General features: G+C 49.7%; 3 protein-coding genes across 3 annotated transcripts; all 3 read right to left on the bottom strand.

Annotated features, from left to right (window-relative positions):
- Positions 1–7,928: 7,928 nt before the first annotated feature.
- Positions 7,929–13,222, bottom strand: SELENOS (selenoprotein S). Its single transcript, XM_029958851.1, has 5 exons — positions 13,099–13,222; positions 11,473–11,579; positions 10,258–10,347; positions 10,092–10,167; positions 7,929–8,189 (listed from the first exon to the last, which is right to left on the bottom strand). The coding sequence occupies exons 1-5, from the start codon at positions 13,205–13,207 to the stop codon at positions 8,110–8,112; spliced, it is 462 nt and encodes a 153-aa protein (XP_029814711.1). The 5' UTR covers positions 13,208–13,222; the 3' UTR covers positions 7,929–8,109.
- Positions 13,223–13,896: 674 nt separating this feature from the next.
- SNRPA1 (small nuclear ribonucleoprotein polypeptide A') lies at positions 13,897–19,732 on the bottom strand. Its single transcript, XM_029958780.1, has 9 exons — positions 19,519–19,732; positions 18,825–18,996; positions 18,244–18,322; positions 17,863–17,909; positions 17,052–17,154; positions 16,457–16,536; positions 15,103–15,178; positions 14,640–14,733; positions 13,897–14,065 (listed from the first exon to the last, which is right to left on the bottom strand). Exons 1-9 carry the CDS (start codon positions 19,730–19,732, stop codon positions 14,007–14,009), a joined length of 924 nt encoding a protein of 307 aa, XP_029814640.1. The 3' UTR covers positions 13,897–14,006.
- A 3,781-nt stretch (positions 19,733–23,513) lies between these two features.
- On the bottom strand, positions 23,514–52,770 carry PCSK6 (proprotein convertase subtilisin/kexin type 6). The gene is made up of 20 exons (XM_018069640.3): positions 52,669–52,770; positions 47,987–48,097; positions 47,222–47,365; positions 46,559–46,635; positions 45,795–45,883; positions 42,484–42,656; positions 38,545–38,757; positions 37,065–37,165; positions 35,402–35,505; positions 34,825–34,942; positions 33,710–33,898; positions 33,338–33,474; positions 31,223–31,402; positions 30,539–30,641; positions 29,785–29,981; positions 29,258–29,345; positions 28,126–28,217; positions 26,721–26,850; positions 25,600–25,712; positions 23,514–25,158 (listed from the first exon to the last, which is right to left on the bottom strand). The coding sequence occupies exons 1-20, from the start codon at positions 52,678–52,680 to the stop codon at positions 25,061–25,063; spliced, it is 2,469 nt and encodes an 822-aa protein (XP_017925129.2). The 5' UTR covers positions 52,681–52,770; the 3' UTR covers positions 23,514–25,060.
- Positions 52,771–57,206: the final 4,436 nt, after the last annotated feature.

Raw genomic sequence — 57,206 nt, 5'->3', positions numbered from 1 at the left:
AGGAGGCTAAAAGAACACGGGTGCCCAAATCTGGGGACGGGGACTGACGCCCTGGACATAACCCCAGGACAGGCATCCCAGCACCCTCCGCCAAGACCCCAGGGCAGAGCCCTGGCTCAGGGGCCAGGACTGGCACACCAGCCCTTCAGTCCAGGATGGGAAGGCACTGGGACACTGGGACCCTGACTCAGGATAGGCACCAGGTCGGAGTTCCTGCTGCCCAAGCCCCAGCCCTGCCCCATGGCACACGCAGAGCCGGAGGGGAGGCAGGTGGGGAGAAGCAGCCTTCCAGCCCCGTTTGCCTGGCATTGATGCATTCCTGCAGCACATGCCCTGGTGCCAGGGAGTGAAGGCACAGGCAGCCCTCCGTTTTTTCCCCACCTTGCTAATTAACTCAACCAGAAATAGGTCAGTCTGTTTCCATCTGCAGGCTACAGCGACTGCTCAAGAGTGAAGACTTTATTGAGCGAAGATTTCTTTTTCTTTTGTCCAAACTGACTCTCCACGTGCTTTTCGTCTACAGAGCGCTTCAGCCTCAAACACTGCAGCCCCAAAACCTTCACATTTCACAGGAAAAAAACCCTCCAGTCTTAACAGAAGAAACTTATCAAGTACAACCCACTGACCTCCTGCTTATCGTTGTGGGCTTTTTCCATTTCCTGCCCACTTCGGCATTTCCAGCTGCCATTTTGCATTTTATTTATATCATGATGTCATCCACAACAAGCTGAGAAGAAGAAAAGTCTCGGTGTAATGGCAGCCTGCTCTTTTGAGCAAGAACAGTTGCAAGACAGGAAACCGTTAACAAATTAATACTCTACATTAATAAGCCAAAGAAAGCCATACCTAAAACATTTTTATGATCCATGTATCACAAGTAATTGTATCACTTCTGGGATTGAGCAAGTAATAAGACAATCTGCTTTTCTAAAGAACTCGATGACATGTCTTGAAAACAATGCTTTTGTGGGGGTTTATTGCTCTTCTAATGGTGCAATCCTCATACCAAGGTCAGCACCGGCGAACCCTTGATGTCAGGAGCAACAAAGAACAGAAAGAAAGGGCCACCACAATTTATGGTAATAAACAACCATAAAACTAAAGATAAATAGAAACTAGATAAGAAATCAAGCAACGAATAGGAAAAAAAGAGCAGTTTCCTTTCAGTTGCCCATGAGCAGAACACAGAGGTAATGAGATGTGTGTTTGTGGGAAGGCAAAGAGAAGAACTCTATGGTGAAAGAGGGAAAGGAAGAACAAACTGGAATACACAAGATGGGTCAAGTGAGGGAAGGGCAGGAGCACCACTGCTTGGCAAAGGCCAGCTGGACTGTCCTTACCACCCCCTTCCCAACCACTACTGTAATTCCTTTCTATTTCCCAAGGTTTGCAATGCTTCACTATTATTTCTAACTACAGGTACCCTGATCCCTTTCCATGAAGTCTGGGGTTATCCTCAGCCTGTGCCGCTCTGCACATCTTTTAGTCCACTTTGAAAAGCTTCTTCACCAAACTCTGCTGCTCCCCTCTCCCCACAAGCCTAAAATACAGGACACCAATAGTCGTTCAAGCTGAAATAAAAAGTAAGGCCACTCCTTTCCAAGAGAGGCACATGTGGCAAGTCCATAAGCAGGAACAGGATTACGCTCTGCGTGCTCCAAATCAGCTGTAAAAAACTCCTGATTCAAGGGAAAGCCACTGTGGCCTATGAATTACAGGAAAAGGCAGAGCTAGCGTGGCTAAAAGGCAATAAAAAAGAGAAAGGTTGGGGCTGGGGCTGGGGAGCTGTCAGTTGGCTTCTTCCCACAGAGAAAAGAAGTTAGTCATCAGAACTGAAAACTCCGTGCAAGTTCAGCACACATGGAAATGATGAAGCAGAGCAGCACACTGCCCTGTTAGACCTCCTCAGCCCCAAGCTCCCCTTCGGCGTGTTCCCACCCCCCTGCACCTCCACAGCAATCACAGTCCTGGAGCTATTCAATGCAGGGGGTGAGAACACTTGGGGAAGGGGCAGGAGAAGGAAGGGGCAATTTCCTGGTGCCACCTGGAGAGGAGGCACTGTCAGACTTCATGCTGTCACCATACGAGATCACACTCCTGGCTGTAAGGCTGAGATGTCCAGCTATAAGGAGGGGGTGGCACCTGGGAACACCGTGGTGCTCCCACAGCACATCCAAGTGCCTCCCTTATTGTGCCAAACTCACATTCCAAAGTGCTGGCAGGCAAATGCCCCTTCTACTGCTCCTGCCCCCTCCCCTGCTCTTGCATACAGCAGTTGCTGTTTCCACTATTGGAAAAAAAAAAGGAAAAAAAGCAGATTAAGGGAAAACTTGAAGAGAATAGCTTAGTTCTTCCAGTGGAAATGTAACCCTGCTGTTACCTGCCTAAGTATGTTTTTAATCCGGATGGCAGAGAAGGGTCATACTGCATAATCACCTTTAAGGGCCTTCCCCTATTAATACAGCTCTTAGTCTCAATAACAGTTGACACTATATATTATGGCTCCTATATATTAAAGGCATGGTATTTTTCTCATCTAACACTGTATACAAGCATAAGCACATTTTTATGCAGCGTGTTTTCTATTCCATGTGGGATGGCTTAAGGAAATATTCTGAGGGCTCTCCAAAATCTGCAGAGGATGCACATTGTGTGTGCTCATTCTCCATGTTCCCATCCCACTCACTCCAGCGAGATTAGCACCCGGACCAGCCAGCAAGAGCCCACTTGACAGGCCCACATGGTTTAGATTCATAATCAGATTAACAAAACAGTAATCCTATTTTTAAACAATGAAAAAGCCAAGTCCTTGAGGCGGTGAGTTGGTGTCTGTGTGTGTGTGTGCATACAGAATAGATCTCATCCTTTTGGACTAAAGAACCTTAATACCAAATGAAAAAATTTCTTCCACAGAGGAAACTCTGCCCTGTAGAGGAAAAAGTGACTATCTTATATTATACCACTTCTTTCTCATTGGTTTTGATCTCTGATGGGCCCACTCCAATACTTGCAGGATGTACCTTCTACAATATACACTCTTTACCATATTTAAAAATAATAGTTAAAGAAGTGAACTACTTCCCGAATGCTCCAGAAACTTTAATTATGAATGTTCCAGTACTTATACTGTAAAAACTGCCCAGGCACTGGAAAATGAGCATATTTCATATACTCAAGGTAGCAGACTCATGGTGGAAAAAATCTCACTGGGCAACCAGCAGCATTTGTCTCTGTCACAGTATTTCCAGTACCGTTGCATTTTCCCAAATGATGCAGAAACTCCTTCCCCAGCTCCAGAACCCACTTCTTTCTCTCCCTCCCCATCCTCTTCTGGTCCTGCCACAGACCAGACCCAGGCTTTCCTCTCAGCCGAATGACTCAGAAGGTGCCGCTCAAGGGGCTGAGGGAGAACTGTCACCACTCGCTCCTGCTCCAAGCCGGCCCGACATTGCCATCGCCCGGCCCGGCCCCGCAGTGCAGCGCACCGGCCTCCGCCTTCCCGGGGCCGAGTTAGGACTCGGGAGCTCTGGGAGGTGATGGAAACCCCTCCTGCTCCCCACGTAGCCCCTCAGGCGTCTGCTCAAGCCTCCAGGTCTCATCGCCCGGGTGGCAGGAGAGGCACCCGAGCTCTGCAGCACGGAGGGGAAGGTGATCTGTTTTTAACGTGCTGCCACCAGATCCGAGTCAACAAACCACTGGAAAAGTCTAGAATGTATATTTAAAAAGCAAACATCAAGATGTGATAACCTAAAATGCAGAACAGCTGAAGAAGTGGCAATTACATTATCCATGAAATGGAATTTACAGGCAGTGTTACCCCCTCTAGTGTGAGATGAAGCTTTAGGACCCAGGTTTGGCTTTTTCAAAGTGCATCTTTTAGGCCAAACTAACAGTAACTCCCCATTTTAATGCAGAGCACTAGAACTAGACTGAAAGGCCAGGTATTTCAGGATATTGATTTTCCTTCCATTCTCTTTAAATATAATTTTCTAAGTTCTTTTCCCTGCCATTCCTGCATGACTGTTACTCACAGAACCAGCTCGGAAGCTCAGCTTGGCAACCAGCACACAGAGAGAACCTTGATCAGCAAACTATCAGTAAACTAGACACAGAGGGAGGAATGAAAATGTATCAGTGGAGATCCTGCTCTGTGCTGAAAGTGCTTTTCAAAACACAAATGATGACAGGAGTAAATACATGAGAACAGCAGCTGCCCACCTGCCAGTGCCTCGCAACAGAAACCTGCAACGAAAATGTGCATTTCCCCCCCAAAGTTGAGCTGAGGGGACCTATCCCATTGCAGACATCGGGTTTTCATAAAAAAAATAACGGAAGTTTTTGAAGCTGCTGGCTCTGGAGCTGGGAATATGGGCAGGGTGTGTGTCAGGCGTGGAACAGCTGGCTTGGAAGCTCCCACAAAATCAGCTACAACGGTGCAGCCGGGCCAGGACACCACCCAGCCAGCAGCCGTGTGCTTTTCCTTTGTGGTTGCAGAGCTGTTTCAAAAGCCAAGCTTTCATTCCACAAAGGAAGGGGGGGGGGGGAAGAAAAACCCAAGGCTTCAGCCCATCCAAGTCTAGACCAGCTTTTTTTTTTACAGCTGGAAATTATATAGTTTCAGTGTTCAGCAACAGCGTGGACAGAAACACACTGAGCCCCACTCCTGGCTAAACTGATCCCTTAAAAGCTGCCACTTTTGAGCCTGTACAAGGGCAAAATTCATCCATCTGATGCAGAGATGTGTGCTGATGTGCAGCCAGGCTTGCAAAAACACAATCACCCATAGAAGGGAGCAACCTGGTTGATCAGGAGGCAGAAAGAACAGAGTCAGGGGGGTTTAGATGCAGCCAGTAACCACAGGGCTGCTGGTAAAATGTACAGGAGACTGTCAGGCTGGATGCCATCCTCCTTCACAGAGCTCTGGAATGTGAGGTCATCTTCTAGAGAGTGGAATAAGACAAAACCCAAGAAAAAACACCCTAATTTAAACACCTGAGTTGAGTATCAGCAGAGTCTGAGCACGGCCCAACTCCTTTTTGAGTCAAAATAGTACAGACCTGCATAAAACACAGCAGATGAAATTTGTTAGTACTGGCATCCCACACCTGCATTCAGACTCTGCAAGGGCAGCTGTTCCTTGCAGATACAGGTGTAATTATCATTTTCATTCACACTGATCTTTGATTAACACACAGATAACTCTGGAATGCCTGGGAACAACTCTGCTGACAGATTCCCTGATTGCCCTCACTCCCCCAAGTCCATCTTCTGCTGTCTATTAAAAATTTCCAGCATAAGCACAACATATTTTTTTAAAAGCCCAAGTACACAATATCTCTCTTAAAATCTTTCCCTCATTTCACAATGTTTTTGAAAGGCATAAATAAAGCCAAATAAATTTTATGTGACAACACAGGGTTTTTTTGTTCAGTTTTAACTCCAGTGCTGTATCTCTTGATGAATAGTTAAGAGAACTATGCACAAACCAGATCTCATCTGCAACTTAAAGAAAACAAAAAAATCTGCTCCTCCAGCATATAAATCATCCAAAAGCAATAAAAAATACTTAGCTGCACATTTTCAGGAATTTTGTGCCTCTGAACACTTGCTTGATCTAGGATTTTTCAAAACCCAAAATACATTACTCTTCAGTGGTTAAATACCATTATACAGCTGTTTAATAGCCTTGAATTAACTCTTAAGTTTGTTACCCAGCTTCTTCCAGGTAAAGGTATTTCCAGAGCATCTGCATTAGTAGAGCAAGAGGTTTCTTGCATAACTGCTCTAGTGGGGGGAAAAAGAAATCTCCTGAAGGCTTTTTAATATGATCTTTCATAATTCAAGTTCTTGGGAATTCATACCAAAGCAGGAACAATGGATTCATTAAATAGTTCACTTTCACCTAATGCTTTCTGCATGCTTCACTCTTAAGCTATAAAGCAGCAAGCAACCACCTTTCCATAATGTTTGTGATCAAGGGAGAGCTTTCCATTTGAAGTCAGAGGAAAAACCCTTCCATCTTGTGCAGGTTATGAGCCAAGAAAGAAGTTTTACAAACTGAGGTTCTTCCTCCCACACTGTTTAATAGCTTAGAAGTGACTGATCAAGAAAAATTTAGGAACTTGAGGATTAAAATTAAAAAAAAAAAAGGGAGAGAGAAGGTTGAAGTTTCCAGAAACATGTAAATCACTTCATTCTTACTGGGTATGTCCTAATAAATCTCAGAATTGGGCAAAAAGCCATATCCCTAGTCCTAGCCAGAAGCAAGTCTTGAGTCACAGAGAAAGATTAGCACATGCTCAGTCCAGACCTGCTTATTTCTTAAAATGTTTTTACTGAATTAAATCAACCCATCCTAACCATTTTATCAGCACAAGGATTTCTGCTTCATTAAGACAAACCTCCCCCAGCTGTTTTTCTGAAGACAACACATCAGTCTGTTGCCTGTTTCCCCAGCACAAGGGGAAGATGTTCCCCAAGGCAGGAGTGAGATTACAACTTAGTCCTCTTTCCTGAGGAGGAATCTTCAGACCTTGAAAATATCTTTCCCCACCTCTAGTTTTCTTTTGCCTTGTTAAAGATTAAAATCTGAGCTTACATACCTGTGTTACAATGATAGAAATTTAAGTCTACATATCAAAATGGACAACAGCCAGGAAATTAGTTTCCATAGGAACATCAACAGCATTCCCACTTCACCTTCTCCACACACTTGAACACATACTTTGAGGTCTAAAGCAAAAGGCTCTTCACCTTTCCATTTCAATATCTGGCAACTTTAAAACTCACTGGTAACATGCTCCTGTTTCATTTATAGTCAAGAGAATATCTAATGCACATGAACAGTATATTCAAAGTTGGCATTTGTACCTATTGATGAACACAAGGATTCCAAGAGCAAGTCTTTAGAAACATGCTCAGGCAGCCCTAAGCCACAAGGAACACTGGTACACACTCCAATGCCTACAAACAAGCTCAGTAACAGGACACAGGGACACTTGTAATTTGCTGACAGGGACTGTTTCACTCTTTTCCAAAGACAGCCTGGATTTTATCTGTCTTGCATTTTGTGCTAGAGAGTGAATCAAGGGGATGGGATGTTTGCAAAGCTCAGTTATGATGAGCAGTTCTATCTGGATATACACCAGAAAGATGAAGACCACACACTTATTCCTTGCAGCCCCTCACTTGCCAGTGTGACACATTCACTGGTCAGAGCTCAGCTCAGCACTCACCACCCTCAGCCTGGGTGCTGCACAACCTGGCAGCAGGGTCATCTCATCTCCCATCCTGCTTTATACACATTTATTGCACTAGAACACCTGCCTTCTGTGAAAAGATGCTGTAGAAAAACCACGAGATTGTAAGTACTAGATTTATCGTTTGTTTGCAATTATATTTAATATTAACAGTGTCTTGTTTTTACAAAGCAGTTGAAATAAAAAAAAAAAAAAAAAAAAAGGAATAGCAAGAACCCCCCCCATCTGCTGTCTAGCATGTCTAGCATCAGTTATCCTCACTGGTTTGTTTACCATTTATGAGGAAAACATCATTCAAGCTGACTTGTCACAGAGACTCTTCTGCAATAACTGGCCTTCAGTGCAAATCCGTGGCGCTTGTCAGATCACCTGGGTTTTTCCTGAAAGTCCCTCTGCCTAAATTCAAAGTGTCTGCCAATGATAATATCCTTCATCTCTAAAGGACCTTCCAGACAAACACAGTAGATCTGGTAACATATGTTAATATCCTCATTTTACAGAGGTAAACAGAGTGTAGATAATTAAATTTGCCTGAGGCCAGTGTTTTGAAGAGCCAGAGAGCCCAGATCTACCAATTCCAGGTGATTCACCTTGGCTGGAGACTAAGCTCCCTCTCTACAGAAGAGTGAAAATTAACTGATTATGCCGGAATTGTTTCTCTGTCCTCTGTAAGAGGACCAGGTATTTTTCTTGTGTAGGACCATCCAATGCAGTTTGGAAAAGGTTGTTTTAAGTGACCACCAGCACTAAACCAGCCCCAAAGGAGTTCCTGTGACAGGCAACCTCTAGGCAGTTAGACAGTGGGTAAGCTGAAGCCTGCTAGTGCTATGGGGCACTAGGGAGGTTAACCTCATCCACCTGCTGACGGGCCTCTCCGGCCTGGTCTCCAGGAACACGTTCCACCTCCTTCTCCAGACAGTGGGTTGTAGCCTGGGAATACAGAAGAGAAATCCATTGTGTTAACAGTCATCCTCCACAGCCCTTCACCAGCACACAAGGAACACCAAAAATAAATCTCACCATTACTTACGCCTCGTTCATAATTACTACATAGGCAGCATTTTATGGAAAATGAAAGCAGAGAAAATATCCAGACTTGAGAGGGCTTATTTTTGTAGTGCTAACAGTAAAAGCCATTGCAAAACACTTGTGTTTTAATTTGATCAATTTGGATTAAATTAAATTGAAATTAATTACCATTTGATTTCTCTAAGTCTGAACTAAAGCTGTAGTGCTGCTCTGCAGGATAAACAGAGAAGTAACAGCAGCTTTTACAGTAAACTGTGGGAGTGTAACTGTTTTCTAAGAGCCCTAATGGTCAGGAACTTAAATAAGACCTGCATGGAATACTCTGAAGGTCAAAAGGTAAATCCACTCACTACTAGTGCAAGGTATTTTTTTAGAGAATTTGAAAAGGCAAGCATAGGCAGTAAGGCAAATACACTTTAGTTGAACATCCCAATGCTGCAACCATGGGTAACCTCATTTCAGGACACACTCAGAAAGATACAACCTGGCAAATGTCCTCAGTTTGTTCTGCACAAAGCAAAGAACCCACATTTTAGTAGCACTGTTAACCAGGCAGGTTTCCATGTTCCACTGAAACTCCCAGCATCACCTTCATCTTCGAAATTTGTTTTCTCAGAGTAGCCAAGTTTCACTTTCTAGCTTAATTCAGCAGCTGAACAGTGCAGATGGTTCTTTCACCTCATGAGAAGATCCAAGACCTTTAACTCTATAATTGGTTACTTAAGCAAAGATTTTGCTTAGGATTAAACTAGGACAGATAGAAGCTGGAGAAGTGCCTCAGCCCTGATCCTGGTTCTCAGCACAGCTATTACCCACACATTACTCACCCCCAGGGAGGTAAATATCCCATGTGAGAGCTATCAAAGGTATCTGACAGGATCAGACATCACACTTCTTGATTCCTTCAAATGTCAGAAAAAATATTCAAAGCAGAAATTTCATCACTCCAGTATTATAGAGGTTTAATATGTTTCACCAAGAATCTGCAGCTTTTATACATTTAATCAAGTGACTTACTCAGTGCTAAGTGGGTTTTCCTTTTCAGCCTGCTATGATTAAGGCTGTCTACACAATCCACTCCACTATGGAAAACTGTAATTAAAATATACCCAAAGCAGCATTTGCAGGTAAGGCACAGGCTGTTGGGCTGAGAGGAGAGACAGGAGACTGCCTGCATGGCCAGTGTATGGCAAAGAGCCCAACAAGGGCAATGTGAGGCCACAGAAAGCATTTCATCCATCAAGATAATTTCAGCAGGTGACAGTGAGTTTAATGGTGAGACCTTCTGGTGCTTTGTGACAGTTGATAAGATAAACTCTGCAGGATTTATACATTCAATAGGTCATTACTGTGGTATCTGACAAATAAGGTCAGATTTTGCATAATTAAGTCTTTCATCTTCCTGAATCTACAAATTTACTTCCAGCATTTCGCTCATGCTATGGGTGCTTGAAAGACAGAGCAGGTATTAAATTATTGGGCTTTTACAATAATGGGGGAGGCATCCCAGAAATACTGTAAAAATCTGCAATTTTGAGTGACAAAAATCTCAGTAAATTATGGCAAAAGCATTAACAAAAAACCTGGAGCACTGTTTTCCCGGGGAAAAGCACCACAAAAACTTCCTGACAGGTTTTTGCACAAAGTGCAGAGCAGACCAGCTGACCAGAGATACAGAGCTCATTTGTAAGGCACATTTTGTTTCCTCACTGAAGAAGGCAAAAAGTCTGTGCAATGACTACAGACACAGCTGCATAAATGCTCTGTTTCAAGCTCAGGGTGTCTCAAGGATCCCACACTTACCACCTCCTCGCAAAGGCTTTTTGTTTGGTTTAGATTTCGGGACTGCTGAGGTGGAGGCACCAGACTGTGCTTCTTGCTGTTCAGAGAAGCAGAAAGTTACTGAGTGTGAATTTCAGTTAATTTAAACACATAAATACAAGTGTGACCTGATTAACAGGGTTGTTACCTGATTCAGTTTCAGGTTTCCTTTGTAGCTCTTCCCCTCTTGCATGCTTTCCCACATCGCTATCTTCTGCCTCCGCTTCTCTTCTTCAAGCTACAGAAAAAAATCCAGGACATACAAGATTTCAGAACAGAATCCTCAGAAACATCTACAACAGACTCATCAAACCCCAAGGGATCCACCTTTATGTGATGCAGTAACTCTGAGCTTATGGAAGCATTTACTTTTATACACACCCACATCTTCCCCTCCTCAGACTGTGTCTGGATGTTCCCCTCCTCAGACTGTGTCTGCAGCTTCTTTTGGCCACTTGATGCTTTAAAACATTTTGAAAGTAAAACAGAACCAAGTGGCAAGCTTAAATCCTGAGCCTATAAAAAGTACTAAGTAAAGAATATTGCCTATGGCAGGAATTCAACGCTCAACATGGGGTTCCTCAGAAGAGAGTCAGCTACGTATTTACATCCCAATATTCATTACCAACAACTGTCCCAGCTCTCTTCTAGAGAAATTTCTCCACAAAACCAAAGAAATTAATGGTTAAGAATCACAGAATGGTTTGGATTGGAAGGGACTTAAAGCTCATCTTGTTCCACACAAGGACCCCTTCCACTAGACCAGGTTGCTCCAAACCCCATCCAGCCTGGCCTTGGACACTTCCAGGGATCCAGGGGCAGCCACAGCTTCTCTGGGCAACCTGTGCCAGGGCCTCCCCACCCTCACAGGGAGAAATTTCTTCCTAACATCTAATCTAAACAGAAGAGGTGGGACTAACTTGCTGATCACACCCACCCCTCTGCCCTGCCCCACACAGCCATCTGCTATTCTTTGTTACCTCAAACTGTAATTCAAACCCTTAAACTGCAGCAGTGCTGAGGTACAAACACCCACATTTACCATTAAGAACAAACAACACACGTATGCAGTGGTACAATTAATCTAAATGCCAGTAAATCCCCTGCAGCCATTCACTGCACACACAACTAAGTCCCTGCAGGTACAGATTTACCTGGGGAAAAATCAACATCAGGCCCACAGTGACCCTGGCACACAATCACTTGTGGAGAAGCAAGTTCACAGAGATTAATTACATCAACATTCCAGAGAAAACGAGTCTCCTGTTTGTCTGCATCTAACATGGAATAATAATTTCCTTAACAGCAGCGAAGTACCTGATGACAAATTTATGAGTTAAAGAAAGAAGCACTCTCTGGTTACCTGTTTTTGTTTTGCTTTGTATCTTTCTGCTTGTGCATTCAACTCCTCCTGCATCCTGAGGCGAGCTGCTGCCAAAGCTTCCTGCCTTCTTACCACCACATCAGGCTCTAGAAAATTGGGAAAGAGTTTGCAAAGTAAATTCTAGATGATCTCCTTAAAGAATTATAACAAGGAAAGGCTCACATCTCTCCCTGCAGCTGTTTTGCAGAAAATCACAGCTTAAGTCCAGTTTCCAGCTAATCTTTTACAGTAAATTATATGCTGATTTAAATTTCATCATGCTTTCACATTTTAAAGCAGGATTTTAATTAATAAGGACAACGATGTAAATAACCCATAAAAAATTAACTTCACACTTCTGAGGTACTTGCTTCTATTTCTGAAGCATTTGTTTGATACAGATAAATTCAGAAATATCACCCAGGCTTGACAGGGATCCCATTTTTACCCAGAGAACTTCTTTTACGCAGAAGGATGAGGCAAACCAGCCCACATTCACTCCTACTCCTTCTCACAAAAGGTCCTGCTTGTGTCAGTGCTGCAGTGGATTTAACACACCCCACCAGCACAGAAATCACTTACTAACATGACACATCTCTCCAGAGACACCTGGAGGTCTCGGAAAACCTACACTGAGTCACCACTTCTCTTCATGACTGGCCTTTAAGAGAAATCAAAATTGAAATTACACCCCAAAAAAGGCAAATATTGCTCTCCTTTTTTCCCCAGCAGCTGAAGTATCTCCCCATTTGTTGGCCTCCTTATATGTTTGCACCATCCAGTGATGACTATGTGAAACAAATGTCAGCACTTTCAGTAATTTCACTTTACAGGCAGTTTTGGCAGTTAAACCACGACTTAATTAGCACCACAAAAGAACAGCAGTGGGATAAGGGCACGCAAGGGAGGTTTTCTGGGGCCCCGCGTTCAAGGTTCCAAAGGGATGAGTGCCAAGCACTCGTGGACTTGGCAGATCCACAGGCACAGCCTGTGCTTTACAGCAGGCTCCTGACTGTGTAAGCCTTGCAACCTGTGCCACACTCACTGAGATAACACAGACAGGAGGCTGCTACACCCCAAATGTACACAGCGCTGCCAGAGCAGGAACTGGGAAGGAATAATTTGAAGAAAAATAACGAATACTAATAAAAAATGAATGTTAATATTTTTCCCTGGGTTTAGATTTGGACGTTTTGGTTTTGTTTGGTAAGTTTGAAAGTTATCTGGTAAGTGACCACAACAGCTTTTAGCCACCATTCCCTCAGCTCCCGCACCACCAAGGGGCAGCTGTTCCCCCGCCCTGCAGCGCCCTGCTCCTTCACTCCCAAACACGTCCCTTCGGACACAGCCCTTCCTTCAGAACCTTCTAAAAACACTTCTCCTGGTCCAGCTTTTCCCAGCGATCTCTTCCCTCACAGTGGGTTGACGCTGTTATCCCGAGCATCGCTCCCCATGGACATCCCTCAGGACCGAACCTCTTCTGGGCTGTAACCGACTCCAGACCCGCGTGTGGGTCCGAGCAGGGTCAGACACCCCGCCCGGACCGCGCAGCGCCGGCAGGACCCGGAGGGGCACAAACACCGCCCCGGGGAGGGCGCGGGGCCTTATTTTACTCTATTTACTCACCCTCCGCCGCCTCAGCCGCTCCGGGGCCGCTCGACCGCGCCGCCAGGCTCCGGGACACCTTCTGCACGAGCAGATAGACGGCGACGGAGCCAGGAGGATTACCAGCCATAGCTGACAGCAGCGACGCCACTGCGAGGGGACAGCCGGGAGTGAGCGCGGCCGCGCTCGGGACGGCCCGCCCGGCCCCGCCCTCGGCCCCGCCGCCCCCGCCCGCACCCCGGCCCCTGCTCGCCTCACCCGTGTGCTGCAGCACCTCCAGACCTCCCCGCCCAACGACGGCCCTGGCCCGGCCCGGGCCCCGCCGCGCCCCATCGCGCCAGACGCCAGCACTGGCTCCAAGCACTGCGCCCATCGCCGCCCGCCTCACGTCGCACCGCCCTGGAGCCGGGCCCCGCCCCCGCGCCGATCACCGCCCCGTCCGCACGCCGCCTGAGCCAATCACCGCCCCGTCCGTCCACCGCCTCACTCCAGGAGCTGCCCGCTGACCAATCATCGCCCCGTCCGCCGCCGGCTGAACCAATCACCGCCCCGTCTGTCACCGCCTGCGCCAACCACCTCCCCATGCACCGCCCCAGCGCCAATCACCGCCCTGTCCGTCACTGCCTCACGTCCGGGCGCCGCCCCGCTCCGCCAATCACCGCCTCGTCCGCAGCCAACTCCAGGAAGCCACGCGCCACCGCGGCAGCGCGCTGAGGTAACATGACGGCTGCACCGGCCAATGAGAGCAGAGGGGCAGCGCACGGCGGCCAATGAGGGCGCGCAGAGGGTCCCGCCCGCCCCGGGAAGGGTTCGCGACACCACGGGGAAAAAAAGGGACCGTTGGTTTATTGGACACCGAAATGTGCAGGGACGGGGGCGATGGGCCCCGAGTGGGGCAGGAAAGGGCTCCGGGGCAGCACCAGAGCCGGCTACGACCCGTTGGGCACCGTGTCCTCTTCCATTTCTTCCTCGCCATCCTCCGAGGGGCCTGAAAGGATATGACAGAGTTTCAGGGCAGCTGTCACAGGCGTTGATGTTCTTTTCCCACCCCTCTGCACAGGAGTAATAATGGGAGTTCTTAAAAACATTAGGAAGGAAAATCCAAGCAGCACTGACACACAGCAAACAGGTGACGTGTGGACCCTGCCATGGGCTGTGTGTGCTTGGAGAGCTCCAGGGACTCAGTGCTACACCCACACCCCCAGCACCAACACTCAGCATGAGTCCAGATGGACTTTGTAATTAATCTCATTTTAAAAAATATTTTTTAAGTATTTAAAAAATAATTTTGGAGCTATCCAATACAGCAAAGTGCCTTGTTTGGCACCTGCTCTGGAGGGAGTACAGGAACAGCCCTGAGCTGCACTCGAGGCCAGGCAGATCCTACACCAATTAAGAGTAAAGGATGTGCTTCATAGTCCTTCTAATGATAGTTACACTCATCTAAAACGAGCTTTTCAACTCCCAAAGTGTCCTTTTCTAGTAAGTCCCTACTGAGATTGCATAAAGCATCAGAAAGGTGGATTCTGTTTGGGAAACAAGAGTAACAGAAGTCAAGTGACCTGATTTTCGCTCTCTGCCAGGGATCTGCCCAGCCTGCAGCAAACCTTTCAGTCGCTCCACCTCAGCCAGAGTCGTGGCATTTGCTATGGCAGCCTGAAAACAGACACAGAACACAGTGAATCTTCACACTCAGCACCTCGCTCTGCCCAGAATTAACATAAGAAACAGGTTTTTCTTCCAAGCTCCTATGAAAGTTCTACTAAATCCTAGTTCTAGAAAATTCTAAGTACAATTTTGCTTCTCTCCTTATTAAACAAACTGCTCTCCCCTGGGAGAACTCTAAGCTCAGACTAACTTTCATTTTAAGTTCTCAAAAAACAGGTAAGTCAGAAGAAAAATTACAGAAAAAGCACCTAACCAAAAGTCAGGACACACCGATCTGTCTGTCTGAACAAAGGAAACATTTGTTCAGTTTGGATCCACGACAGTTTTTCTCCTCCACTTTTCTCCTGACACATTTACCTTAATTGCCTCCACGTCCCCTGGGGAGGGCCCAGCTTTCTTTTTGTCAGTTGGCAGACCAGCCCCTGGATTAAAGCTTCAAAGGAAAAATAAAGACCACTTAGACTTTTTGAAGAACTGGTGCTTCTCTAACTTGAAATGTTTCCAAACTGGGTTTGGAAGCATTTCATTCAATCAGGTGTAGTATCTTATCTTTGTTAACAAACTGATACAGTGAAGAATTGCCTCCTTCAGAAACACCAGCACCTTGGTCCTGCTGTCCCATTCCCCCCCACACACCTTTTCACCTGCTCAAAAAGAGAGGCAGAACTTAGCTATTAATTAGGCAGTTGACAAAAGCTCTTCGATTTGGATGTTGTTGAACACTCAGGAGGGTCTGCTGCCATTACAAAAGCAGGGTGGATGAACAAAGAGTAACTGAAACTGAGTTTCCTGTTCTCCTGTGTCTAATGAGATACTGCAACAGAATATATTAAAGCCTATGCTAGACTGGGTGTCATCTTAACACTCCAAAGGAAAAGGTTATTTGCTACTGCTTTAAGGAAAAAAAGAGAAAAATCTAGACTATGTCAAAACAGAAAGAGCTGGAAAGAAATTCCTGAACTGTTGACCCAGCACCAGAGTGCTGCAACCTCTCTTGCAGCTACAGAAAGGTTTTCCTCATGTTTATTGAGCTACTTAGTTCAATCAGCTGCTTGTTCTAAAACCATCACAGATATGAATTCCTTTCCACTCACAAACTACAGCTGGAGTCCATCTATTATAGCTTTAAATGCCACATAAGTTCAAGACATTTTTTTATTTAACTATGAATTTGGAAATGCTGTTGACACACATGCTCTGAATTCTTATTTCCAAATAGGCTGATCAAAGATTAAACAAAACACACGATGTACAACTTAAGATTTAAACTAAATAAACATATACTTGTAATAGCTTAACTAAAGATTTTCATCTGCATTTATCCTCATAACTCCAGCACATTTTACAGTTTATATTCCCAGGCAAAATAAAAAATTTTAGTTACTAATCATCTAGGGAAAAAAACCCCATAAAATAGACAATGGCCACCTCTCTACAGTTAAATAACAAAAAGAAAAAATAAAATGTATGTTTCCTGCTTGTTGACTTCAATGAATTCACCCTGACCAAAGATCTCTTTCAAAGATTTTCCTGAGATGTATTCACCACCATCCAAAACTCGGGGTGCTTGGACAAGGCACTTCTGGCTCCCAAAGCTTTTAAGGCATCCTGCCAAGCAGCTGATATTCCAGTTTTCTGCCTGATACTGCACACGAAGGAAGTGGTGTTTCTGAAGGAGGATGCCAGTGTAAATTTGTGTATTTTATCTTACGTTTTTGCTCTCCTGGCAATATCCTTTGCAAGCTGTGCACCCCGTTTGCCCTTGAACATTTTCTCTGCCTCCTGTCGCTCCTACAGCGATACCACACACACAGAGTTAATTTGAGAACATCACAGTTTGCAAAGCTCCTGCCTTTGCCAAGAAAAGACACTTTGGCTCATCTTCATCATTGAAATTGGTACGTGGGGACCAGATGTAAGAACAAGCAGATAAACAGTGCCCAAAAAGCTCAAAGATGTATCAACCTCATGCTCTTAAAATTAAACTCTTTCCCACATTCAACTTCACCGAGAGCTGAGGGCTCTGTGTGATTGCTCATTTCTTTCTCTAGAGGTCTGTCTTCTACCAATACCAGAGGGACAGAAAAGAATAACACTGAACAAAGGCAGTAAAAATTAATTACACATAATTAAACAGACTATATCCTTAACAGAATGAAACCATGAAAGAAAACAAGGAGCGTGTTTTAGAGCCACTTAAAGAGTTTCAATAAAATTTACAGCTATGCCAAAAAGCTTTCTGTTAGTGAGGAATTTTCAAGAATGCAAAAAAAAAAAAGTGCTAAATCAAAAGAAAGCAGACTTACTTTGAGTTTCACTTTTTGAAAATCCAGCACTCTGACCTGGGGAACTTTATGGATTAGGTACAATCTGTAATGCTTCTTATTTGTTACAGGATTCCTTAAAACGCTATAAAGTAAATAAGGGTTATAAAGAAGTCCTTGATATATTTTAAAATACATTTGTACTGAAATACATTAATTTACTTGAAATGCATTCATGTAGCTTTTGCTGTAACAGACAACAAATAACACCACTAAAAAAGCCTAGTGACAGTTCTTCAGTATAATAGAAACAATAGTATAAACTTGCACTTCATCAATAAGTAGATTTTACTGAAGAAGGACATAAAAGAACAACCTCAAAATAAGAATAAAAACCCCAAATAAATAACTGAATCATCACATTTCTCACCTGGACACTTATCAACTGAAAAATCATAGGACAAACTACTTTTCTTCTTGTCCCTCACATCAAATGTAAGGTTACAGAAAAGTCCTTGCTTACACATATTTTAAAGTATTTTGGAACAACCAAAACTTTAAACCCTTTGGTTTTAGGTTTTTAAAGGTCAAGTTTACCTCAGCCCTTGCTGGTTTATAGAGATGTTACATCTCACTGGTCCAGCAGCCTCTCAGTGACATAAAGCCTCAGACATTAAATACCAGATGTTTATGAAGTGCAGTGGAAACGTTGTTTATTAATTCAATTTTTAGACATAAAGGATCTGTCACAGCTCATAAAAAGCAGAACATTCCAGACCAAAGCAAAGAGCCAGGCCAGCAGCAGAGTTCAAACACCAGAGGAAGAGCAGCTTTTCTTTTTAGGATTACATACCTCAGGTAAGTCAGGGATTTAATAGTTGCTAATGGATCCAGTTCACCCTGGGTAACGAGAGCACAGCAAGAAACTCTTAAGTCCATTTAGTGAAAAAGCAAATATTTGAAAACAAAGTTCCTGAACTCTTATCTATTTTAGAGATTAATTAGAAGTATTGCAAGTATTTTAACAGGAAACCTACTAAGCTTTGTGCAAGCTGCAAATCATGTTCATTTAAGTATGTTCACCACTACTACCAAATCCACATGATATTACTCTAAAGAAAAAGAACCAACTACTACCTAAAGCACATGGCACTACTGTCAGCAAAATAGTTAATTAGAAAGATAAAACTCACAAATTTAAGGTTGTTTAGCTTTATCCTGCACCACAGCTTACCAGTTCAGCAATGTTGTTGTTGGTGAGAATGAGCTCTGTGAGGCTGGGCAGAGCCTGCTCCAGGTTCTCCCCAATCCGACTAGAGAACAACAAAAAACAAAGGTTTAATTTAGGCCAGGGATTAGCAGTGGTGAAAACACACACAGAAACATGACAACACAGAGGACTGCCCTGTGAAACAACCCAGTCTGGCACTGGCAGAAGTTTGGGTGAGCACCCACTACAACACTTTTCCTAACAAAGCTGGCAATAAATACCAGAGCACTGGGTGCAATACTGGATTTAAATTCGTGCACTTGCAGGTATCCCTGTTTTCTTCTCTTTATGGGGATGATTAAAGAAATCTAAAGTTCTGGCCAAATTTCAAACTCTGCACCTCGTTGTCCTGGATGAAAAACAAAGACTGACTTTTGCACTGGAAGAGGAAGGAAAATCAAAGAGGGCCTATACAGCACCTCTATTTTATTTCCATAAAACAAACACTTCTGCACCTACCCAGCACTGACAGTCACATACACTTCTCTCCCAAGAGCATCCTCCTCTGCCCCAGGGTCCCACCTGGCCCAAACACAGCCCCTTACCAAATCCTGTTGTTGTTCATGAGCAGAGTTTTCAGCCTCCTCAGCAGGGGGAACCCATCCAGCTTTCGGATCTCGTTGTCAGAGAAATCAATGGCATCAAACTGGTCCAAAGTGGCTCCCAAGTTCTCAATCACTGGGATTTTATAGCCTGGGGAGAGAGGCCAAGGCAGGGATCAGGTGGTGCCCACAGCAGAGCAGAACAGAGCAAGCAGAGCGTGTGGGGGGCACGTCTGGATGGACCGAGGATGCTGGTAAGTCTCAGTCAAAACACCTCGGGATTGACTCCTCCACACCACTCACAGACCAAACTTTCCCTCTCAAACAACAGCCCCCGTGGCTTTTTCAATCCCTCTCCCTCAACAGACACCCCAAGCCCCTCCCTGTATGTGACCCCTCACCTTTGCAGCACATCCCCCCTGCTGGGGGCAAATCCCACCCCCTCCACCGCACCCTCCTCCCACATTTCCCCCAATTTCCCCTCCCTGGGGGATGGAACGAGATAATTAAATTCCCTCCCAACCCCAACGACCCTATAATTCCTCACCTCTCCCCACGTTTCCCCGACACAGGAGCCTCTTTAACCCCCCCAGTCCCCAACCTCTCTCACTGCAGCCCCTCCAACAACCTCCCCAACCTGCTGCGGCGCCTCCTCCCACGGAAAGCCCCAGATTCCATCACAGGATCCACCACAGACCCTCCCAGGCCTCCCCCAGGAACACCTCCAGGCCTCCCCAGGAACCCCCCCACAGCCTCGCCCCCGCCCCCGCAGGCCCCCTCCCGGCACAGCCCCCGCGGGTTGTCCTCGTGTCGGCCACCGGCGCAGGTCGTAGCTCCCTGTTCGCGACGGCGTTGGTTACTGCGCCGGCCTGCTCGATTTGAGTCTCTCTCTCCGTCCGTGGCTTCACCATCGCCGCAGCCCGACAGGCCCTCACGCCGCACAGGCGGCGCGCGCCGCCTCAGGGACACTTCTCTCTCTCGCGCCGAGCGCCGAGTGCGCGCCCCAGGCCGCGCGGTTCGCAGCGCCGAGAATGCGAGCGGCGGGATTACCGCCCGCCCCTCCCGGGATATTTGACAGTTATATAACTTCCCCCCCAAAAACACCAAAAACCATTATTCCCGGGCCATCCCCCTCATCGCCGGGCTGACACGAAACCACCGAAAACCCCTCAAACCCCTTCCCGGGCATTCCCCTCATCCCCAGGCTGGCACAGACCCCCAATGCCTCATGCCTGGCATTCCTCTCCTACCCGGGCTGACACAGAACCCCCCAAAACTCCCTCTCGGGCATCCTCCTCATCTCCGGGGTGACACAGACCCCCCAGTACCCCTCAAAACCCCATCCTGGGCATCCCCTTCCTCCCCGGGGTGACACAGACCCCCCAAAACCCCTCAAAATCCCATCCCAGGCATCCTCCTCATACCTGGCCTGGAACAAGCCCTCTAGTACCCCCCAAAACCCCATCCCAGGTTTCCCCTTCCTTCCCTGGCTGACACAGACCCTCCTCCCAGTACCCCCATTCCAGGCATACCCCTCCTCCCTGAGGTGACACATATCCCCTCCAAACCCCTCAAAACCCCATTCCAGGTATCCTCCTCCTTCCCTGGGCTGGCACAGTGCCTCATCCCAGGCATCCCCTTCATCTACGGGGTGACACAGGCCCCCCCACTACTCCCCAAAGCACCATCCCTGGGGTGACAGACTCCCCAGTACCCCCCAAAATACTATCTCGGGCATCCCTCTCCTTCCCGGGGCCAGCTCCCACCCTGGTACCTGAGCCATGGATCACCAAACCCAGTCAGGACATGCCTTTGCCATCAACAGTGCCCTAAAGCAGCACAAAGATGCCACCAGACGTTCCCTCCCAACTTCTGGTGTTGCCAGGCATGGATTTATCCACAGAAATCAGGTGGAGTGGGCTGGGAATCTGCTTCACACAATGACTGGCAGCAGGTGGGCTGCTTCCCTTCAGACACAGCTGGCTACTGTGTGCTCAGCCGGTGGAATTCTGTGTTCCAACACTTGCTGCTCCCCTCCTGCCACACAGCCAGGACGGTGTCCACAACAGCCACAGCTCTGGGTGCTCTCCCTCCAAGCAGCAGCTCAGCCTTTGCTCTTGGACATGGTGTTGCCCATAAGCACCTTCCCCCTGCAGTGTTTGGAGCAGTTGCTCTGTCACTTCCACAGGAATTCCTGGTCTCAGAGATGCTGTGATGGGCTGGGAACACGACACAGGCTATGGCATGACACTCATCCTTTATCTGTGAGATGAAATGTGCTTTCAGATGTCACTGCATCCCCTTTACCTGCTTTAGGAATGCAGAGAACAGCAAGAAAGAGCTGGGAGTAGTGCTGGGGGAGCTGAGATGGCTCTGCCTGTGGCCGAGGAACTTGGTTCCATGGGGAAGGCTCAGCTGGTGGCAGGAGGGCTCTGGAGTTGGGTGAACCACAGGGATGACTGGACTGAAGGTGACATGTGAAAAGAAGCAGCTGGCCATCCCCCAGTCCCAACACCTGCTGAATGTCACCAAGCCACTGCTTCTGGAGAAATCCTTCCCCATCCCTCAAGGTTTCCCTGAGCGAGGTGAGGAAGAACGATTCCTGTACCCACTGCTATCGAGGGAAGGACGTTTTTCACAAGCCATAACATTTCTGTGAACCCAGAGGATGTGATATTAGGTTAAACACTGCAGCCACACTTGGCACTGCAGAGTGATGGCTCATACTTTTCCTTTGGGAGCATTTGGAGCATCACCCTGAGCATGAGCCTGGCTCCTTCCCCAGGACTGCGGTGTTGCAGGGGTCAGCTGGGGCCAGGCAGCTCCTGTGCTCCCTCCTGTAAAACCCCCTCACCAAGTGAAAGCACGTAGATGTTACCAGGCTTTGGTAACATCTGCATTTGTTTAAAAGCAGTTAGAGAACAAGAGGGAGCTGTCACAAGAAAAAACTAGGAATTAGCAGCACTGTTGTACGTGACTCACGCAGTGGGAAAGACAACAGTCTTTAGTCATTTCAGGCAGTTGTTAAAAGGAGACTCTTTTCAGCCTTCTGGAAAGCAGGTCCTGCCTCTGACAAGGCCAAAGAAAACACAGGCCTTTCTCCCTCGGCACAATGCAGCTGTTTGCCTCGGCCCTACAGCCTTGGTGGAATTGGAATTGAGAGCAGACGGATTCTGGGGCTCAGATGCTTCACAAGAGCTCTCGACAGCCCTTCCTTTGCAATGGAAAGTCAAAGCAATGTTTTTTAAGATGTGTGTTCCCCACCTGCCAACTGCACAATGGCAGATGGCCGTGGATGCAGCCTCACAGCCAAGCAGCAAACGAGGAGTCAGGCTGCACTAAGATTTTCCAGAAAACAGCTATTATAGATTTAGCTTTGGTGCCAGGAGACAATAGAGAAATGAGCTTTAATAAATTGCCTAAATATGCATTTATCTTGAAGACACAGCCACTTTGATACTCTGAGCACACCAGAGCCAGACTTAAATAGCTCCAAGCAAGTATTGCAACAGCTTGGAGAAATAATCTGAATTTTATTACTTTACAAGAATGATTTCTGAGGGAAAGGCTGGAAGCTGATGTTGTTGCATAAACTTGATGCATAGAATTTGTTTCTCTTTCCCTGGCAGGCTTGAAAGCAGCAGAAAGTAGGATAAAACTGAGGCTGCCGTAGACTGGTCATCTTAAATTTCATTGCTTCCCCCAGTGTGTATTTTAAGTTATGTCAGGGATATAAGAGTAAACATTTTCCTTTTTTTGTTTTTAAGCATTTCAGTACATCTAAATATACCAAGAAGCAGAATTTAGAGGCAAGCTGCTGTGAGCCAGAGAACTGAAAGGCTGACACAGTAATCCCGAGCCACAGCTCCTTTTTTCTGACTAACACAGCAACAAAAATGAAGTTTGGTATTTTACAACCACAGGGGCAGAAGACAGGAGCATTTCACCCCAGTTCTGACCTCTGTTTTGGCCCAAGACCGAAAGGGGAATCCTCAGGCAAGAGAAGGAATCCCTGCATGTGATTAATTCACATTTATCATCTGATAAATGTGAAGACCTACAAGATACAGGAGCCCACAGCAGCACATCTCAGAGAAAGGATCTTCCCTTGTGGAGGGCTCCATTCTTTTCTTTTTTTCACACTTAAAAAGCTCAGTTTCAGATATCCAGACACTACCCTGGGCACTTGGCCCATGGTTAAACATTGCAAAACCAACACGAAAAACAAAAGGCTCCAGAGCTCCCTCCGTTCCCCAACACACCAGCGGCTCCTCTCCTTCCCCAGACAGCCAACAGGGAACAATTCCCCTGCGCTGGGAACTGCAGTGGGGAACTAGGGGGCTCAGGATGTTCCTTGTATGAGTGGGAAAAGGGAGCAAGCCCTCCTGCCAGCTCACACAGGATGCCCCACACCAGAGAACACACCCAGCCGTGCCCAAGCACAGCCCCAAACCTCACCAGGGATGCCAACCCAGCCTGGCACAGGGCAGGTAAAGGTGAAAGACCTTTATGAGAACAACAGTGATGTTTCAGCAGATGCAGCTCATCTGTTCCTGAGTGTTTCTCCCACAGGTGCTCTGGGCTGATCAGGAGCTGCTTTGTCCAGCAAGATAAAGACTCACGGTGCATCCCTGCCCTGCTGCTGGCTGGGATGGCAGCTGCATGAACTTGGAAAAAGCACAGATTCACTTGTCAGGGGAGATCAATAGTTTATTAACTTAAAAGGTCAGTTCACCAAAGCTCCATCTTTCCTTGGGTTTGGCCCAGGCAGGTGAGGACCAGTGGCAGTGTGGCTTTCCCCTCTTCCACCTGGCTGAGGTGAGCTCTAGTGGGCAAGCCCAGGCAGGGCACGTGTCACTGCAGCTGAAACCAAGCAGGGATTATCCCAGCTCTGTGAGGGACTAGTGACATTTCACACTGAGGATTTCATTGGCAAAAGGTTTAACTCATAAAAACTATTAACAATGAAAATCAGAACATGCAGCGTAGGAAAGAGTGTTTACATACGTCTGGTGCAAAGACTGGCTTTGCAGGGTCAGAGAGGAGAAAAGGAGAAGGAATAAGACACAAAAAGGTACCCCACTCCCATATAAAAAATAATCCACAGAGAAAAAACAAGGATTGTATAAGTTATTTTTTAAAAATCTGTAAAACAACATAGCCAAGGATATTTTAAACACAATTATATAAACACCACATGACTTACTATTAAGAGAGAGCATGAAAAAGTTTGTTTCGGGGGAGGGTTTTGTAGAATTAAGTTTCCTGTCTGGATCCCCGGAATGTCTCATTTGGGAAATAGATGCCCAAGAAAAATCACTGCCGTGAATAGGAGGATTTTGTGAGAGAGAGGGGTATACCCAGCAAAACAGGGGAAGGATGATGACACAAAATGCCAGAAGAGATTAACTGGGACAGCATCTCGTTTAGAGGAAGGATCTAGCTCGTTCCAGAACTGAATTAATCAGCAACTTACTCGCAGTTCCAGGAGGGAAATACAATTCGTGGTAAGGCTGGTCCGTGCAGACAAACCCCACCAAATCCCTAAGACCCCCTGTAGGCACACGGGTTTTGCCTGCCTGCAGTTCCCTGCTGGGCTGACACACCTGCAGAGCCACGTGGGTCAGCTCACGCTTTGGTCCTCAAACCTCCAGTTCTCGGCCCGGCCAGAGGGAAACAGCGACTGACCGAATCCGAACAGGAATTCCGGAGTGGGCTGTAGGGCACCGCTCTGGAACCGCCTGGTTCATCGTTTTACCTGTGTACAGAGCCGTTGGCAATTCAGGTCTGTATCAGCTCTCACCTAGCAGAGAAGGGTACCGAAAAGTGAGCCACAAACGGCTCTTTCCTCGCAGGTGTGGAGTCCTGCATCCCTCGCGGCGAGGGCTCCCGCCAGCCGCTCGGAGCGGGCAGGTCAGTAGGATTTCTGCGAAGAACCAAGCGTGTGTACATGGATCATGCATCAGTCCCTGCTCACGAGGAGTGTTTGAGAGTATTAATATCACCGCTTGTCTGCTGCTCCCAGGACGTGATCACTCGGTACGATCCGATCTCTGCTTAACATATTGCTATAGAAACGCGCTGACAGTGATATTAAAGCTATCAAACTTAGGAGCGAAATGCTTGACAGCACCATGTAAACTCTCCCAAAGCTGAAAAAATAAACTTTTTGTCCTAAACATTTGGCAAAACTGGGCTGGCAGTCGGTGGAAGTCCTGGATGGACGCAGCCGCTGAACTTTACCCAGCCATAAGACACGTCTGACAGCAGAACTGCACAAACAGCTTCTTTTCACAGAGCTTGTTTGATTTCACCATCTCACAGAAAGTCTTGTCAGCTGGGAGGCCGAGGCGAGGAACAAGAGAAAATGAGAGCAGATTAACATTTTAAACAAACAAACATTGCACGTAACAGGCGATGCAATTCACTCCAGTGTTCGGGGAGAGAGAATTGAAAAGGAGTCACTTTTTAAGGGCATCTTTCACATGGTTTTAATGAAGGAATAAAAGGGCTCTGAAGCAAGTGGGAGAATTAGCCCCAAGACTAAAGTATAACGAAATACAAACACTTGGATGTGTTTGAGCAACAGGCAGATATCCTGGCAGCAATGCCAGATGAGCCACCTGCCTGCCTCAGCTGGAGCCCAGCCCACTGCAGCTGTGCCCCAGCAAGCCCAGGAGCTCCAGCACTTTTGGCTTTACACAGTGAAGGGAATCCCCCAAACCCCTCATTTTTCCTACCAGGGAGGCACTGTGGTGCCAGCAGCTCTGTCTCTTACCGTTGGTACAGGTTTCATTTGTTACACAGGAGCCACCCAGGAGGCTGAAACCTTCTTTACACCGAAGGCAGTTCCCACTGGAGCCCTCACAGGCTGAGCAGTGATCGTCACACCTGGGGACAGAGACCCTGCTGTGGTCTGAACCATTAACACCCCGATCCAGCCACCTAAAATGGGCTGTCAGCCAGAAAATGTGCATGCCAGCACTGTGACATCCAGACCGGACTAGAGAATGTGGAAAACAGCAAATCTGAACCTTGAAAAGTTATTGAAGCCCTGGGAAAATTTGGGTCAGTGGTGCCAGCTCAATGCCCAGTGACATCCCAAAGGCTCTTGCCTGCTGGGAAGATTTAGTGAGACATGAACCTCTCCTCCCAGCAATCCCAGATAGGAAAAGGACTGTGAGGGGAACCTGTGCTGCTCCCCTCCTTTTCTTCAGGAAGAAGAGCCCAGCAGCTGTGCCTCCTGCCTGGGGACAGTGGCTTGTGGAAACTGTACCTGAAATCCCTGGGAAGGGATGCTGGTCCCTTGTTCCTCCCTGATGGAGACCAAGCACAGGTGAGTGAAACCCCAGGCAGGCAGGGACTGTGTTATGTGTTCCCAAGTCACCTTTAATCCTTCCCTTTCGTGTTTGCTTTAATGAGGCTGAATCCACTCCCACTCCCCACTTGAAGAGCAGATGCCGGAGAGTGGGAGCAAATTGCTGCCTCCCGGCACCTCTCTGTCTCCTGCACGCAGCCCCTTGCTGGGCCAGGGAGTGGGGAACACTCCTCAACGTGGCCAGAGGGCGAACGGAGCAGCTTTAATTGAAAGCTCCAGTATTTACCCAAATATTACCATTCCTCCCACACCTCCTCCAGAGAGCCCGGGGCCGGGGCTGAGCCCCTTCCACTATAGCCCTAAGACACCTTGGCTGGCTCCAGCAGGGGAGTTCTTAAATCCACAGGGCAGGGGTGTGTGGGGTCCAGCCCCATGGCTGCCCTGGCTCCCTCATCCCTATTTTAATCTTCCTAGTAAACAGCTCCAGCTGTGAGCTGTTTCTGGCATTACTTTATCATTGCTGACAGTGCTCCCCCATCAGTCCCAGCTTTGCTCTGGTCACCACCGGGGTGGTTCCGTACCTCTTGCAGACCTTGTTGGGCAGCCCGTGGCTGTCAGCGGGGTAAAAGCCCTCACGGCAGGCGGGGACGCAGCGCCAGTGGGGTGCAGGGCCCTCGGGGGTGCAGGGGGTGCAGTCCTCCTCTCCCAGCCCTGTGGGGACAGGGAAGAGGGCAAAATGGCATGTGAGTGATTTTGGAGACAGTCCAAGTGTGGCCACAGCCCCACATAAGACAGGGGGCACCAGTTTGGCTCTGCCTTGCTCATGAACAAGGTGATTGTTGTGTCACCAGCGTCCAGCATGTCTGCTTGGCTCCCACCCCAAAAAGCTCAGCTTCCATCTCAAAAACGCCAGTTCCCACCCCAAAAACTCTCAGCTAGGACTCAGTGTCTGTCCCTTTGCAGAACCAAGAGTCGGCCACCAGGGCTCAGTGGGGAACAGCACATCAAAATCCCCTCAGGCCCATGAGCCACCACTCCCAAGCATGCACTAGTTTGGGCTTCCCACCCTGCATAGAATGGAAAAGGAGATGCTAAACTGGGCTGTGGAGGAGCTGGAGAAGGGAAGGGCTTGGAACAGGAGCTGGGAAAGCAGAGGACCCCACTCTGATGCCAGCACATTGTGGCTGGACAGCAAACTCCAGTGATGGAGGTGTTATCATTAGAGGCCTTCCACGCACCAGACTTGAGAAATGGTTATGCAGCAAAAGGAGGCAAGAAAGGGCTGGAAAAATAATTGTGGTGGAGTACATTTACACTGACTGGAATAAGAATTAGAAGGGAAGTAATTTTCTTATGGGATTAAGAGCCTGTTCCCTTCCACGCTTGCCAACAAGATCAATAAATATTTTGGATTTAGTCTAAGGAAATTGCCCATGTATGATAGAAGAGGTTCACGCCACTGAACATGAATTGTCTAGAGATCATATTATCATCAGATCTATGATGATTTCAAGGGCAGGCGCAAACATTAACAATGGAAAATAATTGGACTTGCAAGAGGCAAGAAAGGCAGGATTTAAAGGGAACGGGAGAGGCTTTGGGCAGCTGGGGGAAGGCAGCAGCGGCCAGCCCGGCACCGAGGGGCAGTCAGGATAACACGCCTCAGCTGCCTGACATTTTTATCCGCTGCAAACCCATCTTCCATCACTCCAAGAGAGTTTTATGGCCTCCCCCACAACCTTATTAAACTAAAGCACCTGGCTTCAGGGAGACCGGGAAATAAAAAACGGCTCCAATAAAAATGTAAAAACTCCCTAAAAACCTTTCCAGTGTGAACACATACAATGTGGGATGTGCTGGAGAGTTGGGATTGCTTCCCCTCTGGCACGCTCTGCCTTGGCTCAGGGTGGATGTGGTGGGTATTTGCTCCTGATGCACGAGGGATTTGGGGTTTTGCATGGGGATGCTGTGGGGTGAAGGATTTACCTGTGCTGGCGGGGCAGGTCTCGCAGCGCCGGGGCTCCCGGCTGAGGTACATGGCAGGCTGGCACTCGGGCACACAGCTCTCTCCTGCCAGGCTGTTAGGGAAGCAGAGAGGATGTTTGCCCCCAAAGCTATGGGCTCTGGGGACTCAGCCCATCCCCAGCTCCACACCCCCCCGTGTCCTACAACAGCCTCAGCCTGCAGCGTGTCAGAAAGCCAGCCAGTGCTTCAGGAGAAATTAAAGTCCTGCCTGGACCAAAGGGACGGCTGTAGGTTCTTTAATTAATTATCTGGGAGGAAATAAAATTATTTTTTTCCCATGGGCAGTCAGCCAGGCTCTCCCAAAGACCTTTTGCACGATTAAGGCTCCCTGGAATCAAAGGAAATTGGTTCAGTGCCGTGGCTGGGCCGGTGCTGCTTCACCATGGCAGGGATGATTTGAAGTCCTGGCTTAAAAGGATATTGGACAATAAAAAACAAGCGCCGTGCAGATTATGTCTGACAAGTGCCTCCACTTGTGCTTTTCCGAGGGAGTAGATAATCTTTTGGCAGTGGGAATTTCTTTGTCTGAGCGAGCCCCGCTGCTACACCGTGGCTCTGACTCACAGTGCCCGAACACTGCAAAGTGCCATGGGATCATATTCCCATGAGCAACTGGGGATGGGAAACAGCTCCTCCCTAGGGGAGCTCTTTGTCCCACAGGTGCTGTGGGGCCAGCAGCAAGGGCACCCAGTGTTCCTCACAGGGCCAGGGCTGCCCTGCTTGCACCAGCATTGCTGGAAAACCACCATCCTTTACTATCCCCACTCAGCAGGTATATTGGATAAAATTTTCAGCTTGGATAAATCTGAGAGAAGGGTTTCTGGGCTTGCAGGGATCATTCCCAGCCTGCCTGGCACAGCTCAGCCTGGGACCAACCCTACACAGCACTTACCCACCACCCTGGCAAGAGCTGCAGAAAAGGAAATTAAATTTAAATAATAGTTTTCGGCTAAGAAAGGGACACTAATCACCACCTAGTACCATGGAAGCAGGATCTTGGTTCTTTAACTAACTCACTCTCTAATTTGCCATCGGAAATCCCAAATTTAAACCAACGCTGCAGGTATAAACTCGTCCCGTGCTGGTGTTTTACCTGAATCCCTCTTTGCATGCAGTGCATTTGTCTGCTTCGCCAACACATTTTTTACAGCTTTGATGACATTTCAGACAACGTTTCTGACCTTTCAAAAAACAAAGCAAGGCAGGGAGAATGAAATGCGGACAGTGATTTGCAAGCAGCAGTCAGAGCTGTAAAACCCCACTGCACCCCAGTGCCAGCTCCCCAAGGAGCAGAGGCACATCCACCCCAATGGATCCCTGCTATTGCAGGTGACCTTATCTGTCACTGCTTGCTAAGAAGAAATATGCTTTGCAAGCAACTAGGATCATTAATTACAGTCTTGTAATTAAGAGCCGACTTGAGCACCTCTGCTTTGCACCACCCTCCGAACACCCAGAGGTTTTGCCTCCTCCCTTCACTGTGTGCAAAGTGTGTCAAGGGGGAAAACTCAAAGCCAATACTCAAAAATCAAGGCGTGTTCCTCCACCCATAGCGCTTAAAATAGAAGCAACCCCTGCACATCCTCATGCTACAACTTGCAAGTGATAAAACGTCCTTACGTTCCTCGGCGTAGAAGCCGGTGGGACACAGCACCACGCAGGTGTTCATCTCCTGGTGGTGGTAGAGGTTCCTCTTGCAGGCCGTGCACTGGGTCGGTCCCCTCCCGAGGCAGCGCTCGCAGCCCTTGTAGCACCGGCGGCACCTCCGGGCGCCTTTGTCCCCAAAAAACCCCGCGGGGCAGGAGCTCACACACATCCTGGGGGAGGAACAGAGAGCACCCGGGCGTTGGTGCCACCTCCTGCCTCAGGCGCCTGCTGCCGTCCCCTCACCCACAGCATTTGGGGTGTCCCCCAGCCTTGGAGGACATTTGGGCTCGTTTGTTTTTATTCTTAAGATTTAGGGTGCCTTGAAAGTCATGGGTCTGTAATACAGACTCAGGGACTCTCTTGTCCCAGCTACAGGTAAACTTTCCCTGTGCCAACCCAAGAGATTGGGGAACAGAAACCCCAATTCCAGAAGTGATTTGTCTCCTTAGCTAGCTGTCCCTTGGGCGTGGCTGGCCCCAGCTGGTGATGCCAGTGCTTCTTCCCCAGCACGATTACATGGCCAAAGTCCTTCAGGGCTCTACAACTTTGTATCCCCCACCCCATTGTACCCTAATCCAAGGCAGGGATCCCCACACCTCCTCCTCCATCCATTTTGTCTCTCGTGTCTTTCTCTCTGCAAACATTTATCACCCACACTGAGGTGCATGACCTGGCAAAAGGTGCTGCTGCTGCCCAGGGACCCCACAGGGACACCCCACCACCTCACCTGCCAGTTTTCATGCTGCCCAGGCTGTAGTGGATGCAGTTCAAGCACTGGTCGGCGTTGGGACCATCACAGCCCTGGTCGCCGCACTCGGGGTGGCACGGACCTGGGTGAGGAAAGACTGGTTCAGTGGGGGGAGAAGCTGAGAATCCCCCAGACCCCACTGCCAGGATGCCCTGAGCACACCCTCCCTGAACTGACAGATGCTGGGAAAGGGTTGGAGACTCTTCACCTGTCTTATCCTATACCTATTATATTATAAATTTTATCCTATCTATCCTATGGAGTTGCAGGGCTCTGGGTGCTCATCTCTCCTGCAGATCATCCTTCTAGAAATGTATCCCACCACCACCCTCTGCCTGAACACTAGTGCAGAAGCAGCTTTGAAAGAGTGACCTGCTCCTCAGGGACCAACAGGGACACCCACCCCTGCCCAAGGCAGAGGAGGGAAGGTGGGCAGAGCTTTTTTTACCCCTCAGACAGCTGCACCAGCAATTTGTGGCAGGAGTGCTGGGATGGGGCATTTTTCTACCTTCTAATTTCACCGTCCTGCTGGCCACAGGCACTGCTCCTCCCAGCCTGCCTCAGCCCCAGGCAGGATCAGACCTTGTGGCTCCCCCAGTTCATCAGAGTTTGCATTTTCCCAGGCACTTTGGTGGGGATGTGGCAGCTCAAGCTGACACTTACCTGCATACTCCTCCTCCTCCTCTGCCACCTCCACCTGGCTCTGCAGGAAGGCGGCTCTTGATGGCTCCATCTCCGATGTTGGCACTTCCAACGACCTCCCACGGGACTGGGGCCCACCCAGTGCAGTGTAGGGATGCTCAGCTGTCCCATAGAAGATGAGGCTCCACTCCTTCAGCTTCCCTGTGGGGCAGGCACAATGTCATCCATCCTGTTCCCTGTCTCACTCCTCCCTGCGGGACCCAGTTTTCAGGGAAGCAGGAGGAGCATGGACTGGACCATCAGGGCATCACCACTGGCACAGCAATGCAGAAGAGCAAACAGTGAACACCCAGAAATGCTGAGGAGCCCCTGAGCTCCCAGCCCACACAGAAGCAGCTGTTTAAGGCACTTACAAGGGATTTTTAATTCTATAAATCATCTGACGAACCTCAGCAACACCATAGACTTCGTGTCCAACACTGGAGAGAGCCAGTAACTTTAAAAGCTACACAATAGAGGATTATTTCTGTCTGACAAAAGCTGCCTGGCACACACTGGATTATTTCTTGCTGCTGCAGTTCCAGCCATCCCTTTGCCCAATATATCAGAGGTCTGAGCCTGGCACCCCTCAAGACACTGTGGGAGCCACCAGACTGTGGCACACCTGGTAGGACCCCCCCCCCCCCGAGGCCTTACACCCACACCAAGACCCTCTACAATCCACATGGCTTTGGGGAGGGAGCCCAAAAATGCTGTTGTTTCTTTCCAAGGCTGTTTTTCTTTCGATTCTCCATCAATGTGAGTCACTTCATGCCCGTGGCGTGCTCGGCTTTAACTCCTAATCCCTGCATTTCCAGGAAGGGCTTAAAATTTCCAATACCCAAATCTCTTGGCTCTCCCCAAGGGATGAGAGGACCCACCTGCTGCACTGAGCAGTGCCAGCGTGGAGTCTGCAAGGCAGCTCCGCTGGGGAAGTGCCTTCACTGAAAGAACTAAATTTGCTTTAAATCTAAAATATCCCATGTGAAGAAAGCCCAGGCTGCACGGGGCTCACATGGGGATGCAGCAGTGCCAGCAACAGGACACCTGTATTATTTAATTTGTATTAGATTAACCAATTTAGTGGTATTAAATTAACATTTAATACCAGTTTCTGCTACGAGCTGGGAGCATCTTCCCTCTTTTTCCTCCTGCTTTACCCTCTCTGCTTCAAACCCGGTGCAGACCCTTTGAGGGGCTGCCTAAACGCTCTCGTTTTCATTTCATTTTGCCAAGACAGGTAAAGCTGAGCCCTGATGCCCTTGAGGGGCTCAGAAACACCCACCATGAACTGTAAATACTGGGGAAAAATCAGCTCCGTGGGCGCTTTGCTGCTGCTCTCTGAGTTCAAAAGATTTCGGGTGAAGGCAGCAAACAGAAACACTTTGTGCTCAATGAACGAACCCCCACGTGCACCTCCCGCCAGAAAATCGTGTGGGAGAAATTTTTTAATATGCTCCTGGCTTCCTATCAATGATTGTGTGGATTTAAAACCCCCACAACACACACCAGCCCCAGGCAGGATTCCTCATGCCCCGCTGCCACCAGCCAGCGAGGCAGCTGCCCCTTCCTGGCGGGGCCAGATCCTGCCAGCACGGCTCCTTTGCTGGGAGCAGGCAGCCAAGGAGAGGGGGACACAGGGACATGCAGGGGCCAGGCTGAGCCCAGCCACCCTCTGCCAGCACAGTGGCAGCCCGGGGAGGATGTCCGTCTGTCTGCAGCCCGAGGGACATCGTCCCCTTGCGCCGTTGCACAACCAGCCCACGCGCCAGATGTCCCAGCAGCGAAGCAAAACAAACAAACAACAATTACAGCTCTTGGGTTTCCTTGTTTTGGCTCATTACGGTTTAATTTTGGAAACCTGGCTCTCGGGTGCAGCGAGTTTTGCTGCTGCTGGGAGAAAATCCACTCATGGTTCAGCCAGACTGGCAGCCTCCTGTGTTCAGGGCTGATGTTTTATTCCCACTTATGAGAAATTTGGGCAATACTGTTTTGCTGGAGACCATAAAAACTCACAGCAAAATATACAGCCAAGTGAAATAGCCTGCAATGAGCTTTGGGAGCGAGAGGAACTGGTGGGCTCCGGGGGGTCCTCACCTTGCACGGCGGGGTTGCGCACTTGGGATGGCGTGTCGTGGATCTCCAGGGTCCACTCCCCCGCCGCCCGCTCCCCCCAGCAGTGGACGGTCATGAACTCCCAGCCCTTGAACCCCTCGTTGGAGTGGTCGAACACCCTGCAATGGTAATGCCACGCACCAAGAAATGTGACTTCGGATGTTGGATTTTATCAGAAAAGGTAGATAGGTGATTAAGGATTAAGGTTAGGATTAATGATTCCTTGCACGTGCCCACCCTTGCATGGAGCCCTTCTGCAGCAGAGACCTGGGCATGCCCCCACCTTCCCAAAAAACCCTGAGGAAACTCGCAGCAACCCCCCAGAGGACACATTCTGGCTCCGGCCGCTCTTACCTCCTGGCGAGGAGCTGCGACCTGGTTCCTGCTGGAGACACGAGGCTGATCTGGAGGTCTCCCCGGCGCGGGTGGGAGATGCTGAGCCTCACCACGACGTGCTCCAGGTACAGCACGTGCTGGTCACGGTGCTCAGCACAGCCACTGCTCAGGGTGCTGGCGCGCAGCACGTGGTCAGCTCGGATGTACCTGCCAGGGTCGGGCAGAGAGTCATGATGGGGACAGTTCCCAGCAGTATGGACACCCAGTTATACTTGAACCCAGTCTCCTACTGCTATCACAGCAAAAATTATCTCCTCCTCCATTGCCATTCCCAGTGTCCTAGCATGGGAATTTGCTGAGTTGCCGCATGGTAACGAGATGGATTTGAACTGCTCCGAGGATCTGTGCCTTATGGGCTGCAAGGGCACTGCTTTATTATAATTAGCAGTGCAGTGCTCCTCTTTGGGCTGTAATTAGTGTCTGTATCAGATAAATAGCTTCATGAACACACTTGGCTCCACATTCATTCCTGTTTTGCATATGCAAGTCTTCCAGAGACTTTTCTGATTAACAACTCTCTCACTCTACAGCCAGGCAGTGGTAAATCAGGAGGGTCCATTTGGTCAGATCCGTGATCCCACCCTTTAACCTAGCAGGGACTGACCTACCAAGGATGAGATGCGAACCTAAGCTGGTTTGAATCCGAAGCTGAACTCAAAGATCCCAGACAATGGAAATTTGGAAACCTTTGCAACAAAGCACCAGTTTTTGGTCCCTTCAATTGAAAATGTTTGATGGAAGAGAGCAGAGAGACCAAGACATCACTGCTCATGTAGGACCCAGCAGGAAAGTTGGGTTTGGTCTCTCACTGTCAGCCCTCAAAAATTGCCTGCTGATCATCCATCTTGGAAGTGAAAGTGGATGGTGTGGATCACTCTGACCATAAAATCCATAAACATCATCTTGTCTGCCCATGGACTTGTCCCAGCCACCCTGACTCCTAATTTCCCTTTCCAAATGTTGAGACAGGATCTGAGCCTCTGCATAGCAAGAGCCAGCTCCACCAATGCTCCTTCCAAGCATCTGCATGCCCTGGGAGAGCACCCCACTCCACCCAACCCCACAACACTCACTTGGGCACCCTGTCCAGGCTTCCCACGCAGACGTGCTGGGGAGGAACCATCTTCCACTTCTTGGCTTCCACCACAATAGCGTCAGCATCCACCAGCCCAAAGCCATATAGATGGCTAACTGGAAAGAGAGAAGACTCAGAAACCCACTGCCTTCTAAGCAGGGCTCAGGAGCTCCTCCTCAGTGCTTGGTGGAGCATCCCCCAACTATCAAGGAAGGCACAGTTGACTCCATTGCTTCAACACACAGAGCTCATCACCCTGTTCAAGTTACACCCCAAATCCACATTGGCACCATGGAAAACCCATTGCTGGGAGCAGCCCACGGAAAGGAACAGGAAACACTCCAGCTCAGGAAAGCCTCCACCAAACAAGGCTTCCAAACCTCCACCAAGCAAGAGTTCCAAGCATCTCACCCCATGAATTACTGCCCTCTCCTCCCTCCCCTCAACAGCCTGATGGTGGGAACCCCCAGGGAAGCCGACAGTGGCCACACACGGGGAATCCTCCCCATAAACAAAGCTCTGGAGACCTTTATTTTCCCTTCTGTTTCCACCGTGCCACCCCCACCTCCTCTCACCTTTGTGCCCCGCGCCGTTGGTTTTCCAGTCGGGCGCTCGCAGGTGCCCCGGCCGTGAGGTTTTGACCAGCAGGTGCTGGACATCCCTCCAGGTGAGCAGGGGGCTGCAACAACACAGGGCTCGTGGGATGGCTCTGCTGCTCCCAGTCTTCCCAGCAGCAGCAGGGACACCCACTGGGTTAAAAAAACCTCCAAAAAATTTCTTGCTCTTTTTTTTTGAGCGGGAAAGAATTGATGATTTAAATGCTGACACCCTGCCTGGAGGTTGGCCATTGCTTGGGGTGCCCCAGCAGAGGTCGATGCCCCAGGGAGAGATGCCACATGTCTACAGGCATTGCAGAATTTACTCCTGAATAAGGCAATTTAGGTCTCATGCTCTGAGGTAGAAATGAAGCAAATCAGGAGTGTTTTCCCCGTTTTCATGCAGGAGATCAGGAATGAAGCACATCCTGAGGCAGGGTACTGGGCTCAGCGGCTCATTGATACATGATGCTGAGCAAACCTTCCCTTTATAGCAATAACAGCAAAAATTGCTGGAAAAATCCCTGGGTTGCTCATTTAACGGAAAAATGAAATGCAAATTGTTTCCACTCCCCCAGACTGGGTTTGCGTGAGGTTTGTGCGTCCAGAGTGCAGGACACCAAGTGCTCTGTGCTTCCCAAGACCCCAGCCCAGAAAATATTGCTGAAGAATTTTCCATGCTTTTCTTACAGTCAGTTCTTCGGCATCTCGAGCTGGGATTTATATTGCTCTCGAGCAGCATTTAAGGAAACAAATTCAATTTATTCTCTCTTGTCATAATGGAGTGCCTGAGCACCAAGCTCTCGTACTTAATGTTGCGTTTTATGCCTCAGCTAAACAATTCAAAAATTACATCTAAAGCTTTTAATATACTTGTAATGAAAACGGCATCTCCGGAAATATGTTCACCCGACTTGGGTGTTGGGATTAAACCGGAGGAGGAGGACTGGAACCACAATCACCGTCCCTGGATGAGAGTGCAGTGCTGCCCTGAGGCTTATTCCCAGCCTTAATTTTATTTCCACTCCATAAAAATAATAATAAGCTCATGAGAAGATGCTCCATGAAGCAACACAGGGATGCCCCAGGGCCGTTCCTGGGCTGGGGGACCACAACAGAACCAGGATGGGACTGGGATGAGAACGGGATGGGGACAAGAGGAAAAGAACAGCTTGTTTGAACCAGGAAGCGTGTCGCTTGTTGGTCAAGCTGTGTGAGTTTTTGACATTATGCAAAAGTAGCCATTTACCCCCAGAAATGCAACACTTGCTGAAAACCATCACGTCTACGGACATTTCCCATTTTCTGTGATGTTTTCCGATATTTTTTTCTACAGGAAGGATTTATAAAACTCCTGTTGGATCCTGCTGTCAGCAGTTTCAATGCACCAGCTGAAAAGCCTGACTTATCTCACCAACCCCAAATGTTCAACAGATGAAGAATTAGATCAATAAAACACCAGCGGGAAGATGCAAAACAACAACGCTGTATCAAACCTCGCCAAAAAGGAGCCATTTAGAACAACTTTGTCCTATTTTGAATCACTCCAAAGATAAAAAAAAAAAAACCACTTTGTTTTTTCCTGGGTTTGCTCACCAGGTACTGAACATGGAAACATTTTTCCTGGTGAGGTAACGCTTACTTTGCCTCCAAAGCCAAGGCGATGATTCCCGCGACCATGGGGGCGGACACGGAGGTGCCGGTGTGGCCGTCGGTGCAGCGGTGCCGGAGATCCGTGGTGACCTGTGGGGAGAGGAGCTGCAGCTCCCAAGGTGCTCCCAGCATGGGCACTACCCCATCCAGCACCCCAGGTTTGCTCAGGATGCTGCCAGAGCGGAGCTGATCCTTGTGGTACCCAACCCTTGCCATGGCTCACGTGCCATCACAGTGCCCAGAGCCCCAAAAATGGTCTGCAGGTACATTTGGTGCATGAGGAAACAACCCTTCTTAAGTTTCACTTTTCTAAAGAGGCAAAAACTATTTGAAAAGGAAAAAAGCCATCAATTTTGTTGTAGTTCAGCTGGAGGGAAAGGCAGATGGAGTGATGTGAGCAGGGCAGAGCTGCCGTGGCTACACATATATGGGTGCACACTGAGCTGTGCCATGTTAAATGCTTTTCTTAAAACCTCCAGCTCCTGGTTTGGGGCAAGAATTTCCATTTGCATAAGGATAAAAAAAGCCATTTTCAGCTTTTTTGTTCCAGAACAGAACACAGTGTTTGGGTACCAAAAGCTTGGAGAGAGGAAGTGGGCCAAGAAATGCTCCATTAGTTACATTTTTAACAGGCTCCTGAGTTTTGGGTTAATCTGGTGATTCCATCCCAAGGTGCCCCTGAAATCTGCTTTTTTTTCCCAGCAATGCTCCACTAGCACTGGACTCTGCTGGCTTCAGCCATGCAAATGCTGAGTGGCATGAAAATGCCATTTGGATTTTGTTTTCTGGCTGGAAATTCATCTTTTAGGTGCCAGAACCCCCACTCCTGAATGCAAAAATCAATCGACTTGTTAAAAAACCAAACAGTTTTTGTCAAAAAAAAAACTCATTTGGGTGGAAAACTCCCTTCCCAGCTCGGATGAGGTGCTGTGACAGTGGGTGATGCTTTACTGCCCAAGGTTCAGATGATGCACGAGGATGTCAGTAATGAACAGCCTTGGTATGACAAGAACACAGCAGTTCTTGGGATGGGGCAAATATAGCAGGGAGGTAGGAAAGCTGATCTGATCCACAGATGCACACACTTTCAGGCAATTCCTGACCTCTAAAGTCTCAGCTGTCCATTTGGAGCTGCCACATCCCTGCCAAATGCCTCCATCCTCCCTCTTTTTTCTCTCTCAGGCTACAAATCCTCAAAATTAACTTTTTTTTTTTTCAAACAAGGGACAGTGAACAAGCGCCTTTGGGGAACAGGTTAATATTTACATGGGTATTTTTGCAAACCTCCAGCCCTTTCACCCATTTACCAGGGAAAACACCTCATCCCTGAGCATTTCACGACCAGAGCAAAACCCACCGCAGAGCTAAGGGCAAAGCCTGGCTCTTACAACTGGGCCATCACCCACAGCCCAGCCACGCCGAAAACACCCAGGGGGTGCTGCCCCACTCGATGCTGGGGTAAAACTCACTATTTTCCGCTCGTAAAAAGCCCCGCTGCTGTAGGTGGTGGCGAGGGTGGAGGCACATTCCTCCAGGTACCAGGGCTTGTAGCCATTCTCAGTGGTGCTGCTGATGGAGATGGTGTAGATGCTGTTGGTGTAGCCGTCACAGGAGCAGTAATCGCCCTCTCTGCCGCCGTTCCCCGACGCCCAGACGAAAATGGACCCCAGTCCCCTGCGACCCTGTGGGCAGAGAGAGGATGGAGGGTTAGAAGAGGTGTTTGTACAGGATGAGAGGCCATCTTGGCACAGGGAGGAAGGGATAAGTCTGATTTTTTGATCTGGATATAGGGTATGATGAGGGTGGAAGGACGGGTCCCATCCTGCCCAGCGCTCAGCCCCCTGGGTCAGTCCCACACACACTCCCCTCAGCTCAGCCAGCCCCAGTTTACAGGCAGCAATTCCCCATGAGGATGGGAGAGCCTCCAGCAATGGGATTTTGACATTTTCCACAGGCTTTCCAGAGGAAAAACATCTTGGGTACTCAGAGTCCCTGGACCAGCCAGTAACACCTGGTTCTATGAGGAACTGGCAGGAAACCCCTCAAACCCCATGTCTCCCAAGCCCACAAAGCACCTCACCAACCACCCAAACCATGAGAAACCTTTCCCCAGCTTATTCTTTAGGTTCCTTCTGTTTGTTTTTTAATTTTTAAATCCCCATCACTTGGCAGGAACATCTGATGGAGCCATCCCCACTGGGCACAGCTGTGGGAGCCCAGTGGGAACTGGGGGGGCGGGAAGGCTGCACCAGCCACCCAGACCTCCCTGGAGCCAGGGAAAATCCCAGCTGGCAGTGGCAGCCCTGGTGCCAACCAGGGGCCCCTAATGAAGCTGATGTCACTGGGGCGAGCCCTGTTCTCCATCCAATCCACTACCGGGACGCCCAGGAATAACCCAGCCCTGCAGGGGTTTGGAAGCAAGGTGCCGCCATCCCAAAAAAGGAGGATTTTTGGTGATCCAAGGGGGTTAGGGGCAGGAAATGAAGTGGCTGGTTCTCTTCCGTGCCCTGTAAGGCAGAGTTCTCCGGGGAGGATGGCGCTCTGCCGGGCTTGGCAGGCGATGGAAGAACACGGCGGAGCAGCCCCATCCTCCCCGCGGCTACTCCTGCCACTGAGAGGTTTCGGCGCTTGCCTGGGCAGATCTGGTGTTTGCCTCTCTCCCACTGCTCTGCGACAGCTTCCTCCACAAAAAAATGATAAAAATAATAATAATAAAGCAGCTTTGCTCTGGAGGAATTCACTGGGATTTATTGTGGGTTTTAAGCACCAGGGGGAGCGGGATGTTTATTACCTGTCTCGCCCCCCTCCTGGAGCAGAGGCTTTCTGAGCTGACCCTGCCTCTGGATACACAGACTAAGTCAGGCTTTTCCCTTACTTTATGAAAGTTTTCATTATCTGGGCTGCCTCCCAGCCAAACTGGGTGGGTATTTCCCCAGCAAAGATTAACAGAGCTGTCTGGAGCTCTGCAAGAAAAAGTGCAAATGCCAAGGGAATTATTGCCCTGCTCCACGTCACGGAGAGCTCGACCCAGCTTGCCAGCCCACGAAGTCTGCTGCTGGCATCTCCCACCCTGCTTTCCAGGGTTTCCTGGATCTCCAAGGAGGCAGCATCCCAGCCCATGCGCTCGGCACAGACAGTGACCGTCCAGCTCGCCTATACCAAAATCCACACACCCCCAAGGACGAGTCCCACTGCATGCAACCCAAGCTTCCCAAATCCCTAATCAGAGAAATAAAACCAGGCACTGATTGCTGAAGCATGTGCAGATGTAGCAATGATTTCAACTGGGATCAAAAGACAGGGAGCCCAGACCTCCCTTGCATCCCACATCCTGAGTGTTGCCCCCATGGGAGCTGAGAAGGCTCCTCAGACCTGATCCAAACCCACATCCCCACGAGGCCCAGGCAGGGCTGGAAACTGGGTTTGGAGCCAGCACAGTCACATGAAGGACATGAACAGGCACATGAATGACACTACAATACACATCTAACACCTGACAGCATTCCGAGAGCTCACTGCATATTGCAGCTCCCTCAGATGGGAAAAAATCCACTCTTTCCCTTTGCTCTCAAACAAGGAACTACCAAGATTCCTACAAGCACACCCCAAACACCCAACTTCTTCATTTGCCATCCTCTTAAGCCAACACCATGCTAGAGAGGGGGCTCCTTGCAGCTATAAAATGTGGATCTGAACATCATTTGAGCCAGGGAATCCCTCCCTGGCCAAGGTGGGGATGATCCAGCTCACCCCAGCTGCTCATGGTTGGCTGTGGGATGCACAGCATCTCCTGCTTCTGCAGCACTGCGGGGCCTGGGTGTTTGCCCAACGGCACTCCATGAGCCACCAGGATAAATCTCCCCTCGTTAGCTCGGGAACTAATAAAGTGTGGCTGGAGGAACAAGAAACAAGATGGTAAATTACTCCAGCGCAGTCCTATCGCTAATAGATAAAGGTTATTTTAATGTTTCCATTAAAAACTCAATTTTAAGGATTTATAACTCAGTTACAGCTGTTTGCTCGGGCTAAAGGTGGTGGTTAACTATCTCCTTGCAGCTTTCCTTGTTATTTAAGGAGAAGAAGTTGGCAATTAAGAGCTGTGCACGTGAGATAGTGGGTGCCACAAACACCAGTGGCAGCTGGGGGACAGGGCTGTCCCCTGGGAGACAAAAACAAGCATCCCAAAACAGTGGGGCTGTGCTGGGCAAGGACCCTGCTGCCACCCATTTGCTCCTGCGTGGAAAAATAAGGTCTAAAAAGCAGCTTGTTCCCCCCGTATTTACATGGCGTGAACTCCCCGGCACTTCAGTGGATTCCTCGGTAGGCTCACCGCCCCAGCAGGAAATCAAGTAAACAGTGGGAAAAACACTCCACCCTATTTTTAGATAAGAGACAGGCTGCTCACCCCAGCCTGTGGCCGCCCAAAATCCCAGCACGGTGTGAGAAGAGGCAGCAGAGGAAGGATTGGAGGCAGGGGTCAAAATGGGGGGGTTCCCAGCCCAGCCTGGGGCTGCTGGTGGCAAAACTCCAACCCCAGGTTCTCTGAAGCACCCAGGGAACACACAATGTGGAGCCCTGGGCTGCCGTGACACTCATCCACAGCACCCACCAAGCTGCCAAGAAAGGTCTTTTTCCTGATGCTTTTAGCCAATATTGGGCATTTTTTAAAAGCTTCCAGAAAGAGAAGGGCCACGGGGCATCCCCAGCAGGGACTGATTGACAGCTGTCAATCACATGTGATGCTGGCTGAACTTTCTTGCTGGAGGATTTCAAGGATAATAATCCACTGTTGGACCCTGTGGTGGCACCTGTGTCCCTGCCCAGCTGTGACAGTTGATTGCTCCAGGTGGAAAACCAGGGAAATGCTTAACGTGGTGGAGACCTCTGGGAGAGGATACCAGGGGCCTAGGGAGGGTGGAGGAAGGGGTTGGAGATACGTGGGGGTGTCCCCTTCTGCCCATGCCAGGATCCAGGGAGGACATTTTAAGGTGCAAAGTCACCCCCCCCAGGAACTACTCTGGGTTTCTCATCCCGGCAGAGCTTCGCAACACAACCTGGGGCCTCCCTGCTCTGCCAGGGCTCTGCCTGGTTGCCGGTGCTGCCGGGTGGTCCCACCGGGGCCGGCCATGCCGAGGGGTCCCACCGGGGCCGCGCCATCACCAGGCACCTCCCGCCGTCACCACCCTTGGCCGCAAAATCCACCGGAGCTCTTAGGGACGCCGGGGAAAACTAGGAAAAATTAGAGATGATTGGCTTTCCCCCCCGCCCCAGCCCTAGTGCTGGCATCACCTCAGGGGGCCGAGCTGCCCATCCCCACGCCGGACCCCGGGCCGGCCACGGCCCTGGCACGCGTTCCCACGGGACAGGAGGAGGAGGGCGAGCGCATCTGGGCGCTGTGGGATCCACACCTTTTTAATGCCTTGCTCAAAAGCCTGTTTGGCCAATAGACCAGGTCCATCAACTGTCTTCCCATCATCATCTGGCCCCCAGCTCGCGCTGTAAATGTCAATGTAATCGGGTCTGATGCCAAGCGACTTCGCTTCAACAACATCTGTTACATCTCCATCTAACATACGAATGCCTAAAAGCACAAAAACATCAGACATTAGGGCTTCATGGCGTGGATGAGGATTGCAATCAAAGGGCTTTGTTAGAGGCGGCGGAAACCGCACGGCTCAGGCGCGCCTGGAATAGCTTCAACCCGCGGCCCTGCATGCCAACAAGCCTGGCAGCGGGATGCTGGGGAGCTGCTTGGGAAGTTTTCTGTGTTGCTGGCTTCATGGCTAGGGATGGAGAGGGGGAGGTTAAAATTCACTTCCCCTCCATTAGTGGGGAACAAGTGGTGGGAGTGGAACTGCACTCCCCAGTGGCAAAATCCGCCCACTAAAAACCTTTTTTCCCTCCCTTTTAATTCATTAGCTAACACGTCTCTCCCCTTGGAAGATATTGGAGTTTCCTGATCACTCATGCCCATCCAGCCTCAGGCAAATTGGTGGGGTGAAGCCTCTCCCCTTGAGTGGGGATGAGTGTGACAGTCCCCAAATCCCATCACTGCCCAACTGATGCCAGCAGTTCTCTGGAGTGGGAGAAGCCCCAGGCTGTGCTTTGCACAGCCAAAATCGGAGCCAGGACCCCAACTCATGGCTGAACAGTGCCATCTGGGATAACCCTCACTTCCAGTTGGGAATGCCAGCAGACACCAGCTAGGGTACTCACAGGCAGAGCCCCTCAGCCATGGTGGGATGGGATGGGGGATTGCTGCACACCCCTAGCCTCCAACTGCTGAATTATGAGAGTACAGCCCGCTCTGCTCTCCATCACCCTTCCCCTGCAGGATTTCCACTCTGCACAGTGGGTGGAGGGTGCCAGGCACCCCAACGGGCTGCCCAGAAACAGCCCTTGCAGGAAAAGACATGCTGGAAATTTCAGCATCGTATTTTGTCAGCCAGGGATAGCCTGGTTTATAAAAATGCATTTCCCCTTCCACATGTATTTTGTCTTAAAGCAAACAAATGCAGGCAGATGTCATTCCAGCTGCAGCTGCACTCTGGACACCAGTCAACTCAAATATCTCTTTCTGACGCTGCCCCCGATCAGCCAAAACCAAGCTTAGAAATGTAAAACCAGGGAGATGAGCAGTTCCCAAAAACTTCCTCTTTGTCAACAAGAAAACACGAGGAGAAGGGGCTAAAAGCCGAGCCTGGTGTCTGAGCTGCACTTGGCTGCGGCACAGCAAGGAAAACCAGCAGAGGGATGGGGCCTGTGCTGGCTAAATGTGGGCATGTTCACCAGCAAGCCCAAAATCTGCCCAAAGCCAACCCAAAGCCAGCCCAGAGACAACTCAGAGACAACCACCCGCAATGCCAGGCTCCCTGGTCAAATAATGGGGAGCAGGAGGGAGCAGAGATGGATGCTGCAAAATAAATGAGCTTTGTGCCACACAGGGAGCAATACCAACCTCCAAAGTGAGCGCTCGAGGAGAGGGAAAAGGAGGACGAATGGCAGGAGCCCTTTGCTTGAGCAGTGATGTGTTTTGCCCAGAGCAAATGAAAAGCAACGCAAGGGCGCTGAAGAGCAGCCAGTAAAATTAGATGGGAGCTCTCCAAGTGTGACAAATAGGCTTCCCCAACAAGTTGTGCTCATTAATCGCTGCTTTATTTGTGTAATCCATCTAGAATCACTCTTGGTGCAGCTATAGCGTGTTTTCCTCCATGATCCCAAACTTCATCTGGCTCAGACTGTATTTTTCCCCTTTGCCTGTTGATGTTGTGGGAAGCCCCCAGCCCTCTGCCAGGTGCCTTGTCTCACTCAACACCTCCCCAGCACACCCCTGGGGCAAGGCACTCGTTAAAGGGAGCAAATTAAAATGAGACCCATAGGTCGTCATAAAGTCAACAACTAAAGCTCGTCTCCACCAGCAGCTGCAGAGAAATGGGCTTGAAAAGGAGCAGGAAGGGAATGGCCTGATCCTGCAGGATCCAAAACTGCACTAAACCCCACCAGGAGCTTTGCCTTGCTCAGCTGCTGCTTAGTCTGCACTTGGAGGTGGGTTTTTAGGGGCAAGAAACTTCTAAGAAGCAAGAAGCCATCACATGTGCAGGAGGCAGAAAGATGGGATGGGCTGATGTGCCCCTGCCAGTCCCCCCATTCACCCTCTGTGGGGTTATTTCTTCCCTGTGGGGACTTTCCCCACACAGGCAATCACTGGAGGTGGTTGGCCAGGAGCAGGATCCCTGTGGGCACTGGTCCCATGCAGACACAACCCTAACACAGCCAGGATGAATAAGACAAGAGAAGTAATTAAGTCCCAAATCCACCCCATGGTGCTTGGGTCCACGCTCCCAATAGTCAATTCTCCCAGTGCTGGGCTGGTAGGAGGGGCTGCAGTCAAAACCCCTCTCCTGTTACAGCCATGCCAGGGATGGGGCTGAAACCCCCAGAGCAAGGACCCAGCTCCAGGTATTTGTCCCCTGCATGGTCCCACCAGCCATGTAGATGGGACACTGCACTCCCACCCCCACTAAGACCCTCATCTCCCCAGGGGTGCTATACTCATTGGGTTGGCCAGGACTGCCCCAGGTCAAACCAGCTCAGCTAATGCAAATGAACTCTGAGATGCTAATTACCACCAGGATCCAATCTGGTGATAAAGATTCATTTGCTTCCCGCACACTCTGTTATTTGTAGGACTGTGCAAAAGTGCCTGCCCTACACACAGCTCCAGCCCCACACCTCCCTGGTGTTTTGCCCATGAGAGTATTTTAGGGGTCTCCCCAGAACCCCCCACTCCAAGCAGCTCATCTGCAGATATTGACCCCACAAATGAGTGACTTCAGCTCTGAAGCTCAACCAGCACCACAGAGCACAGCAAACACAGCCACTCCAAGGACAGACCCCCCGAGAGCAGTTATGGACTTTTGGGGGTGAAACCACCACATCCTCAATCCACATGCACCCTCACAGCAAGGATGCAGCCCAAGCAGAAAGTTTCCACCCCAAAATACGCAGAGCCAGGGTCCCTTGCATGCCATATCACCCATCCTCCCCCAACACCCCTGGAGTTCCCTGCAGCTGAGGCATCAAGGAGGAGACTCTCCTGGTAGTATTTGGGGGAACAGCCTCCCACCACCCACCCCGGGAGCCCATCAGTGTGGCTAGGGTGGCCACAGTGCCTCGGGGGGACGGTGAAGGGCAGGGGAGTGCAGAGGTGCGGCCTCACCTCCGATGCGGGCGTTGTAGGCGATGCCCACGATGCAGTACGAGTTGTTCGCCGCCGCCGCCACCTCCCCCGCGCAGCGAGTGCCGTGTCTGCAAAGAGAAATCCCCCATCAGCTGATATCCATGGCAAAGGGTCCCTCCAGCCAACCCCCAACCAGCACCCCAAAACCAGCCCTGAGGCCAAAGCGGCAGAAGAAAGTGCCCCAGGAGATGAAGAGTCCTTACCCAAAGCCCACAGCAAGTGTTGGAGGGTGCAAGAATCTAATGCCAAAAGCAATTTGCTGTTTGCATTTTGCACCTAAATCCAATCTGTTGTTTGCATTTTACACCTCAATGCAACTTGCTTCTTTGCATTTTGCACCTAAATGCAATTTCCTCTTTGCATCTTGCACCTTGATAAAATCTCCTCTTCGGACTCCTGTTTCCTTTCCACATGTACCCATTCCACTTTTATTTTTCATTTATTTGAAGCCCACAATGTGTGTCCAAGGCTTGCCATCTCAGCCACCCATCCTGACTTCATGTGGTTTAATCCCCAGCCAGGGCAAGGAACCCCCAACAGTGCTGTAGTTTGATGGCCCAAGGGTCCACTAGCAATTGGCTGGACTTGCATTAAACACAGTGACTGTGCAAAGCCCATAACGCAGCCTTCTTTGCAGCACTGGGGATGGGGAAAGGCCACAGACCTGGAAGACATCCCAGGGGGGACACCCAGCCTCCCAGGACCCCACAGACCCCAGCCCCATGGCAATTAGCATCACGTACTTATTCTCATTGCTGGCATCGTAGCGCGGAGTCGGGTCGTGGTCGTTCCCATTGACATCGTAGCTCGCAAGAGGATCCTGAAAATATGTTGCCACCATTAGATTCAACTTACCAGGTGGTTGTGGTGGCCAGCAGCTGGAGTGGTGGCCAACGGAGCCAAGCAGGGCAGGAAACGACATTTTCCACTTAGTTTCTGACTGTTTCCTCAGGATAAATAGTTTTAGGCTGCAGTACTGCATGTTTCCCAGGGGAAACATCCTGTTACCTCAGGAACTGCTCCTCTGAACCCCAAATCTTGCTGGGTCCAGCACCCCCCTTCTCTCCACTGTGGCCATTTGGTTTTTGAGCTAGGGCTGAGCGCGTTCATGCAGGTTTTTGGCTCTGCCCTGGTGAGCAGAGGGAGGCGGCTGCTTCCCAAGCAGCTGCAAAGGGAGTTTCCCCCAAACCTTCTTATCTAAAAACCTCATTTCCTTCTTAAAAACATCTCAAGCTTTCTCAAAAAAAAACAAAAACAAAAAACCAACAAAACTGAAAAACTTTTCCTCTAAATATGCCAATGCACAGACTTCAGCTGTGTTTATACATTGAAATTCTCCATAAATCAACTTGTGGCGAGGATCAGCCGCAGCCCGTTCACCCCCGCCCGTCCATCCCCCAGCTCACGTAGTTCTGCAGGAGGTCGGGGTGGTTCCTCTCTATGCCGTCATCCAGGATGGTGACCACCACGTTCTTGCCCGTGTAGCCCCTCTGCCAGGCTGACAAGATGTTCATCTCCGACCTGCACCGACTGTTTTTATCGCCGCAGTGCTACAGAGACAAACACAGCTGCAAAATGCTGCAACCCCATTCCAGCCCATCTAAGCAAACAGCCAGGCTGGGAGCCCATTTAATCAACCAGAAAATATATTTACAACCCACCCCCTGCCATATAACTCGTAGATTTGTTATAACTTTACTCCACAGATCAAACCCATCCAGCAGCAGTTAATCCAGGCAATGCTATCTCCCTATTATTCTTTTCCTCTTCCATTTCAAATACTGTGGGCTCTTGGGTTTTGAAGAGCTCGTTTCCTTTCCACCCTTAATTTTCAATGAATTTCCCTGTCAAATACAGATCGATGACGCAGGTAGGAGAAAAATGATATTACAAATAGATGGCTGCAGCTCTGGGGTGGGTAAAATGCAGTGGTGCTGCTCCCAAGCCTTTGCTGCACAGCCCATGATGAGGGGCTGCTAACGAGGGTGCAACGCTTCAAACTGGACTCTCACGTGCATTAGTCCACAATTTTAAAATCCTCCTGCCAAGCACATTTGCTGATATCAAGGTATGTCACAACTGGCTGGGCTGAACAAAGATTGATGATGCATTTGCTTAAAAATACAGGAGCCCCCCATAAGGCAGAGGGATCCTTGCAGGGAAATACCCACCAGGTACCACATGTTGGGCCACACCGGGTCGTTGAAGGGCAGAGCGTGTGGCTCCCCTCGGACCTGCCTCTTCACCCTCCGCTTCACCTCCTGCTGCTGCAGCCAGTCCACCTGCAAGCAGAGACATGGGTCAGCATCAGCCTCGGGCACAGAGCCCAGAATTGCCCATTGAAACGGGATATGGGATGCAGAAGTGACGCCAGCCACAGCCTGGAGCCGTCCCAGCATCACCTTATGCTCTGGCAAACCCTCATCTCCTTGGCCAGACCTGCTGTGGAGATAGCAGGTCCATTTGGAAGGAAAAGAATGGATGGACAGACAGACAGAGTGAGCTCAGCTCTTTGTGGTCTCTGAGCCAGGGAGCAGATTCCTCTCCCGGTGCAGCAAAACCCTCGAGTATAAATAACGTCGCCTCTGAGTGCAGCCTAAACCCCCTGGCTTAACAAAGCACAGAAGCACATGCTGGAGTCCTGCTGGAGACAGACAACATATTTCAGTGTTTAGTCAAAGTTTTGGAGAAGGCTCGGGTGCTTGGCTTAGTCTTTGGGCTGATCCTTCCGGCTGGGAGGCAGCAGCTCAGCCTTGAGACTTTGCCACCTGGCTCCAGGGCTGCTCATCCTTCGAGCTCGTTCCTCCTGACGAAATAATAAAATTGGGGGATTAACCCAAGGACAATACATGTTTCCCAAAAATGTGTGATGGCCATACACAGCCACAGCAGATCTGGGGGGCATGGTCAGCTCCAGAGAAGTGTTTTTGGCACTGGCTAAGGGCGAGGTGGCCTTGGAGCCGATCACTCTGACATTTGTTTGCTTTTCAGCAGGGCATGACATGCAAAGAGATCAAACAAGAAATGATCCGGAGAAGGCCAGGATTGGGAAATGCTGGTGTTTGCTGTGGTGGGAGCTGCCTACGGTGCTGATCTGGGAGCAGTCACATCCCATCCCTGGCATGCATTAACCCCCCAAACCTTTTATTCCCCACAAAAAAGGGCTTTCCTGCCTTCAGCATGAAGGTAAAGCCCAAGTTTAGTGAAAAGAGATTATCAAAATAATTTATAGACCAAATGTTTAGAGGTGTCCACGTTGGGGAGAGAACAGAGGCACCAGCTGATGAGCTGGGAGGGCTCTGTGGCACATCCCTCCTCGCTGGGCACTTTCTTCCTGACGGCTCTGGGTCTTCTGGGAGCTGCTCATGGGGATGTCTCTATTGTTGTGACTAAGGGTTGGTAACAAAAAGAATCAAAATCCAAAACACAACTTTTGTTGGGCTCATTTAAGTCTAACTGTCAGAGTTCTTGCACAGTTTATAGCTTTGCACCTAGGACGGAGGTGGACTGGGAGCTCTGCGTGTCAGAAACCCGACAGCTTCCTGCCTACAGCTTGGGTTTTAAACACATATATATTTTAAAGAAAAAAACACTGTTGAAAGGAAAAAAAAATATATATCATAGAAAAATGAGTTTCCACACTGCCTTGGCTGACGACAGAGCACTGCTTTGCTTGTACTGTGATGGATTTAAGCACTGGAAGCAAAAATACCACTTCATGGTCTAGTTAAAAAAAAAATAAAAATACATTAAATAGAGGTTATGGGTTTTTTCCTTAAAGCACCACTCCCTGGCAGCGTTACCATGGGTCTCATTGTCCAAGCCACAGCTACTGCCTTTCCCTGCAGCTTTGCTGGATGCAGGAATGATGGGAAGATATGGGATTTTGCAGGGTTTTTGCCAAGAGCTGTGATGCCTTGTGGGGATGTCTTCATCTCAAACATGCTCCAGATCAGCCCCAGTGCTGCCAGCCTGGAGTCAGTATGTGTGGACATGGAGAAATCAGCAGTTTAAGGGCATTGATTTCAAGGGGGAGTTGATAAATCAATGTGGCTGGCATGGGAAAACAGGCAAGCAGGAAGGAGCCTGGGGCATTCCTGCAACAGTTCCTGTGGCTTGTGAAACTCGGATCAACATCTATTGTTAATCCAGGGTGAGGGAAAAACTTCTTGGAAATTTAAAAAACTGAAAGTCTTTTTAGCACTAGCCCAAGGTATTACAGTCCTGAGACCCAGGGGTCCCTGTTCTACCTCTGCAAACCCTAATTATCACAGAATCGTAGACTACTTTGGGTCGGGAGGGAACCTTAAAGCTCTTCTCATTTCAATCCCCTGCCATGGGCAAGGATACCTTCCACTAGCCCAGGTTGCTACAAGCCCTGTCCAACCTGGCCCTGGACACTTCCAGGGATGGGGCAGCCACAGCTTCTCTGGGCAACCTGTGCCAGGGCCTCACCACTGATGGGGAAGAATTCCTCCACAATATCCCATCTAACCCTGCCCTCTGGCAGTGGGAAGCCATTCCCCCTTGTCCTGTCAATCCAGGCCCTTGTCCAAAGTCCCTCTCCAGCTCTCTTGTAGCACCTTGAGGTACAATTAGCAGTAAGGAGGTAACTGTGAGAGGCACCAAAGGACCCCATGAGGCAGCTCAGGTATCACTGAGCTGAACCCTTCGCCCTTCCTGCAAACAGAGCAGCAGTTTTATATGTTCCCCCTCACTTTGAGATTTTCAGCAGGTGATGCCCCAACCCAGCCAGCCTGGGTGGCTCCACCAAACACGATAACCAGCAAGGGTGAGGGTGCAACTCCCTTTGCAGTTCCAGAAAAGTGATTGCTTGACTTATACCAGTGGATGTGCGTGAGTTAAAGCAGAGATCCAGGATAAACAAGTTGGTTCCAGCATGTTTGCCATGGCATGGCACAGATAATTAAGGTGAAGTTGATTTTGCCACGGTGCGTGGCCAGAGGGACAGGGACTGAGGCCATGGCATCCTCTGATGTGGATTAAAGAGACTGAAGCAGTGAGCTGGAGGTTCAAGCCCTGCACGTAACAGCAGGAGCACCCCAGAGAGCCAGGAAAGTCTAGGGCAACAAGAGCTGCAAGTGGAGCCCTAAGAGGGGTGGCACAGCATGGTGTGACCCAACTCTGCATCCCACTGTCCCTCCACACTTCTTACTCTCACTGCTACGACCTGCCCCCAGAATTGCTGGATTTGCCATGTTCCTCCTCCCTTTCCATGACCTGCCACATCACTTGGCTCATATCAGCCCCAAACAAAGCAGCTGCAGGGTCTCTTGGGACAAGAGGGGAGCTGTGCAGCAGCATGGTCCCACAAGGACCAGGTTGCCAGGTGCTGCCCTGTGTGTGCTGGGTTTCCCCTCTCCCAGACTCCTCCTCTGGGTGGAGAGCTTGGCTGTGGGTCCTTGTGCCACCGACCCCCACAGCAAACATAAATAACAGCTCTAGAAACAATAGCCCCTGGAAGGCAGGAACCACCCAACATCTGCAAACAACTGGATGGGCTGGTTCTTCGGGATTTCTGCAAGATCTGTTTCCATCTTCCCTATTCCAGCTCCTGTCCTCGTGCCTCAAGGTGAGGTTTTCCTGCATTCATGCTAAGCTAGTGCCATCCAAATGCATCTCCAAGAGGATTTGCAAATGTACATGGGAAAGGGGGAGAGACAAGACATGCCAACAGGCCTTGAACTGATAAGGAAGGATTAAGAGAACAGGAGCTAATTGATCCAGCTTGCAGCCCATAGAGCAAGGTAAGGTAAATGTTAATATGACTAAAAGCCAATTGATTTAGTTTGCATTATAACCAGACTCATTTAAATGGAGGTATTTCACATGCAGAGCCGAATCCTTGGTTTGCTGGGATGCCTGTGCACCTCCCCGAGGGCGAACAGCTTTAATTAAAGCCCAGCACACTTCCAGGGCACCAGCTCCCCTCGCTGAGGTTTCCCCGCCAGCAGCGCAGCCACGCGTGCACCTCCTCAGAACTGTGCAACAGACCTTGTCCAAATATTTAACAGCAAATTTCCCCAGAAAGCTGGCTGGCTGGGAAGGGCAGGGCTGCTCTGAGCACCTGGGGAGATGCGGATGGGACATGTGGTACAGAGTGGGTTGGAGATGCCTCGGGAAAGAGCATCCCAAGGGTGGCTGGGTGTGAGCCAGGCATTGGTGTGAGCACCAGCAGCTTGCTAGAGCATGGGTACCTTCACCAAAATGTTTTTTTCTTCGTTTATGTTCCCCTCTCCAAAAGAAAGAAGACCTTCCCCACCATTAACCCTTCCCTGCTCTACAGAAGTCCCATCTCACAGGGCTTGGGTGAGAAGAGCCAAGGCAGAGCCCCAGCCCTTCCCCACCACCCCAAGCCCAGCTCATCCAGGTCCCTCCTTGCATTCTTGCCCCCCTTCCCCATTACTTTTGTCAATTCAGCTGCACTGAAAATCCCTTTGGATGCTTGCTCTAGGAAAAAGCAATGCAGAGCTATTGCCAAGGATTTCACACATAGCAACCATTGAGGCAGCAAGTGTTGTGGCAACTGGATCAACACCCTGAGCATGCAACAGCCTTTCTATCCTGGAAAGCTTTTTCCCCCTTTTCTTCTCCCTGGCTTTCAGGCAGATGTTAGTGTTTAGTCACTTTTAAGTATTTTTCACCGCTCTCTGTCCCCATGTCCAATGAGTCACCCCTTGCATGCGCAGGGCCATGGTTCAGGGATAACATGTCATCCCAAGATGCTTTGGCTCACACTTGACCCATACCAAGTCAACAGGCTCCTCCAGGGGGAAGCAGGCACCCCCATCCCCACAGAGGTCAGGGGACCCCGGGCTGCCCAGCCCCGTACCTTGGGGTCCATGCGGAGGAAGTTGTGCGGTCCCCGGCTGCTCAGCGTCGAGCGCTTAAATGTCCTGCTGTGGTGAAAGTGGTAGTAGTTTTCTAAGCTTCCAATCTGAGAAAAAAAAAAAAAAAAAAAAAAAAAAAGAGTTCGTTTGGGTTTGTGTTTTGTTTTTGTTGTTTGGTTTGTTTTTTTTTTTTTAAAGTGTGTTTTCCCGTGGTTGTCCCCCGTTTTGGTACTGGCAGCGTCCCTCTGTGCATCAGTGCAGCCATGCCTTGCACCCCAAATCCTTCATTCACACAGAGCTCCTGGGGTTCAGGGTAGTATTCAGGATGCTGGCACAAACCCTGGTGCCACCGTGCCCTGAACCCCAAGTCCCTCACTCACACAGAGCTCCTGGGGTGCAGGGGGCATTCAGGATGCTGGCACGGACCCCGGTGCCACCGCTGCGGCAAACAGCGTTGGTGGTCGGACGCTGCACCGGCACAACAGAGCCCGGAAAACATTTTTATGAATTTTCACCCATTAAATGCATCTTTGCAAACTGCCTTTCATCAGCTCCCAAGCAGAAATAATGAGCTAAAAATGAGCTCAGCAGCTGCGGCGGAGCCAGGGGAGCTGTGCCTCATCCTCCTGCCTTCCCCACCCGACGCGCTCTGGCTTCGCCCTGGCAGCAGGAACAGCCCATAAGGAGAGGTGATGGGATCCCTGATAGCCCTGGGATGCTCCCGGGAAGTGTGGGATATAAATGTGCTCAGTCTGGAGTCAGGGGCAGCAGCAGTTGCAGGAAAACACAGTGCCAGCCATACCACCCTGCCAAGCCCCGGGGTGGCTGTGCTGCCTCCGGCCCTCTCATCCTGGCATCTGGAGACACCACAACTCCTCTTTTTTCATCCCAAAAGCACAGATAAAGTCCTGGGGCTATGCAATGAGTCAGGGATCTCAGGCAGGCACCTCATGTGAAACATCCCGTGGGGATTCACAGCCAGAGGGATGGGAATGACCCAAAAGCTGCACTCACTGGTATGCAGCTCCCAGATCACACAATTTGGGTACAAATTGGGACACTGCTATAAATTCCCTTTTGCCTGAGGTTGGTTTTCTTCTTTTTTTTTCCAAAAAAAGAAAAAAAAGAACCAAAACCCCCACAAAAAAATCTCAAACCACATCCCATGTCAGGAGCTGGATGCTGGGATCCAGTGACATTCCTTGTGTCTGGCTCGCAGGACCAGGAAGAGCCACGCTACATGAAGACATCTGTGGCCCAGAAGCTGAGGTGACATCTTTAAGACCATGTGTGACCCAGGGGCCAGGGTGACATTCCTGAGGCCAGACCAGGACTGGCTGCAACAGGGCAGGGGGGAGCAAACAGGTTTGTCCAGATCAGATGCTAAAGCAGATGACAACTACTTACATCTTTATCACACTTGATACCTTGGGATGTGCCAGTGCCTCTTACAGGCATTAAATATTTAATTAGTCTTGCTCTGCCTTTTATGCCAGATTGTCATTTCACCAACTTTACTGCTGTTGGTGTGATTTCTGTAATTTATTTCCACTTGAGTTTTTTTAAACGCTCCCTGTTCCCCCTTCCCCCCTCCCCTTGTATTCTTTGCATTACAGCAGAGCTGGGCACTTTCTTTAACATCCCCATAAAGCAGCTGCTCATCACAATCTGCTTTTGCCTTTTAAAACCCATTCATCAAACCCACTCATACTTAGGAAAGGGAAGGAGAATGCTTCAGCTTCTCCACGTTTTGGGGAAACCTTGAGCAAGGCCACCTTGTCTCTTGCTCACTTTGCCTGGAAATGAAAGCACAGGGCTTTCCATAGAATCCTGGAATGGCTTGGGTTGGAAGAGACCTTAAAGATCATCTCCAACCTGGCCCTGGACACTTCCAGAGATAGGGCAGCCACAGCTTCTCTGGGCAACCTGTGCCAGGGCCTCACCATGACCAGAGTAAACAATTCCTTCCTAAGCGAAAGATTTCTTCCTTCCTTTTTGCAAATAAACACAAAATTACCATGTGATGCAAATCAGCAAGAGGACAGGGAGGGCAATGACCCCATCACAGGCTCTGGGGATACATGGCCAGAGCAGCAGGGAAAGCACCCTGTGCCCCAGGTTCTTTATCCTCCTGGGATTTACAGAGGGAAAAAATAAGAAAAACCTTCTTGTGCTAGGTCTAACTTGAAAGACTGAGCAGAGGTTGGTCCCAGTGGCCTCCAGAGGCCCCATTCCACCCAAGGTATTCTAAGGAGAAGAATTTAAAAATGCCATTTTTTTAAATGGAAAAGTATTTGTTCTCCACATGGTGAGTCGGCTCAGTGAGGGCTCTGCAGTGCAAGCCCTCCAGCAGCTTTCCCAAACCATCCCATCTCTGTGAAGTGCAGCTACACGGGTGTCTTCCAGGAGGATGTTTTCAGTTAGGAAGGCTGCAAGCACTCCCCTCCTGGGGACACCACCCATTCCCATCATGGACAAGGGCTCAAGCCCCTGAATTTCAGGAATTCTCAGATGGTCAGGGACGTATTCAGCCCAGTAAAGATCAAGCCCAGAGCTGCAAGTTCCAGCATCTCCCAGACAACAGGAATCCAGGAAAGCTCCAAGTCCAGCCCAGAACGAATCCCATCCACCTCCTGCACTGCAGGTGGGACTGCTGAGGACGTGCCAGCCCTCCTAAAACTTAGCGTTGGACACCACACGAGGAAAAATCCGCATAAACCCTGCACCCAGGATGGGAACAGGCTCATCACCACCCCCGGGCAGCGGCTGCCCAGGGCCCCGGCCACGCTCAGCCCTCACAGCGCCCTCGGCCAGGCCTGTCCCGGCTCGCCCGGCACAGCCGCCAACAAAGCCCGGCGGGGAGGAATGAGCAGGCGTTCGGGGCTGTAAGAGCTGCTTCTTTTGTTGAGTTGTTTGCTTCACTCAAATAGAAGTTGACGCAAGTGATTCCCCAAGGGAAATGTCACTCTGTCATGACCCAGAAGGGTTTGGAGTGTCTCAGTTCGTGGTTTGGGCACAGGAACAGCTCAAACCTGTGTGTGCCAACCCCAGCAATGCCTTTCCCAGGCAGTATCTTGTCAGGAGTCCCCAGAACTGCATCTCAAAGGAAAAGAGTTCACCAGTCACCATTGCAGTCACCTTGCACCTAGTTGGGCCTTCCAGTGACCATCACCTCTCGTCCTCCTCCCCCACCACATCGGACTCCACCCGAACATCTCCCCAGGGCAGGGTGATACACCCTTGGCAGAGTTTTCCAGCAGGTTTTGTGCAGGATCAGGCCTCCCAGGAGGGCCTATCTCACTGGGGACTGTGTCATCCCCAGCAGCTCCACAAGCAGATGACGCAGCAGGAGAAGCTGGGGACACCCAGGCCCCCACAACACAAAACCCAAGCACAACGCTGCAAATGTCACGCACAAGTGTATGAGCGCAGGGAAAGTGGTTCTTTGAGGTTTTGCCCTTGAGAAGATCCAGTGGGAAAAGCCAAAGGGGCTTGAGAAGCCAGAGGGCTGCAGGCAAGGCGTTGAGAGCAGCGGGGGAAGCCCCAGCAGTGCACGAGCTCCCAGTACCCACGGGAAAGGCGGGAGCCAGGAACACCCTGATGCAAGCACAAAAATATTTCCCCTGCTCTCCAGCCTGCACGGGGCTGCCCCGGGAAAGGGCTCAGAGGGGAGGGATGGATGCTCCAGTGGAGACACATTGTGCCCGTAGGCCAAATGCCTCCAGCATCACAAGGATGAGCTCAGAAAACCGGGATGCTGGGGAAGGAGGGAGAAGCGACAGATGCTCCAGCAGGGAAGGGACACAGCAAAACCCCAAACCAGGAGCTGACGTTAGGCTGATGCAAATCGGGAGAGTGGGAAGTTCAATCAAGATATTCTCTGGCTGAAGAGGGATAAACACTGAAAAGCCCTTTGGGTTGCACAACCATCTTTGCCCAGCCCTGTGACAGAAGCGTTTGAATAACACAAGAGATTTTCTCCTTGGTGGGACTAGAGCCGACTGCAGCAGGTAGGAGACCGAGGGTGGGACATGAGGGGTTATCCCCCATGGGAGGTCACAGACACGGGGACAGGAGACAACGTCCCCAATCCAGCCTTCCCCCAAAAAAAGATTGTTTACGCAGCACCCTGTGACTTTAATTATGGTTAAAAGCAGGGTTGCGATATAAAGCAAGGTTATAATTTGGAGTCCAGGAGACACCTTGGGCAGGAGGACAACCTGAAGTGCCTCCCAGCCAAAAAAGCACCATGGCAATAAACTCTGGAGGAAACTCCGAGGACACCAGCCCACATCTGGGATTACAGAGGATGAAGAAATAGAGAGGAAAACGAGCTGCTGTGCTGAAAGTCGCCTTTAAGCCACCCGTGTGCTGAGTGGGCTTGAAAGCAAAAGTTCTCCGTGTTCCCAAAATCTCAGATAAACCCAGGCCAGAGAGTCCAAAGTTTGTTAAACCCATAAATGCAACTTTCCGGGGTGGGAGGAACTTGTGCAACCCCCCCGGCGGTGCGGGGCGAGGGCACCTCGAGGAGGGGCACTCA

The sequence above is a fragment of the Manacus vitellinus genome, unplaced genomic scaffold (assembly GCF_001715985.3).
Source record: "Manacus vitellinus isolate BGI_N305 unplaced genomic scaffold, ASM171598v3 scaffold_16_pilon, whole genome shotgun sequence".
Taxonomy (NCBI): Eukaryota; Metazoa; Chordata; class Aves; order Passeriformes; family Pipridae; genus Manacus; species Manacus vitellinus.
This window is presented reverse-complemented; position numbering and strand designations above follow the sequence as displayed.

What these genes read in the sequence shown, in the direction of transcription:
- SNRPA1 (XM_029958780.1), bottom strand. Translation starts at nt 19,732, where the DNA reads ATGGTGAAGCCACGGACGGAGAGAGAGACTCAAATCGAGCAGGCCGGC. An exon ending in ACAACAACATTGCTGAACTG is followed by an intron (nt 17,910 to 18,243) that starts GTAAGCTGTGGT and finishes CTCGTTACCCAG; the next exon opens with GGTGAACTGGATCCATTAGC. An exon ending in TGGCAGAGAGCGAAAATCAG is followed by an intron (nt 14,066 to 14,639) that starts GTCACTTGACTT and finishes ATATCCTTTCAG; the next exon opens with GCCCCTCGGAGGATGGCGAG.
- SELENOS (XM_029958851.1), bottom strand. Translation starts at nt 13,207, where the DNA reads ATGGCTGGTAATCCTCCTGGCTCCGTCGCCGTCTATCTGCTCGTGCAG. An exon ending in ACAAAGCAAAACAAAAACAG is followed by an intron (nt 10,348 to 11,472) that starts GTAACCAGAGAG and finishes TTTTTTCTGTAG; the next exon opens with CTTGAAGAAGAGAAGCGGAG. An exon ending in AAAGCCTTTGCGAGGAGGTG is followed by an intron (nt 8,190 to 10,091) that starts GTAAGTGTGGGA and finishes CTGTATTCCCAG; the next exon opens with GCTACAACCCACTGTCTGGA.
- PCSK6 (XM_018069640.3), bottom strand. An exon ending in CTTTTTACGAGCGGAAAATA is followed by an intron (nt 37,166 to 38,544) that starts GTGAGTTTTACC and finishes CTCTCCCCACAG; the next exon opens with GTCACCACGGATCTCCGGCA. An exon ending in CCCAACAAGGTCTGCAAGAG is followed by an intron (nt 25,713 to 26,720) that starts GTACGGAACCAC and finishes CTCTGTCCCCAG; the next exon opens with GTGTGACGATCACTGCTCAG.